Source organism: Pelophylax lessonae, assembly GCF_965119305.1.
Source record: "Pelophylax lessonae genome assembly, chromosome: 1".
Classification (NCBI taxonomy): domain Eukaryota; kingdom Metazoa; phylum Chordata; class Amphibia; order Anura; family Ranidae; genus Pelophylax; species Pelophylax lessonae.
The window spans coordinates 642,248,500-642,320,588 of NC_138768.1; positions in this window are offsets into that span (position 1 = coordinate 642,248,500).

Here is a 72,089-nt window from a genome sequence, read left to right on the forward strand (position 1 = left end):
CTTGGTCTGCCTGGTCTGCCTTGTCCTAGATTAGGTATGATTTCATCGAATTATGATTTGCACCTTCTGCCTGGTTAGTTTTCACTCCTTTCCTCCCCATTATTTCTTCACATTAAATATATGACAAATCATGGTGCAATGATAGTTACACCATTAAGGCATTTAAAGTAAATTGTCTAATGACCATAGGACAGATTAATGACAAAGTATTGCACTTTTTTTTTCCTCTTTTCTCCTCTTCCTTTCTTCTCTTTCCCCTTCCTTCCTCCCTTCCCTCCCCTCTTGATAGTGGCAGAGGAATTTAAATAGTACAACTTGCAGGTAAACAGTTACTAGGTAACAATTATTTAAGGTTATTTAGGAGGGAATAATTATTCCTTCTTGTGAAAAAAAAAAAAAAAAGTTCTACTCATTCAATAAACTTGTTCAATGTTTCAAAAAAAGTGGAAATAACTTATATTGCAGCCTCATGGGAACAGCGGGGAGGGGGGGGGGGGGGTGGCAGTTGGGGGGCAACAGGTTTACAGGCTTACAAGTATACCAAGATACCTGGAGAATTTTAGTATTAATTTTAATAGCTCAAACAGTTCAGACACCTCCAACAACTTTTGCAGGTAATCATTTGCTCACCAGTTCTCCTCTGCTGGTCCCAAAGATGTATCCCCAGAGCCTCCGCTATGTATGTTCCGATGACACCAGGCAGATCATGGTCTATGGCTCAAACTGGGCGCTCTTCTTCTTCTGCTCCATAAGTATCTCCAACTGCCCAGCCTCCTCACTCTCTCCTTTTGCCTCTGAGATCCTCGGATATCTTTTCCCGGCCGGCAACTTTTTCTGAACTGCTCGGCTCTTTCAGCTCTTCCAAAATATCCACACCTTCCCAGGTTGGAGCCCGCAATGAGAGCATCAGTCCCCAGTGCCTCTTGGCAATGTTCGCAGGGCAGCCGAACAGCTGAGCTGCTGAACCGCCTAGCCACCGACCCAAGCAGAGCCACTCCAGCTGAATCTGATCACTCTAGCTGCTCTGTGGGCCCATCTTGGTCTTGGGCTACTCCTCGCAATCCTCTTCAGGCTCAAGGCACAGGCTTCAGGCTCTTGGCTCCTGGCTCAAACCACAGGCTTCCACATCACAGGGCACAGACACTAGTATCTCAGAGAGACATGTTTCCTTGCTCGGGGAGACATGTGGGAGTTCACAGCAGCACGCTGCACGACGCCATGATGTTACTCCGCCCACCGGTCAGGTGGTGATTTTAACTGAAAAGTTTGTCCCAAGTGTTGAAATTAGGTCTCCAGCTGGGAACTTTCTGGTAAAGGCCAAAGTTGCATATTATATATGCTGAAAAAGGCCACTAATGCTTTCACATAATCAACATAATCAGTACGCATGCTGTGAGGAATAAGCTAGCAACAAGATATTGTAGTGTGCTACAACTAACTGCATAAACTGGAGCACTGCGTACCGTATAACAAAACCTAATGTTGTTGACCCAGGCTGTGTTGTTTTATTCACACACATATTTGATTCTAACTTTCTGAATACCAATATGTAATGCTAAACAAGTTAAAAGCAAGTTCTTAAAATTGAAGTACTGATTGTAGTGTAAATCACTGCCAATGAATATTTTACAATGTAAGTTTTGAAGAGTTTATTTATTTTAACAGTTTTAACTATACTGTTAACATGACAAAGGTTTAAACAATAAATGCAAGTAAACAAAACAAATAAGTGCAGGGAAAAGGAATATATACAGGGCTGTATTTAGCATAAGGGATTTAGGCAAGGGGGTGTGGATTAGGGTAATAGAGGAAGTACCAAGCCTTAGACATTAAAATCTCTAGGGCCTTGTTCACACATATGGCACTTTTCCACTGCAAGTACCGGCTCGGCTCTACTCGGCCCTGCTTGGCCCTGCTTGGCCCGGTTTGCTTTTCCACTGCTGGTACCGCATGGTATAGTGTCGGAACGGTTCGGTACGGTACGGTATGGTTTGCTTTTCCACTAAAGTAGTACTAAAGTTAAGTGGGTGGGATAACAACGATTCTCTGACCAATCAGTGGCTAGTAGTGACTGCATGCAAAGGATTGTGGGATATGGTACCGGTATGGTACCTCTTGGAACCACAATCGAGGTGGTACTGTTTTAGAGAGCCGTACCGTTCGGTTCCATGTAGTGGAAAAGCGCCACCGTACCGTACCGCACGAACCGTTCCTACACCGTACCATGCGGTACCAGCAGTGGAAAAGCACAAAAGCGAGCCAAACCGTTTGGTTCCATGCAGTGGAAAAGCGCCTATAGTGCGGTGACCTGTGTTTACTGCACTGAAAGAACGCAGGTCACTGCTACAATGTGTCTTATTTACACTGCAATTCACCCCAGAGGTGCAGTGAGATACAATAAAATGCAGACATGCTGCCTTTTAATGCAGCGCATTGGACAGGATTGCATGTCACCAGAGCAACCCTGCACATTGCCATGAATGAAACGTCACTGGTGTGCAATTCAACTAAAGATTGTACAAAAAACAAAGAAGGCTGTGTAAGGCACTAAAAGGGGCATCACACAGCCCCCTACTGCCAATTCACTAAAGCTGGAATGTACATCTTCTGGATACAAACCACTGTAGTTCAGTATGCAGCAGCTGTCCGCTGCTGTGTGAACAGGCCCTTAATGATGACATTTTCCTTTTTTTTGTCCACCTCTTGACATTTTTAGCTACATCCAGGAAGTTATTTATATAGAGATGTGTATGTGTGCAGGGACTGGTAAGAGGAGTCAGAAGATTCACTATAGGTCAAGAATTTGAAAACCATCCCAACTTTCTCTATTGGTACCTATGATATGTGTGTAGATTATGTCTCTTTAATGTGATAAAAAGAACCATTTATATCAGTCTCAACCTTCATAGAAGTTTACAGTCTAATATCACAAGACACGCAAGTATAAGACCAATGGATATACACTATATTACCAAAAGTATTAGGACACCTGCCTTTACACGCTCATGAACTTTAATGGCATCCCAGTCTTAGTCTGTAAGGTTCAATATTGAGTTGGCTTAAGGTACATAAAACAGGAAAAATAAACGGTACCTCCTGATCAATTTACCAAAAAATATCACTCCAGTAAAGTTATGAATGACCGACACACCATATTGGTGGCGCCCATATTGGTGGTGCCCACCCCTTCATTTTACCCTTTATGTGTAGTCTGCTTATGTTATGTTTTTTGATGTGTGGTAATTTTTAAATTTTTGCAACAATAAAACATTTTTGAATATACCGCGATTTGCCATGTCCCCTTCCTCCTAAATAGAACTCCTTTTTCTGGGGCTCTCCCCGTTTCCTTTTCATTGAGTTGGCTCATCCTTTGCAGCTATAACAGCTTCAACTCTTCTGTGAAGACTGTCCACAAGGTTTAGGAGTGTGTCTATGGCAAAGTTTGACCATTGTTCCAGAAGCGCATTTGTGAGGTCAGGCACTGAAGTTGGACGAGAAGGTCTGCCTCGCAGTCTCTGCTCTAATTCACCCCAAAGGTGTTCTATCAGTTGAGGTCAGGAATCTGTGCAGGCCAGTCAAGCTCCTCCAACCCAAACTCGCTCATTTGTGACTTTATGGACCTTGCTTTGTACACTGGTGCACAGTCATGTTGGAACAGGAAAGGAGCCCTCCCCAAACTGTTCCCCCAAAAATGGGAACATGAAATCATCCAAAATGTCTTGTTACTGTATGCTGACACCTTAAGAGTTTCCTTCACTGGAGCTAAAGGGCCAACCCCAACCCCTGAAAAACAACCCCACACCATAATACCTCCTCTATCGAATTATTTGAACCAGTGCACAAAGCAAGGTCCATAAAGACATGGGTGAGCGAGTTTGGGGTGGAGAAACTTGACTGGTCTGCACAGACTCCTGACCTCAATCCAACAGAGCATCTTTGGGATGAATTAGAGCGACAACTGCGAGCCAGGTCTACTTGTCCAACATCAGTGCCTGACCTCACAAATGCGCTTCTGGAAGAATGGTGAAACACTCCCATAGACACACTCCTAAACCTTGTGGACAGCCTTCCCAGAAGAGTTGAAGCTGTTATAGCTGCAAAGGGTGGACTAACGCAATATGGACTAAGGCTGGGATGCCATTAAAGTTCATTGTGCCTGTAAAGACAGGCATCCTACTATTTTTGAGTGTATGTTTGGAAATGAAAGCCATAATACATGCTTTGAAACCATGACATTGTTACAATGTTGTATCATATCTCAACTCCAGATGAAAAATTATGATTGAAAATATCAAGCCTAACATCCTTATCTCTATAATTTCTTAACAGAAACCTTTTGTCATCCTCCAAATCTTTATTCTGTACCACTTTGCCTCTGATCCTACAAATGAACTTGGCTATGTGTGGTTATTCTTTCTTCTACTACGATCCAGTGTGGAGCATGGAAATGAAGCTGACCAGACCAGGCACGGGACAATTCCAACCAGGCTATAACTGCACTGGTAAAGCTATGTAGCCCTCTTTTGGGGGGGATATGAGAAATGGCCCTTCCCAAACAGGATATTGCACAAAACCTGTAGGTAAATAAGAAAACCAGAACCTTTGCTAACTGAAAGAGTGGATTTGATAATGAAGTTGGCAGTACCTCCACCCAGGACAGGACCTCTGTGAACAAAGGGGATTCTCTTCCTGGGAAATTATTCAGTAATTTAGACAAAGTAATCGAGAGCAGACGAACAACCTCAACCAGCTTACAGCCATAACCATATACATATTGATGAAATAGAAATAACACAAGCTTTATATAAGAAGAGATAAATAAGACTACATACATCCAATGTACAAACAGATATAATCAGCAAAGGGCCCTATAGGTGTCCTTTCATATATTGAGTCCTTTGATATAAAAGTCACTTTTGCAGTTTACCATAGCAACTACTTAGAGAGCCATGCTTCCATCAGTTACAGCTCCCTTTCCCAACAGCTTAAAAGACCTTTATCTTGTTTCCACAACTTATCCATTCAGATTGTTTGCTTATATGTGCAGGCCTCTAGCTCATACTGAATCTTGTTACTGCTGTCATTTTTTCCTATTATAGAACTATGTCTGAAGCACATTTTTTTATTCGTTTTAACTTTATGTGTAAGGCTTTCTCTGTAAACCTGTATGGGAGAGGATGGGCATACATTTTTTTATTTATTTCTATATTTTTATCATTCATCATTTTAATGTTCCCATAGATTGCCTGGTTGTAAGGGACTGCCACAACACAAGAAGCAGCCATTTTCCAACCAGTACATAAAAGCCTTCATTATGTACTGTAGAAAAGAATCAGCTCTTTATTTTCATAAACATTCACTTTTTCTCTTTCAAAAAGAGATTTTTGGTTGATTTCCATGCATAGCACCATGGAAATAGGCGTACAGAGTCTGGACCATAGTTTATTGATATCCCATACTGTTTTGCTCATTTCTACTTACATGTAAATGGTCCTCCCAGAATGCATTTGGAAGCTGATTAGAGTGTTTTATGCCAGAAATGAGTATGTTCGTAAAGAACCAGAAAAAGGCTAAAAGAGTTGGATTGGGATAAACATAGCAGGATGTTAGTTTAATCAAAGTGTTATTCCTCCAAGAAATAGTAAAATAGTGTGTCTTAGCTTGATTAGTCTTAGGATGCCAAAAATAACATGGGATTGTAGACAGCAATGGAGCACAGAAAGAGGACCCAAACAAACCATGGTGGAGTTAAAATGACCACGGCCTTTTTTATCATTGGTATAAGTTTAATACCTATCCAGACAAATATATAACTTAAGCTGTTACAGTAGCTAATAAAAACTCACTCAAAACATACAGTGAAAAAACAACACAGCCACTACGACTCATGTTGCCAAACTATTAAAACATTGCATTAAGGGTCCATTCACACTAGCGCGACTAGTCGCGGTAGGTCGCTCGCCATTGAATAGTACAGGACCCGTTCTAATAGGAGCGACACAAGTCGCTCCGACTTAGAAAAAGGGTCCTGTACTACTTTTGGGCGACCTGGAGGCGACTTGTATTGACTTCAATTATATGAAGTCCGTGCAAGTCGCGCCGAGGTTGCGGTGCACAGCGTGCACCGAGACTTCACAGGTCGCCCCACAAAATCCAGTCGCGGCAGTGTGAATGGGCTGTTACTGTCCCCCTTTCTATCAAGAAAGGTGACCATACCACATAATATTTGGGCCACAACGGGGAGGGAGGAAGGGGAGCTCACAGGCAGGAGGTCTCTGAGGGCTGGTAGAGCGGAGCAGTTAGGGCACCTAGCAGTTGTGTGAAACGCGTATACTGTCCTACCCTGCCGTATCTTGTACCACTTATGGTAATAAAGAAATTTTCTTCATTGGATTCTGTGGTGGTGTGTGACCATTTTCTTCTTTCATACTTTTATAGGGGCTCAGACCCCTTCTAGAAAATTCCATAGGTCATGTGACAGGACCTTCTGGAAAGTCCCCTAACAGTCAGCTGACCTACAGAGGTCAGCTGACCCTATCGACCTTTCTCACCTCTGATTCACCCCAATTGACTCCTAACCCCACCCACTTACCTAACTGATTAGAAGGGAGAAACGGGGAGCCTAGAAACTCCTTCGCTATCACAATCCCATAAGTTCGGGGGCCCTAAAACAGGCACCCCTTACTTTCATTCTTTGCATCAAGTGTCAGCTCATAATAAACTAATATTATAGGCTTAGACTCAGTTAACATGTTGCAATTTGTGCTATTGTCACTTGGGAATAGACAATGTGTTCAGAACTGATTGCTTATGTGCTTTACAGAAAAGAAGCTTGCTAACTTTCACATGTTGTATTGCAACTTGACAACATGCAGAAAAAGCTAAAAATTGTCCTAAGATCCATGCAAAACTATACATCTCCTGACATTTCAATTGTGAGTGTTCAGCAGAATTGTAATAGTATATCCATAATTTATCACGTGCCGGTGTCAGCTCACCACAGCATGCCATGAAAGGAGATTCTAATCTTGGAAATACATATTTATTGTGGATTAAAAGTGAGGATTTATTATGTTAGCCTGGACACACAGAAAAGTCAATCTGTGATTTTTGTATGTGTATTCAATTGTATGAGCTCATGTTTTTTTATTATTTTATGACGCGGTAAGGAAAATAGATTTTACTGTAAGATGTGATATTACATGCAGCAGATGTTTAGAATGATGTTAAAGGGCTATTAAGCTTCAATCTGGACATATACAGTAGATGATATTGCACATTAGCAAGCTATCTGACCACCAGACAGTTTTTGTTACTTTCAAGTACACATGCTTTTATCCTTATTTAAAGTGGCAGCAGGTTTATATGTTCCTTATGACATGGTGCGGTTACTGCTTGGGGGCAGTAAAGTAAGCTAGGGCAGCTTTTAACAAAATGTTTGTGTTTTTTGTTTGCATATTTCTTTTCTACTCTGCACTGTCCCTTCTCCCTGTCAAAGGATAGTTGGTAAATTCAGCTGCAGAAATGTATGTGGTGGTAGGCAGGTGCAAATGCTGCTAAGGTGTTGGGTGAAGGGGGGTTAACAAGATTCTCTACAGCTCAAGTATCCCATTGCTTTCTGCATTTTTTACTGGATGGTCCTGACTGGTATGGCGTGCAGTCTAAGGCTACATTCACACCTGAGCGTAGCGTTTTCGCGCGATTTTTTACCGTGATTTTTACCGCGATTTACAGGTGTTTTTACAGGCGTTTTTTTGTGCATGTGTTTTTAGATTGAATAGAGACCAATGGAAAACGCCTGTAATCTGCCCAAAAAGAAGCTCATGTACTTTTTTGAGCGTTGGGCGTTTTGCTCACAGCGTCAAAACGCTCAGATGTGAACAGGGGCCATTGAAATGAATAGGATTTGTCTTGTTGGGCGTTTTAAGAGCTGATCCTAGAGCAGAAAAACTCCCCAAAAACGCCCCAAAACGCCTACATGTGAACGGAGCCTAATTGAAGATCTGCATAAAAAGCTGTCCGTTTGTTTCTTCCAGTAGCCTATTTTTACAGAACATGTGAGAATGCTGGTACTGTGGTAGATTTACTAAAACTGGCGCACTCAGAATCTGGGGCAACTGGGCATGGTAGCCAATCAGCTTCTTACTTCAGCTTGTTCAATTTAGCTTTGGCAATAAAACCTGGAAGCTGATTGGTCTCTATGCAGAACTACACCAGATTTTGCACTCTCTGGTTTTAGTAAATAACCCCCACTGTCTCTGTATGGTGTTTGGTGAACAGATAAAGTATCCTCTTATTATATACAGATAATCTAATTTCACTGTTTCACAATTTCAAATGTTTCAAAACTCATTGTACATTGGAAGCTTGATGTCATAAGTTTACCCCAGGATTCAATAAGCTCTCACAGAAGGGGTAATTCCCTAAAACCAATTTTTCCTCATTTTCCCCTAAAGTCAAAGTTAAAACCTGATTGTGTGCTGTTGACTTTTGCGGTAATTTTTTCTAGTTTGTACTGAATCAGACAAAATGTATTAAATTAGTTTCATACAGGACAAAGCAACATGGTCACATTAAAACAAAGACTGGATAATAAGGTGGGGGGGTGCAGTAAAAAATGCCAGGAGGGCAGAGAATGGGAGGTCAGCAAGGCAGTGTACAGGGGGTCAACAGGGCAGAGTATGGAGCGAGCAGTTTACAGAGGCGATTCATTTGTAAGGCAGTGTACATGGGTCAGCCGGGTGGAGGACAGGGGTCAGTAATATGCCAAGCAGAAATATGTACTCTACAGTGCACAGAAATTAGGATTGCGAAAAGCACATAAATGTACAATTATCTATTGTCTTATAATGATCAGCACTTGCAGACTGATAATATTTCCCTTTTAAAAGCACAGGGGGCAGTAAAAACAGCTGAGCTGCAATTTCACCACCCACTGGCCTCCCACCTGAAGTCTAAAATACAGCTGGAGGAGGCTGTTCACATGCTGCAGCAAATTTAACACTGCATGTTGAGTTGACAGACAGCATCGCCTGTCAAACTCTGCATTCTGTTCAATGGGGCCATTCTGCAACCATTGGCATTAACTCTTGGCTTACAGTTGTGCCACATTATCCCCATTACAAAATGCTGTTTGGCAGAAAAGTAAAAAAAAACACACAGGCACACAGGATGTGGCAGGACTGCCTCTTGAGTGTCTGACATTTACTGCTTAGCTGTACTCTTCACTAGGGATGATCGAACGGTTCGGGTCGACCATCGGTTCGACCCGAACATTGGCTGTTCGAAATTCGGCCACCAGAACTGCCCAAAATGCAATGGGACAGGAACTGGGCTTTAAAAGCCCTTGATTGGCCCAGAAACATCAGTAAAATGTGATTGGAGTGGCTACGGGTCCAGAGGCCAATCAGGAGTGAATATGCCCCCCATACGCCCCCCAGTATATAACATAGCCCCGCCAAAACTCTAGCACTGTAATACAGAGGCTGTGGAATAGAGTGGAAGCATTTCTGTTACTCCTGCTGCTTTTAGTGTGAGGAAAGGGATATGCAGTGTAGTTAGGGTACTATATACCACTATAGTTAGATTCAACAATATCATTTTTGTAGGGATAGTTAAAAGTGTCAGGGGGGACCGTAGTGTAGTTTAGGTGACCTTACTCTGCCATGTCAGGGTGACCGTAGTGTAGTTTAGCTAACTCTGCCTGCCATACCAGGGTGACCGAACTCTGCCATGTCAGGGTGACCCCACTATGCATATTTTGGATTAGGGGTATATATATATGTATATAAACACACACACACACACACACACACACACACACACATATATATATATATATATATATATATATATATCAAAAAGTAAAACACACTATTGTCTATTTATACCCAGGTTCCCTCTGATTCACCCAGATAGTAGAGAACGGATGGCATTCAGTTTTTTTTTTTGTCCAGATGGGATTGGAGGTGGGCAGTTGTAAACGTACACAATTCTGTTTACATCCACCACTCCATAGAGGAGAACAGAGGGTCTGATCAGGGCCACCCGAAAAATAAACAGGAAGACCCGATTTGACCTCTCGTTTGAAAGGGGCCTGAAAAGCAATCCACATAGATTACTTTTGAGAGCATTGGCTAGTGTGAACCTGGACTCTGGAGTCACTGTAATGCCAACCCTATTACTGTCCTTTTAACATGGTGACATAAGCTGACACTTATGCTACACATGTGTAAAGTTACTTTCACCTTGCTAAAAGGACAGCAATAGGGTTGGCATTACAGTGACTATTATTAAAAGTGGAGTGGGGGGCACAAGCTATGAACTATACATGCTCTTCTAGCAGCTTCAAATTAATTAATTACTGCTTGGGGAAACACTCTTTTTTTTATCGCTTACCTCAATCTCTGCAGCAACTTCTTTGCAGAGGCATTCCATCCCACACTAACACAGGAAGCCTGAGGCTTTGCAGTAATAGACATTACGCCCTGTGTACCCATTGGCTAAGGAGGAAGTGGGAGATGGAGCAGCCTGATTCCTGCTGCCTCCTCAGCCAATGAGTAGCTGAAATCCTCTTAAATCGCCCCCTCTTAACATCACCCAGGATCTCCCGAGTCCCAGATTTGCCAGCTAGCTTACTATGTGGACTGGCTGGGATAACATGTATAGGACTTGATCGCTTAGTGGCAACCCGTATGTACAGCCTCCCTGTTAGCCCCCTGCAGACCTTACAGGACCTAAGCTTGGTGAGAGGGGGGAGCTGATGGCTTTGGGGGGGCACAACTGAAATCTGGAGGGGGGCACAGCACACCCCAGCACCCCCCTATATCTGGCCATGATCATCATATATTAACATAGATGTATACTGTATACAGACGGTCCCTGGGTTACAAAGAAGATAGGTTCTGTGGGTTCGTTCTTAAGTTGAATCTGTTTGTAAGTCAGAACAGGTATATTTTGTAAGTTTAGCACCACCCCAAAAAAAATATTTTTACGTTTTTTTGGATAGCATAGGGTAGAGTTAACACCTCTGTAGCGTTTGTTTTGTTGTCTGTGCCCCTGTTCAGAAGATTTCACCTCACTTTCTGTACCTGTGACAATTAGATTTAGAAAATTTTGGGTTGTTGTAGAAACAAGGATTGGTGATAAAGCTTTAGTGGAGACACGTTTTTCCATGATAATTCTTACAGAAGTGAATTTCCCTTCCTAGGGGTAGATTGCCTCTCACTTCCTGTTGTCTCCCTCTGTTTGTAAGTAGGAGTCGTTTGTAAGTTGCATGTTTGTAACCCGGGGACCGCCTGTACTTACCATTTTTTCATTCCTCTGCAATTTCATTAAGCCCATAGCAGTAAAAGAAATGCTCCACACAAGCCATGAGCTGGACTAGAGAGGACAATGAACCCATCATGTGACCAAGCTGATTGGTCCAGTACTGACAATTGAATGAGTTCCTCTTATACCCAGATGTAACGAGCAACTCTTTCAGCTTCTGGAGCTGAACAGGGCGTTGTGAAACAAAAATGTAAGTATATTCTATTGGGGATAGGAAAGGGAGCCTAAAATTGTTGATTTGCCTTGAATTGACAAATCACAGGTTTGCTTTAAAGTGATACTAAAGTCTATTTAAAAAAAAATAAGGAATAAAAAAGATTATGCTTACATGCTTCAACAATATTGCACAGAAATCACCCTCCTCTGCTTTTCTGGCAGGCCTCCTCTGACAATATCAGCTTGTCCCTGCTCTAGGTGTCTTCGTACAAGCTAGGTGCTAAAAGGGCACCTATGCATGCATGCTCCTAAGCCAGGCTGTATGCATCCAAAGATACACACAGCACCGGTAGACCACACCCCTGCTCTGTCCTTACAGGAGTTTGACTGATAGCAGCAGGATCCAATGGCTACCACTGCCCTTAAGCCTAGTACAAACCACTATTTTTTTTTTATTTGTTTCAACATAGCGGAACCAGTGTTTGATTTTCTGATAAAGATATTTATATATGATCCACTTATATTTGTGTATTCACCAATGCTATTTACCAAGGACACTAAGTGCCGGTTCAAACTAGGTCGCTCCGACTTAGGGGACGACCTGTGAAGTCGCGTGCAGCGGGACTTCGGCGCGACTTGCACAGACTTCATGAAATGAATGTCAATGCAAGTCGCCTCCAGGTCGCCCCGAAGTAGTACAGGACCCTTTTTCTAAGTCGGAGCGACTTGTGTCACTCCTATTAGAACCGGTCCTGTACTACACTATGGGAGCGACGGTGCACGACTTGCCAGGCTGACCAAGTCGCCTGACAAGTTGTATTAGTGTGAACCGGCACTAAGGAGGAAGGTTTTAGACTTTGTTTGCACTTTATAATAAAACACAACTCTTTTACTGACACTACTAAGGGCATTAGGTGAAACAATATACACTCTCATTGTTTGATTTACATTGTGGGAACACAATTAGGTTGTATGCATCCACCCATCACAAGACAAGCCATATATCATTACCTATAAGGTAGCGTGGGATATCCCACATTTTTTGTCAATGCAGCGGGTTGAACAAAAAAAAAAACCTGACAGCTCAGGTTGGAGCCACTGTACTAACAATCTGATGTTAGTACAGCGATCTACCCTACTGTGCTATTGTGTTCTGACAGGGGGACAGCCCTCCCACCAGTACACCCAAGTCAATGCTCTCAGCCATTGGCTGTCATGAGCCTTTGACTGACACAAGCCTAACAGCCGGCTTCTGTCGGACCTGCTGCCATACACAACGGGTGAATGTCGGCCGGTTTCTATTGAACCGGCCGATGCCAGCCAAAATTCAACCCATGTGTACTAGGCTTTAATGTAGAAAGATGATCCGCACACTGGTAGTTGCTCTTAAAAAGTTTTCATCTTTATTCAGGAACCACAGAACACAGCTGCTGATAAAATCAGTAGGCGTGTTTCAGCCTATAAGGCCTTAGTCATAACTACATTTTGACACAAAACTTTGAAATATATAGTGACTCTACATATCACAGGCTCCACCCATTCATTATCCCAATTAATGGTAGACATTTAGCAAAAATTAGAATCAGTTGTAGTATATACTAAGGAATCCTATGTATGTGCCATTTAATATCCACAAACTACACACAACTACACAATGATAGTATACATAGATAAAAATAATAAAAACAAATATAAAGAGACCAAGAGGGAAGAGAGACACTGGAGAGAGACAGTTTAATCTATGTGCAGATCTAGATTCCATCTCAGGTTTAACCCCCGAGGGGATCTGGAATGAAGTCTAAAAATCCACCATGCCTCTCTTCCTAGTAACCTTCTCTCCCTATCACCTCCTCTAGGTGAGTGAGACAGCCGTTCTATTCCTCTAAAACAAAATGAGGAAAGAACACCCTGATGGCATTCCCCAAAGTGATGTGTTGCATTAAAAATATTTCTAACATTTAAATTATTTGTGTCACAATAGTGTTCCTCTATTCTGGTTCTCAGGGGACATGTGGTACAGCCTACATATAGTAGGTCGCATAATGTACCAATAATCAGATAGACTACAAAATTTGTGCCACAGTTAACATATTGTTGTATGGTAAACTCCTCACCTGTAGCCGTGGCAACAAAAGTTTTGCCCAGGCACACTCAAATGACAGTACTTACAAGTTTTAATGTTAGAAGAATAGTTCCCAGAATATGCCAGCCAGGTGGGTTGGCATTGCATAGAGGAAAAAATGCTGGGTGACAAAGCATTTCCTAATGTGGGTGCTCTCCGACTGGAAAACGACAGCCTGCTTTTAAAATTAAATTTAAACCGTTATCTGTATACAAAATAGGCAAATTTCTTTTTATTATTTTGGTTATTTGATGATATTCTTGAGAAAATGTTTTTACAAAGGTAACGGGTTGACCTGTTACATTGTTTCTGAAAGTATAAGATTTACTTCTATTGCCTTTTCTATTCCTGGGCATGTCTGCTAGCAATTCCTCTCTATTCTTCATTAGAGATCTTTCTAATCCCTGTTGTATGTTGGGAACACTATACCCTCTCTCCAATAGGCGATGATGAATGACCCTACACCCCTGTTCAAAGGCTGAGTAGAGCAATTGCTTCTAGCTCGCGCACTATTAAGTAATTGCGTACTAGGCTTTAACCTGTTCCTGACCGTGGCAGGCAGCCGCTCACAGGCAAATTGCCGCAGCTGTACGTCGGGCTCGTTCATGCTTGTCAGTGGGGAAGCCGATGCAGCAAGCAGGCGGCTCCGATTGCCGCCTGACACCCACGATCGTTCCCCGCTGAGAGAGAAGAACGGTCAGCTGTTGTAAACACAGCTGACCGTTCTTCTCCCTGAAATGATCATAGAGCTCATGTGATCCTTCTATATAGGATCACATGTCTCTATGGTCATTTCAAAAGCCACGCCCCCACACAGTTAGAATCACTCCCCTAGGCTCACATTTAACCCCTTGATCACCCACAATGTTAACCCCTTCCCTGCCAGTGTCATTATTACAGTAACAGTGCATGTTTTTAGCACTGATTACTGTAGTAATGTCACTGGTCCCCCCAAAAGTCAAAAATGGCAGTCAGGGGTCCGATCTGTCCGCTGCAATGTCGCAATCCCACAAAAAAAATGCAGATCACCGCCATTACTAGTAAAAAAAAAAAAAAAATAAAACAATAAAAATGACATAAATCTTTCTCGGAGTTAGTAGACGCGATAACTTTTGCGCAAACCAATCAAAATCCGCTTATTGCTATTTTTTTTTTACCAAAAACACGTAGCAGAAAACAAATTGCCCTAAAACGTTAAAAAAATTTTATTTTTATTTTTATTTTATTTTTTTGGAGAATGTCATATAGCAGAATGAGAAAAATATTGTTTTTTTTTCCAAGATTGACGCTCTTTTTTTGTTTAGAGCGCAAAAAATAAAAATCGCACAGGTGATCAAATACCACCAAAAGAAAGCTCTATTTGTAGGAAAAAAAGAACATCAATTTTATTTGGGTACAGCATCGCATGACCGCGCAATTGTCCGTTAAAATAACGCAGTGCCGATTTGCAAAATAGGGCTTGGTCAGGAAGGGGGCAAATCCTTCCGGGGCTGAAGTGGTTATTGTCTCCTCTGGACCCACAGACAGTGCTAATGAAGTGCTAATGCAGTGACAGGAGCCAGGTAAGTGCTTAGGGACAATGGAGGAGGTAGGGCAGATAGGGGGGTGTTTTTTTTTTTTTTTTTTAGAATTAAATAAGTAAAAATATTTAAACTTTAGCACCACTTTAAAAGAAAAATATGAAAAAAATGAAAAACCGTTAACACATTAGATACACAAGTAGTTTGACTTTTGTCTTTTTAATTCTAATTGCTTGCTAAAGGTTGCATTATTTTGATTATGTGAACTATTGGGTTGCTTGAGGGTACAGTACTACGGCAATTGCGCTTTGATCTGTAAACAGTCCTTTCACACGGCCGCTCCGCTGCTTTCCGTGTGTCCGCAAATCATCCTATTTTTTTGCGGATGATTTGCGGACATCAATGTAAGTGAATGGCACTGCGGATGTCAGCGGAATACCATCCGCTGACATCCGATTTTCCTCCTTTCAGTTCTGTTCCGTTTTTTGGAACGGAACAGAACCCCATTTTTCCATCTGTGTAAAAAACGGAAAGGAAGGAAAATCGGATGTCAGCGGTGTCATCCGCTGACATCCGCAGTGCCATATACTTACATTATGTCCACATATCATCCGCAAACGGATGGGATGATATGCGGGCACACGGAGCGGATGACAGAAATGTCATCCGCTCCGTGGAAAAAAAAAAAAAAAAGTCCCGCAGCGGACCTTTCACACGGAGCGGCCGTGTGAAAGGAGCCTTTGGAATAGGTCTGTTTGCTTATTAACGCTTAGCAAATATATCAATTGATGTATATTTTATTATCTATTTATTGTATGTTGTATTCTACCCCTGTTGTATACCTGCTAATGCAGCCATTCAAAACCAAATAACACATTTTAAACCCAATATGTATTCATTAACGAGTTTTTAAACTATTAGGAAGATTTGAGTTCAATAATAATATAAATAATAATAATAATAAAAATAATAATATATTGTATTATGTTCAGCTTTTTCTTAGTATAATGTTTGAAAATGTAATACAGTGATGTACAGACCGAGAAAAAATAAAGTTCCTGTTCCTATAAGATACTCACAACTAATTGTCCTACCACACGCATTAGGAAGCTAATTACCTTAAGATTATGCTTCTAGGTTATGGCAGGCGATTCATGCAAATACAGGAAGAACATGAAAAATGTATAAAGATAGCAACCTAGGACCCAGAGAAACAATATGAGAGTGTTACCCAAGTGTTTGTAAACCCCAACAATGATCTTCTCTTTATCGCTCCCTTTTACTCTGTAAATATAGTGTTTGAAAGCAGTTTGTTAGATTTGTTGGATAAGTGCAAAAAATACCTGTTGATTTTGTCAGAGATGCACACCTGTCCAGTGTCCTATGCACACTTTGTGTGTTATCTTAAAGCGGCTGTAAACTGTGACTGGCTTAAAAAAAAAAAAAAAAAAAAAAACACCTGTAAGGCAATTGCATGATGTGCTAGTATGCATCACATACTAGCACATGATGAAATACTTACCTTAGAATGAAGCCCTCCAGTGGCTCACTGTCACTGCTGAGAGGGCTGACATCTTTCCCCGATCTTTCTTCTGGTTCTCACGCTCCAGCTGTGTGATTGGCCGGAGCCACGATGATGTCCCTCCAGCGCATGCAAATGGAAAACTTAGTTCCGGCAAGAAGCTCTGAAGGTCCCCCAAGGTATGCCAGACCTTTATAGATTATACGCTGGTGACATCACTGGTTGCATCCAGGGTAAATATCGCCTCAATTTAGGAGATATTCATTTTACCTACGGGTAAGCCTTAATATAGGATTACAGGCGGTCCCCGGGTTACGAACACAATAGGGACTATAGGTTTGTTCTTAAGTTGAATTTGTTTGTAAGTCGGAACATGTACATTTGTAAGTGTAACTCCAGCCAAAAAAATGAATGAGGATACAGACAGCAGTACAAACCTCATACAGTACTGACCAACTTCAGTATAACAATAAAAAATGTTTTCAAAGCACGCACAATTGGATGGGAGGTCCACATGAGGTCATGCTGGGTCACAGGGATAATACTGTACTGTAATACAGTCTTGCTACAGTATCATAGAAGTACAAGTACAGGGCATGCTCCCAATACAGTGGTACAGGTAGTGGGCACAGAGTAGTACTGTAATCTCACCAGTTCCACAGGTTCCAGACAGTAATGGGATGCGAGTGAGATGCTTCTGGGCAGTCCTGTATGTGGGGCATACAGTACATGTAGTACTGCAGCGTGCAGTTGTGTGTCTCCGGCACAGGAGCAAGAGGAAGAAGCCGGAAGAAGCCGGCAGTGACGTCACGCGGCCCCCGTTCGTAAGTAGGAGTCGTTCTCAACTCGGATGTTCGTAAGTCGGGGACTGCCTGTACCTGTAGGTAAAAATCACAAAGCAGGCTTTACTACCGCTTTAAGTACCCTAATTAGCCTTCCCTGTTTTTATCATGAGACTACAAGCAAAGGTGTATGCAGCCTATTGCATTAGGATGTGTACCCCAAAGCTCAAACACACATGCCTTTCTCTGTATCCTCAGCTGCACTGGAAAGTGAATGAATGGGAAGTGCTCTGTGCTAAGTGACTTCCTGTTCATTCACAAACTGAAGCATAGTAAGCACAGTTTACTATGCTTCAGTTATATATGGACACAGTGAGCAAGTGTGTTCATTTAGAAAAGGAAGGGGCTGGTAAATGACATATTGGTTAGCCCCTTTCCCGCTCTCCATTCAGAAACATACCCTGCACCCGGGGGGAGAGGAGGGAAGCCAGCAGCAATACGGTGGGGGGGCACGCAAACTGGGGGGAAGCCTGGGCAGAAGGGGGAATCAGCACTACACAGATTAGGGTGTGCCCTGCACATGCCTATGACTACAAGTTAGTTAGTCCTTATTAGTGATCGATCAATATCGTTTTTTTTATTGCTGATACCGATATTTTGGTCATCACATATCGTTATCGGCCGATATCTGTCAATATTTTCAAACATTTAAAAAAAATGTTTTTTTTTTTTTTTTTTTTACACAGGTACTCTTGAGGAGGTATCTGGGGGTCTAAAAGACCCCAAACCCCTCCTCTGCACTTAAAAGCATTCAAAACGCCAAGTTTGGCTGTTTTGTATGCTGTAATTTTTTTTGAATTTGGCGCCGTGTACCTGGAAGTGATGTCATGACATCACTTCTGGGTTTTCTACACGGAGACCCGATCAGAGTCGAATGAGGCTTTAATCGGGTCTTCGGCGGCCATGCAGGTAGGATGCCTGGGTCTCCCGGTGGGATGGGAGACCCGGGGCAAGTCGCAGAAGGTGGCGAGAGGGAGGGGACGTCCCCCTCCCGCTCCTTGTAATGACAGCCAAGCTCCTTCTCAGCCGCATCAGTTGTAATACAAGACAGCCGACCATTGGCTATGGACAGTACCGGGGTGATGCCTCTAGCTTCAGGCATAACTCCGGTACAGCACTTTCCGAAATATCGGCAATATCAGGACCCTCAGGGGCCGATTCCGATATATCGGGGAAAGTGCAGATCGGCCCTCGATATATCAGCTTTGCCGATAATCAGTCGATCCCTCGTCCTTATACTGTGGAGATAGAACAAGGGGCAAAAGACAACTGGACAGGACTGATACCATACAGTCCACAAAAATGTCACGTGTTGTCAGCTTTAAGACCTGACTTAGGCGCTGTTTCCAATTTTTGCAGATCAACAGTATTTTCTGTTCTTGCAGAGTTTTTAAAGACATAAAACATGGGAAAATGTGCATGTATTGTAGAGATGTACTGCATATGCGCTAAAATACACTTTAACTATCCCCCCAATCCTCCAAGCGGATTTACTAATATCTGTAATAAACTGTGCAATTTACAAGTGCAATGACATTCTGCAAAGTCATTTGCTCCAAAACTTAGGAAATGAGGTGAATCACATGCAAGGAAAATAAATAACACCCTTTTTGCCTGCACATGATTGGATGATGGAAGTCAAGTCAGTAGCGCTTCCACTCATTTACTAAGTTCTGGAGCAAATACCCTTCAGAGTGCAACTGCACTTACAAAATGGAGAGTCTATTTGATTTTAGTAAATCAACCCCTATGTGTTGTGTTGCAACGTGCTAATGCACATTAGGATCCATGCACACTGGGCTTAAGGGGTAGCTCCACTTTCGTGGGGAAAAGAATCAGCAAATAAAGAAAAACAATATAGCGTGTACAATTGTGACACAAATCGTATTGTAATTGCATGTTATTAAAAATGACCTTTCCTTTTCAATCTGCAGCTGTTGTCATTTTCTCAAAATACAATGCAATATGGCTACCTGGAGCTGTTCTGTACACAGAATGTGTTCTGACCACACCCCCAGAAACATCATTTCCTGCTTTTGTGTTTGGCTCACCAATTTTCCCAGAAGTTTGTACTAAGATACAAGTCAGATTTCTTGCATGTCCTGCAAGAAATATGTCATTTTTGGTGAGATACTCCCAATGAGACACATCTAAAGGGATGCAGGCCCAGCAGATTTCCTCATTAGAGCCCTGCAGCTGCACAGCTGATAGATAATTATGAAACCACTCCCATTTGACCCACCCAGCACAGAGGCACAGAGGAACAAACAATGATTTCTTCAGAATAACAAAAGGTAGGAATCTGCAACAAAGTTTGTTAACCACTTCTGGACCGGAAGGATTTGCCCCCTTAATTACCCATTTTTTTGCGATTTGGCACTGCGTTACTTTAATGGACAATTGCACGGTTGTGCGACACTGTACTCAAATAAAATTTATGTCCTTTTTTTCCCACAAATAGAGCTTTCTTTTGGTGGTATTTGATCACCTGTGTGGTTTTTATTTATTGCGCTATAAACAAAAAAATAGAGCGACAAGTCTGAAAAAAAAAAACAATATTTTTCACTTTCTGCTTTATAACATTCCCCCAAAAAAATTAAAAATCAATTTTTTTTAACATTTCAGGCCAATTTATTTTCTGCTACATATTTTTGGTAAAAAAAAAAAAAAATTGCAATAAGCGTATTTTGATTGGTTTGCTAAAAAGTTACCGCGTCTACTAACTACGGGAATGATTTATGTCATTTTTATTGTTTTTTTTTTTTACTAGTAATGGTGGCGATCAGCGATTTTTAGCGGGACTGCAACATCGCAGGGGACAGATTAGACTCCTAACTGACATTAATTGACACTTTTGGGGGGACCAGTGACATTACTACAGTAATCAGTGTTAAAAATATGCACTGTTACTGTATTAATGACACTGGCAGGGAAGGGGTTAACACTGTGGGTGATCAAGGGGTTAAATGTGAGCCTAGGGGAGTGATTCTAACTGTGGGGGGGGGGGCGTGGCAGGGGAAATGATCACAGAGACATGCAATCCTATATAGAAGGATCATAGTGGCTCTATGATCATTCCAGGGAGAAGAAGGGTCAGCTGTGTTTACAACAGCTGACTGTTCTTCTCTCTCAGCGGGGAGCGATCGCAGGTGTCAGATGGCAATCGGAGCCGCCTACCCCGTGCAATCCGAATCCACGCTGCCGAGTGGGGGGCGGGAACGTGCCGGCGGAGGCACACACTCGCCCCCTAGCTGCAGGCGCACGACCGATGTATACCTACGTCGGTTTGCGCAGGAGGGGCTGCCTGCTGCAGTATAACTGAGGTGGGCGGTCCTTAAGTGGTTAAAATCCCTGCAATGTACAGAGACCACCCAAAGGGGAATGTTTTTTTTCTCAACAAAAGTTATACTTTAAAAAAAAAAAAAAACAGTTGCCTTAGCAGGAAAAAATTCTCATCTAGACAGTTTCTGTACACATTTTAGGCGTGTTTAGGAGTGTTTGGTATTTTCTTCTGTCAGGAAGCTCCAACCAGAAGGGTTTTTTTTTTTTTCCTGCCTCTAATCGCTGAGAGTAAAATCTGCCTCTAAATGTCCTAATGTGCATGGAAACATAGGATAACACTGAGCTGGTTCTACAGGTAAAACACAAAACTCCTGCAGAAGCAGTGATTTTCCAGGCAGTGTGCATGGACCCTTAGGGTGCACTGCTTTAGGGCAGCTCAAACATTTTAAATGAGCTGGAAGTAAACCTTAACCCCGAAAACCTTTTTTCACTCAGTGAACCACAACACATGGCATGCCCGTTTCCTGCTACTGTAACAATGCATTAGGGTGCCATTCAAAATGTTCCCATAATGCACCAGTATAAAAGCATTGTCACGCATCATTTTGGAATTCCAGCTTTTGCAAAGTAGACTTTAGAATGTTATTGATATATAAAATCTTCTTTCACAAGGGTAGCATGTTAAAACTGTATAAAAGGCACTACAAAAAGAGTGCTTGAGTTCCATCTCTTTTCCTGTTAAAGAAAAGAATAAAAACTTCTATACTATTGTTAAACGTTCTAGTCCAGTCCTATCTAGCACAGACTGAGACCATGGCAACAGTCTTGGTGTGAAGGTCTAAGGCTGACAATGACAAATGTCGTCTGGTGCATCATTACCAAAGTTAATTAAATCAACACTAGTGAGCTCTGTCTGAAAACAAATGGTAAAACCATCAGCAGATCATTGTGTACCTAATGCAAGGAGTCTTACTGATGGGTATAAAATCCTGTATTAAATGTAAGTCATTTTTTATAGCACCAAAGCAAAAAATTGCTGAAAAGTTGTTTGTCAAATATGTAACAGTTTTGATGTCCTGTTGATTAATGGAACCTTATTATACAAAGAAACTTTAAAAAAAAAAAAGGAAAAATGTGCATGTTTTCTATAACAGCCAGCCAGTTTTCTGCTGTTTGCTGGGACCAAATTGGACATTGCAGATATTGCATCCAGCTTTTGCACAGTAACTTTGTGGTTTATATTGTAAGTTTTGGTGTATAGGGCAAGGGGTGGGCAGGGGGGTGCTGCCCTGGGCGCAATGGTTTATTGCAGGGATGTGGGCACTCTGACTCTAACTCTAAGGGAAGGGGGGGGCGCAGTTTGGCATCTTTGCCCTGGGTACTGGATGACCTCGTCCCGGCACTAAGTATGGACTTTTTAGGCACATACACTAAGACAAGATAGTTACAACAAAATATTCTTTATTATTTAACAATATTAAAAATCACTCTGGTTACAAAAAATGTATGTAAAAAGGCACATAAAGTGTGGCATATGGTGTATTCCATGGATATAAGTGAATTTATAAATTTGTGAATTTAGATAATTCACAACATCCACTATATATAGCGACAGTTTGTTAATAGGTGGTTTAATTATAATTTTTGTGCAAAACAGTCATAAGCATTGCTGGAACAAGGTCATCCAGTGCCGAAAAAGATGGCAATTGTGCTTTCCTCCCTGGGTGGAATAAGAGATGGGGAGGGGGCCAGTTTGTGGCATGTGATGAAATAGTATCATTGTGGTATACGGCAATAAACTAGAGTTTAAAAAGTATGCACAAATATGGGGCTAGCAGTGACAAAGAAAAATGTGGCACTAAGTCGGCAGTGACAATGACAGGAAAAAATGTCCCAGTCTATGTGTTGTCACTGGAAGGAAAAAATGTACTTGGGTCTGTGGTGTCACTGGAAGGAAAAAATATCCCTGGGTCTGTGGTGTCACTGGATGGAAAAAACATCCCTGGGTCTGTGGTGTCACTGGAAGGAAAAAATATCCCTTGGCCTGTGGTGTCACTGATAGGAAAAAATATCCCTGGGTCTGTGGTGTCACTGGAAGGAAAAAATATCTCTGGGTCTGTGGTGTCACTGGAAGGAAAAAATATCTCTGGGTCTGTGGTGTCACTGGAAGGAAAAAATGTCCCTGGGTCTGTGGTGTCACTGGAAGGAAAAAATATCCCCAGGTCTGTGGTGTCACTGGAAGGAAAAAATATCTCTGGGTCTGTGATGTCACTGGAAGGAAAAGGAGATGCCGATATTGAAGCTGGGTGCTGGGACACCTGCAGGTAGCATATGTAGCAGGTTTTCCAGGCCTGTGGCCTGATGTGGGTCTGCCATTGTTACCGGTTACCTCTCCAGCCTATGTGAGCCGCGACCCTGGATGTGAGAACTGAGACATGGATGACTCTGGCATCTTTGTTTTGTGGTTTTTATTGTAGAAAAGGGGATGGGAGAAGGGAATGAGTGGGATACTCCTTTAGGCTTAACTAATTACACTTGGGACTTAATCCTAGAAAAATGCCCGTTGGCACTTCCTTGACGCCAGCCGACGCCAGCCAACGCTCCTTAACACTGAGAACACACTGTAGCTTGATAGAAATGCTGGATCCTTGACAATAAGTCCAGAAGACCCAAGACTGAATTGTAGAATTACTGACACTGCTATACTGCAAAGTCACTGAATACTCCCCTCCCGCCTTGCACTGGCTTGAGGTAGTACACTGTAGATTTCTGTAAAGCTGCAACTCTCAACTGTCACACTCTGTCCAATTCAGGGCCCATATGCAGGTGCCCCCTGTAACCTTGAACTCTTTGGGGTTCACTGACTATGTACCCCCCACTGTAACTTCAGGGTCCTCAACCTAGCTACCCCCTTTTAAGGTAGCTGGCACTGGATCCCAGAACCTCTTCTGGAGTGGTCCCCTCTGACTCTGGCAGACCCCCAGGGGCAATCCACAGTACTGACAACCTGTGTAGGCTTTCCTGGGACTGGACCCCTCTCATGCTCCGCAGGCTCTCGGCATACCGGATCCCCTCAGCTCAACTCAGCTCAGCACTCTCTCGATTCTCAGGCGAAACCCAAAGACATCCACTTCCTCAGACAGGAGGAGAGACAGCCACACTCTCCCCCCCCCTGGAAAACTGCTCCTGCCAAAGACACCCTGTCACACACTTCCCCCAAACGTATACCACTCCCAGAATCCTTTGCAGCCTAATCTGCCTTCTGGGGTAGTTACAAGCTTAGATGTGTCCCCTGATTGGGCTTCCCACACTGCCCTATGAGAAGCCTCTCACAGGAGCCAGTGGGGATACTTCTCCCTCAGGAGGCACATCTGGAAGCCATGACACCCTATCCAACAGATCACAGCCCTGCTGTTAGGCAGACAAGGCTTACTATACATTTACCTAGCACCTACCTGTAGGGTGCTACACATAGAAAAGAAAAAGATTGCTAAGAGCAAGGAAGAAAGCTCTACCAATCAGAATTTACTTTTTAAAGTTAGGATCTTCTTTAGGGCAGCCCATTTATTTTAAATGGCCTGCCAATGACCAATAATGGATGGAAAACTGGACATGACTCAACAGTGTACCACAGTGTATAGAATGTGTGTTACAGAGCAGATAAAGTGCTGCCTGTTTTGTTTATGCATTGGGGTGGCATTATAAATAAATGGTATCGCAACATACCAGGCCCTGTTGTGTGTTTATGAGCATAGCTGGTAAAACACACAGATGATTGTGTGTTACTGCAATGCAAAGATGTTACGACAGCCCTAGGGGGATTTTAGCGTAACACTAAATAGAGTAAGCAGTCTTTTTTTTTTATTTTTTTATTTTTTTACAGTTGTCTGCTTACAGTTTTTACATTCAAACTAGTTTTACTGTTTTGCAAAAAGGGATCATTTTAAATTTGCAAATACTTTTTTATTTAATAACTCTTCATAATTTTAGCTTTATGTATTTAGTACAAATTTACTCTTTTAGTATGCTAATAATAATTGTTGTGCATTTTTTAAAAAAATTATAGTTTTGATAAACATATAGAAAATACAAAAAAAAAAAAAAATAGATAAATACTCTTTAAGGGCCCATAAACTTTTCTGAATTGTAGAAATTCATGCAATATGTTAGTAATAAACATAACACTTTTTTCTTTCATCTGGCCCCTGCACAGTCTACTACATGGCTTTTCTTTAAGGGTAATTACCACCGTGGAGCAACAGGCTGTCCCTGTTGCTCCCACATACTTGGGGGGATACTGTGCTTTCCTCTGTTACAGGTAAATCTTTGAAGAGAATACATTTTTTGACTGCGAAACTAAGTGTGTTATATATGTTATCACCCATAATGTCTGCTCAGTCCAGTATGTGGGATGTACGTACTACAAGAAGACTTAACGTACCGAATGTCGGCCGAATTTTGTCCGGTGCTGTCCTGTCGGTTGAAAAGTGCTAAAGACTGCACACAAATTTTGTCGGCCAACAACAGCCGACTGCAGAAGTGATGTCATGTGATGGTTAACTTTCCGTGTGTTTTTTCTTCTCTGAGCATGCCCAGTCTTGCTCATCTGCTGTTATTCTGCCGAATTCTGTACTGACTGGCGAACAATCGGCCGTTCTGGTGACTGCCAACAAAAATTTTATAGCCTGCACACCCGATTCTGTTCGGCCGAAAAGTCGCAGTCGGTTGTCGGAAGCATCATACTAACGAGCCGACAATCGGCCGATCGTTCTGCGGCCGAATATTTACGGCCGACAATCGCTACGTGTGTACGGGCCTTTAGGGATCGTTTGCACAATTAAGTGTATGACATCAGTAGGGATCATTTAACCAATGTAGCCTGGCACTTTAATTATTGTCATGATGGTGACACGTCAGCTGTTTATATACAAGCCATTGAGAAGGTGAGAGTCCCCAAGAGAGGTGGTGACGGTTTTCATTTATTGTGCAGGAGAGAGGTGTTATGGAATTTTCAACTCCAAACCTGTTTACCAGGTGGTCTTAACTTTGAAGGGGATCTTACCCATTTTATTGAGTGACACTTCTCTCCTGTACAATGGGGTTAACACTTCCGTCTTGGTGCTTGAGTCTCAGTCCATTCTGATCTCCTTTAGGCCCCTTTCACACATACGGTCCGTTCAGTTCATCAGTTCAGTAACGTCAAAATGTATCAGTTTTTCATCCGTTTTTTCATCCGTTTTTTCTACATCCACTACCAATGTAAAAATGGATGAAAAACTGACCATTTGTTCCTTTACATCCGTTTTTCGTCCGATTCGTTTTTTTGACAGATGAAAAATAGGGCATATATCCGATCCAAAAAACGGACATTGACAGAAGCGGATGAAAACGGATGATCATCTGTTGTCATCTGTTTTTACATAGAGATGCATTGATGTCAAACGGACCGTATGTGTGAAAGGGGCCTTTTTATTTTTATTTTTTATTTTTCCTTTGGCATTGTTGTTTGTGTCAATTTGTTGTGGTTTTTCTCTCTCCCTTTTTTGTTTATATGTGTGTATATATATATATATATATATATATACATATATATATATATGTATAGATATATCTTATTTAAAGGTGCATACCTTACTAATTATTATTGGGGTATGATGTGGCTGATATTTAGCTGCTTGTTCATAGTTATATTAATATATGTTCTATAATTGATTATGACTATTTTTGCATGTTCTATATTTACATATTTGAGAATATTCTATTTGATGGAATTACAAATGTTTATTTTCTTTTATTTTTTGTACAATCATATATTTTTCATATATTTTTAAATAGGAAGTGTTTCTGTTCTGGGAATGAGAGTCGCTTATTGAGTTGTGCTGTGCATATGAAGTTGTTTAGTATGTAAACAGGTGAACTCACATGTGTGATGTTATGATTTAGCGCTGGTTTGTGTGAAACGTGTCAAACGTGTTCCCTGAGGCTCAGTTCATACTGCGGCTACTATTCAGGTGCTCCATTCAGTGCAATGGAACCATTCTAATCAGGGTGACTCAAGTCGCTCCGACTTAGAAAAAGGTTCCTGCACTACTTGGAAGCAACTTCGCATTGGCTTGCATTGACTTCTGTTAACCACTTACGGACCGCCCGCCACAGTTTTACATTGCTACTTTAACCACTTAAGCCCCGGAAGATTTTACCCCCTTCCTGACCAGGGCGTATTTTGCGATTCGGCACTGCGGGACTTTAACGGACAATTGCGCGGTCGTGCGACGCTGTATCTAAACGAATTTGGCGTCCTTTTTTCCCACAAACAGAGCTTTCTTTTGGTGGTATTTGATCACCTGTGCGATTTTTTGATCATGCGCTATAAACAAAAAAAGAGCGTAAATTTTGCAAAAATAGCAATATTTTTCACATTTATTTTATATGAAATTCCCCCCCAAAAAAATGTAAAAATCAAAATTTTTTAACATTTTCAGCCAATTTGTTTGATGCTACCTATGTTTGGTAAAAAAAATCGCAAAAAGCGTATTTTGATTGGTTTGCGCAAAAGTTATCGCGTTTACTAACAAAGGGAAAGATTTTTGTAATTTTTGTTGTTTTTTTTTAACGCGTAATGGTGGCGATCTGCGATTTTTTTTGCGGTACTGCGACATTGCGGCGGACAGATCGGACCCTTGACTGACATTTTTGACACTTTTGGGGTTACCAGTGACATTTCTACAGTAATCAGTGCTATATATATGCACTGTTACTGTAAAAATACACTGGCAGTGAAGGGGTTAACTTTTTTGAGAGGGAGGGGCTATGTGTGTCCCTAGGGGCGTGCTTTCTACTGTGATTGGCTGTGGCTTCAGATGTATGAACAGTGATCAACGGTTCTACATAGTAGAACCGTATGATCATCATCATACACCGTTTACACTAGCCGTCTGACTTTCTCCCTCTCCCCCGACGATCGCAGAGTGACCGGCGGACATCCGGTCCGCCGGTCACATGTGCGGGGGAGTCCGTGACCACGCGGGAGCGCGCCTCCGGCGGCGCGTGCTCACTCCCTAGACCCTCACAGGCTAGCGACGTAGACCTACGTCACTTTGCCTGTGAGGGGCTGACCACCGACGTAGATAGTCGTGCGGCGGTCGGCAAGTGGTTAAAGTTAAATACTGGGGTTATGGCAGATAGCTGCCATATCCCGTTTTTTTTTTTTCACACATAAAAGTGGCCCCAGTGGCAGATTCACAGCCGGATCACTTTTATGTGCCCGCCTCCTGCTGCTTCCCGATCGTTTTCCATGTTTACCGGGGCCGTCGGTAGCAGGGAAAACAATCTGGTCCCTTCCCTTCCTAGGCAGAAAGTCGAGTGAGGACAAGCTAGCCCCCAATCAACTCTATGGCCTTGGAGGACCAGAGTGACATCATAGGTTGCTTCCTCCCAACGGCCTTAAAGGGCCCATCCCATTTTTTTTCATGATGAAAAAAATATATATTTTTTTTGCTTTTTAGTGTAGATATGAGTATGAGGTCTTTTTGACCCCAGATCTCACAAATAAAGAGGACCTGTCCTGCTTAATTCTATTACAAGCGATGTTTACTTTCCTTTTAAAAGAAATAAAAGGGATCACATTTTTTTTTTTTTAAGAGGACAGTGTAAAAAATAAATAAAAGGTAAAATAAATAAGAAAAAAAAAATTTAAAGCACCCTGTATCTCCAAACTTTTGTGCAGAAGCGAATGCATACGCAAGTCACGCCCACATACGTAATCGGTGTTCAAACCACACATGTGAGGTATCACTGTGATCGCTAGAGCGAGAGAAATAATTCTAGGCCTAGACCTTCTCTGTAACTCTAAATTGGTAACCTATAGCAATTTTTAAAGCATCGCCTATGGAGATTTTTAAGTATCGATGTTTGTCGCCATTCCACAAGCTTGCGCAATTTTGAAGCATGACATGCTGGGTATCTATTTACTTGGTGTAACATTATCTTTCACATTATAGAAAAAAATTGGGCTAATTTTACTGATTTCTTATTTTGTAATTCAAAAAAGTGTATTTTTTTCAAAAATATTGCGTTTGTAAGATTGCTACGCAAATACGTTGTGACATAAAGTATTGCAATGATCTCCATTTTATTCTCTAGGGTCTCTTTAAAAAAAAAAATATATATATATATATATATATATATATATATAATGTTTGGGGGTTCTAAGTAATTTTCTAGCAAAAAATACTGATTTTAACTTGTAAACAATACGTGTCAGAAATAGGCCTGGTTAAAGTGGTTAAAGTGGAGTTCCAGCCTTTTCTGTGTTTATTAAAAGTCAGCAGCTACAAAAAGTGTAGCTGCTGACTTTTAATAAACACACACTCAGCTGTCCCATGGTCCAGCGATGCGGCCGCCCGAAGCCTCGATCCTCTCCCTCTGGTCTCGGCGGCGCCGGCATCACTGGGCACCCAGCTGTGACAGCTTACGGCTTCACACCTGGGTACGCACTGTGCATGCGCGAGTTGCGATGCGCGTCTTGATTGGCCGGCAATCTTCTGGGACCTCTGACATGTCCCAGAAGATTGCAGGGAGGGAGGGGGAGAGGAGAACTTCCGCTCAGGGTGCCACGGCGGTCTGAGCGGAAGTGGGAGCGGGTACCTGTCAAAACTAGGTACCCACTCCCCCCCCCCCAAAAAAAAATGACATGCCAAATGTGGCATGTCAGGGGGTTAGGACTACCTAAAGCGGAAGTTCCACTTTTCGGTGGAATTCCGCTTTAAAGAAGACGTTTGAAAGCCATGCTGAAGTCACGTTGTACAGGACAGCTTCAGAGGTGGGTGACTTTGAAGCTACCCCAGTGTAAATTGAGCCTGATTGTAGAACTCTGATGTTTGTCTTTTAAACAATTTATCAATAAATTCAATGTGTCAATCAAAAAAAAACAATGTAAAAAACAAAACAAATAAAAATCTTTACATACTCAAGTTCGGTCATTCAATTTCTCCTGCAATGTGTGTTGCTGAATTGTGGTGGTATTCATTGTGTCAGGAGTCTGTGATAGTGAGCCCTTGTAGCTCACTAACTTGGGGTTCCCCAGGGCGCAAGGTCTAAGTCCCAGCCTGCTTCTTCACCAGGGCCTCTGATGGTGGTGATGGCCTTGCGGCAAGCTGGATCCAGGTTACGGCCCCCCAGGTACACCCAGCTGAGAATGCGGACACCACTTAGCAAGTACAACAGGAGACTGAAGGGAAAACCAGGAAACAAGCCCAGGTTAGGGCGGGCAGCAGACAAGCACAACAGTAGACAAAGCTGGGATCAGTACATGGGTAGTCAGACACAGGGTATACAGGTAGTAACAACAAGGAGCTCAGAGAACTGGGAAGTTGCTCAGGCAAGGAGCGCTGCGCTGAACATGTGTATATTTAGGGAACCAAACAGGGGGGTGACCCAGGAAGTAATAAAAGGGAAAAGGATATAAACCCACAGTGGAGCAGGCGGCGCCCATAGGTGAACAGAGAAGGCAAACACCACATGTAAAATGGAGTTACAGATCTAGCAGAACACTGCAGCAAGGAGGTAAAAATTTCACAAACAGAAATCTGTAGGCTAGACCGTGACACATTGTAAGTGGCAGTCCAACACCCTAAGGCAACACACCTGTGTTCTAGTATGCTGCAAGGCATGGCAACTCATGGTAGTGTGTTGTCATGTGTTACGTTACTAAAAAAAAATCATGTGTGATGTTAGGCATGTTAAGGTATGTTTGCAGACTGTTGATTTAGAATCCGCTGCCTCACATAGCACGTAAGAATTACACACCTCCTGCGCTTTTCGAGGATACATGATTTAGGAAGTGTGTGTGTGTGTGTGTGTGTGGGGGGGGGGGGTGGTATTCATCAAACTTTCAAGGTTGTAATGTGTAAGCGAAAAATTGCAAAAATGGTCCAGCCATCTGAGGCACAAAAATTTACAGTAAAGCATGTAACATGGCGCCAAGTGAACCCCCACCCCAGAATGCCTCCCCCCTAAACAATTTATAGGGGCTTTTTTCCCCTGCAGCAAGTGTTAGATATTAAATCTGCAAGGCTGTGCAGGGTTATGCCCACACAGCCACATAATTCATGCACAGAGATATGAAAATGAATAAAATGCAAGTCCCATGTGCCACCACAACAGACAGATGTGTGGTTCTCAATGGAACACAAGTGTGGTGATCACTACAATCATTGAAACTTCCTCTAGCTCACTTAAAGTGGAACTTTATCCATGACAAATTGATTAAAAAAAGGTTTCTTAGCAAGGAACATACATTCCACAATAATAATTATGCTACCAAAATTAGTGTATGCTGTAAAATGCCTCCAGTATTGCTCCTGTTTCTTCTTGCCGGAGGCTGCAATTTTGCTGAAGTCCAGAGCCCATGAGCAGCAGTAAATCTTTAGGCTGGCAGCAGATCAGCCTCTAGTGGTTCTGATTTTCATCACAGTGCCAAAAAAAGGGAGCAACTGAGCATGTGCAGAGCAGGGTGAGCCAGTGTATTCCTGGATTTTAGAGATAGGCACTTGTTTTTAATGTTTTACATAGCTATACCTACAAAAGGGACCAGCCTGAAGTGATCCAGCAGGACTTTATTTTTTTACTAAAGTTCTGCTTTAACTGAAAGTCTTACAGCAGGAAGAAAAGTCTGCAGGAGCCTGGCATTGCACCCATGATTGACTGATTGTAGTTGCAATGCTTTGCAGGCTATTTTGCAAAAAAAAAAAAAAAAAAAATAGGTGCACTTTTTATGCAATTATATGTGCATTTATGTATTTATTTATTTTACAAAAAGGTGGTCTTTACCTTTACAGATCTATTTAAGTGTGGAGAAATAGCCACAGCAGCACCATGCAGTTCGCTGCATGCCATCCAGCATTATGCAGTGCCTGGCTACCTTGGAGACTTTTTTACTGATTCATTGATTTGTGTGTATTTTCACACTATTTTTGTGAGTATATTTTATGCATTTTACTATTTTAATAAATGGTTTTAGTGGTAATGCACTAGGTCGGTGCGCCCCTCTTTTTGTTTTTTTCCAGTTTGTATCGGATAATCTTGGTCATGAGGTGGCAGCAAGACCTTCAGTCATACCCATCCAAATTTGTTCGAAACTTTCCTCTTCCTTCCCATTATTGCACTTGAGCGCAGGAGAATTGAACTACATTACGAAGAAATATCTTAAAGCGGAGTTCCACCCAGTGAACGTTTTTTTTTATAAAAATACCCCCGGGACAGTCAGGGCTAGTGCAATCCACAATGGCTAGCCTCTGATCTGTCCCGGGTTGCACTTACCTTTTAGAAGAAATGCTTACCTTGAAAATGTATTCTCCAGCGCCACCATCTCAGGTGTGGGCAGCTTGAAGCCAGCGCGATCCTCTTCTGTGTCCTCTTCCGTCTTCTTCGGTCCCACGATGCACTGCACCGGCCACGCGGTTGTTAAGTTCATGTTAAGTTCAAATGTTAAGTTTGAGCCATGAATCAGGTTTGCATTCGTCTCCATATGTTTACTCAGAATATACGCCATACAGCGGGTCCACATCTTCCAACAGAAATGTGACCCAGATTATACTTTGGTTACAGCTCTTATAATACATAAACGGGCACAAGCCCAAGTTACAGATTACACAAAGTTTCACAAGATTTCATAATACAGTCTAGGCGGATGACAATACATTCCTTGTGGAAAATCCCAATTACACATCGGGTCCTTTTTGACCTAGCAAGGGCGTAGTGACAGGTTAGTCTGACAATTAAAAAAGATTGATTATGTTAGGGAAAATAATATTTTACGGTAATAAGGGGCTTGTTTTCATAAACATCTCTTTCCGGGAACTTTATCATTTTTGGAAGAACATTTCATATCCTCTGGGACAACGTGAGACACAGTATTTAAAACATACCAACTAGAATTCTAAGCATTTAAGAAGAATATATTTTTTAGTATTTTTTAGTATATTAAAGGGGACTCTGACTATATAACGATATGCTCTTCATATATTTTCAAATCTTGACACCGTCACTTCCGGTGCCGCGGCATGCCCAGAAGCTGTTTTGCAAGGTATGACGGCACCTGCACCGGAACTGACGTCGGGGCCGGTGCAGGCGCATTGATTCCTGGGAGCGATGACGTTCAGCTCCCAGGAATCATTGCATGCCAGGAAGTGACGACTCACCGCAGCCACTGAGGGGAGGAAGAGGAAGTAAGGTAAGTATATTTTCTTCTTAACGAGGTATGTAAAAAAAAAAAAATTGCGATTATCCATTTGTTTTGTAGGTGACCCGGAGCGAGAAGATGGAGGTAAGTATAATTTTAGGGTGGAACTCCGCTTTAAACAGGGCCCAAGATAGCAGTAAACCCTACAGATCTAACCCTTTCCCTTTCTATCCAAAACTAAAAAATAGTTTTTAAAAGTTGTTGGGCTCAACATACACTTAAATCATGCAGTGATGTTCTGTAAACTATGTTATGGTCAAGATATGCACATTTGAAAACAAAAAAATGCTCTCACTTTATACACATACATTTGCCTGTGAGTGTTTTAAATGGAAGAAAAAAAAAAAAAAACAATTATGCAATCAAGCTATTACCACATTTGTACTTCTTGTCAATCTGCTGTGTGAAGAATTAGGTATTTACTATAAACAAAGTAGGGAACACCATATGTTAATTGTGACCCGGGGCTAAGTGACATTTATCTGTGAATACAAATAACTTTACAAAGCAATTTGCTCAAGCAAAGTTCTAATAACATTTATATTGATCATTTGATTTTTTTTTTCTGTGGGATATATTTTACAAACATAAATAAAAAAAAGTCCTTGTTTCCTGCAATACATGAAATGATGTGTAAGGAACAAAGAGGTTAATCCTTTCTCTATCATTTTGTGAAAAGGATTCCATTTCTTTGGTAGAGACAAAGGGTGTTAAAACTTGCTCATTTATCGTCAAAACACCTATCAACTCGACTGAATCCCACCTGCTCCATCTGTTAGCACCTCCCTGAGAACATCCTTCCTTGTCACTGCTCATCAGTCTTCAACAGGAACCTCTGTTTTTAATTCATTTTCTTTTCACAGGATTGTGTTTCCTCGGATTCACTTCTCCAAGAAAGCAATACTCCTAATAAACTCAGCCCCCATCAAAATACTTTCATCTATTCATTATTGCAAGCGAGTCTTTGTGGAGAAAAACATTTTTCACTGTCTACGCGTGATGTTTAAAGTTGTCATCGAGCCTTTTTATCACAAATACAGAAAGAAGAAAAAAAATATTTTTATAACAGAGTTCTAAGCTTCTCAGACACAAACCTTTTCTTTTTTAATATTTGGAAATAAATAGTTCAAAGCAGAATCTTTTTATTTGGTTTTTAAGCAGTATATAGAAGAACCGGAGCTGTTGCTTCTGATGAAAAAGACATAACTTTTAAAGTAAAAACAAATGCAATTGTAAAAAAAAAAAAGTATTTAGCAAAAGCTTAACGTTTTTCAAAGGTTGGGCAATTAACTTCACAATTTTCTATCAGTCTTTTTAACTTTAGCATTTTACTGTTTTGAAAGCTGTACGGTGACGACTGTACAGTGACAAGAGTGTGCAAAAGGAAAAAAAAAAAAAGGGAAAAATAAAGAAAAACAATAATGTAGGAAATACTAAAACTCAAAATCATAAAAGGATTTTTTTCCCACTCTCTGGTGTTGCTAGACTGGCAGATTGAAGGACAAACAGACATCTCTCATCCTCAATGGGACATGTATTCATCTGAAAAACAAAGGAAGAAAGGTATTTAGAAGTTGCGGTAATACTGGTTGTGCCACACTATTGCATACTATAACAATTCACTGCAGATTTTATATTTTAACCGGTTGCCGACCGCCGCACGACTATATACGGCGGCAGTCAGCCCCGGGCAGGCAAAGTGACGTATATATATACGTCACTAGCCTGTCACTTCCTTGTGAGCCAATAGCGGGCGGGCGTGCGCCCGCCCTGGCTCGTTCCCTGGGAAGTTAGTGCGTGTGACCGGCGGACCCGATGTCCACCGGTCACTCGCGATTGTCCTCCGTGAAGGGAGAAAGGCAGGCGGCTGATGTAAACAAGCCGCCTGTCATTCTTCCCTGTGTAGGAATGGTGATCATACGGTTCTACTATGTAGGACCGTTGATCACTGTTCCTACACTAGTAGCCATGTCCAATCACAGTAAAAAGCACGCCCCTAGGGACACACTTAACCCCTCCTTCCCCAATGAAGTTAACCCCTTCCCTGCCAGTGTCATTTTGCAGTAACAGTGCATATGTATAGCACTGATTACTGCAGTAATGTCACTGGTAACCCCAAAAGTGTCAAAAATGTCAGTCAAGGGTCCGATCTGTCCGCTGCAATGTCGAAGTACCGCAAAAAAAATCGCAGATCGCCGCTATTATGCGTTAAAAAAAAAAACACCAAAAATGACAGAAATCTTTCCCTTAGTTAGTAAACGCAATAACTTTTGCACAAACCAATCAAAATACGCTTTTTGCAATTTTTTTTTACCAAACATATGTAGCAAAAAACTAATTGGCCAAAAATGTTAAAAAATTTTGATTTTTACATTTTTTTGGGGGGGAATGTCATATAAAAAAATGTGAAAAATATTGTTATTTTTGAAAAATTTACGCTCTTTTTTTGTTTATAGCGCAAAAAGTAAAAATCGCACAGGTGATCAAATACCACCAAAAGAAGGCTCTGTTTGTGGGAAAAAAAGGACATCAAATTAGTTTAGGTACAGCGTCGCATGTCCGCGCAATTGTCCGTTAAAGTGCCGAATCGCAAAAAAAGCCCTGGTCAGGAAGGGGGTAAAATCTTCCGGGGCTTAAGTGGTTAAAAAAATAAAAAGGATTATGCCTTTATTGTCATATTTTTTGTTATAGTAGTTTAACATTAGTCTATGGGAGTATAAGCTATAGTAACAATGGTAATTCATCTGTGTGTCTTCAACTATAGTACATGAAAGGTAAAACTGAAATCCAGCTATATTTAGTAGGTGTAAAACAAAAATGAAGTCACCATGAAAATAAAAGTACAGAAATAACTCAGTGATAGCTGCACTCACAATATGTCCACATAATTAATAACCAAAACTACGCTGCTCAAAAAAATTGAAGGAACACTTCAGAGTATAGCATGAAGTCATTAAGACTTTTGGGATATTGTTCTGGTCAGTTAAGTTGCAAAGGGGGTTGTTAGTCAGTTTCATTTTGTTGTTAATGAAATTAAGAACAGGTGCACTAAATGGGCAACAAAAAAATTACCTAAAAAACAAGAATGGTTTTACAGGTGGAGGTCACTGACATTTTCTTCCCTACTTTAATTTTCTGACTGTTTTTTCACTAGTTTTGCATGTGGCTAGGGTCAGTGTCGCTACTGATAGCATGAGGTGATACCTGGACCCTATAGAGGTTGCACAGGCAGTCCAACTCCTCCAGCATGGCACATCAATATGTGCCATTGCCAGAAGGTTTGCTGTGCCTCCCAGCACAATCTCGAGAGCATGGTGGAGAATTCAGGAGATAGACAGTTACTCCAGGAGAGTTGGACAGGGCTGTAGAAGGTCCTTAACCAATCAGCAGGACCGGTATCTGCTGCTTTGTGCAAGGAGGAACAGGAGGAGCAGTGCCAGAACCATACAAAATGACCTCCAGCTGGCCACTGGTGTGAATGTCTCTTACCAAACAATCAGAAACAGACTTCATGAGGGTAGCCTGAGGTCCCAACATCCTCTAGTGGGCCCTGTGCTCATTGCCCATCACCGTAGAGCTTGGTTGGCATTTTCCATTAAAAAACAGAATTGGAATTGATACCATTGATTGGCCCCCACACTTGCTTGTTTCGTCCAACACAGCCAGATTGCACCTCAGTTTGTTCAGGATCTCAATGATGCCTTGGTCCAGATCTGGGAGGAAATGCCCTGGGGCACCATATGTCGTCTCATTAGGAGCATGCCCTGACATTGTTAGGCATGCATACAAGCATGTGGGGGCCATACGAACCACTGAGTACCATTTTGAGTTTCTGCAATGAAATATTGGCAAAATGGATTAGCCTGCTGCATCATTTTTTCACTTTGATTTTCAGGGTGTCTTTGAATTCAGCCCTCTGTACGTTGATAATTTTAATTCCCATCAAACAATATGGCATCCTTTACCCAGGATAAAGGATCAGTAATGATATCCAGCATTATATTTTTCCTCTTTGAGATCTAATGTGTTTTCAAAGTTTTCATTTAATGTTAACCTAAGTGTTGTGCTATCCATAAAAAGTGCATAAATCCATAGCAGAATATTAAGTCAGTCAGACTGCTTGTGCCACCTCTATAGGGTCCAGGTATCGCCTCATGCTACCAGTAGTGACACTGACCCTAGACAAATGCAAAACTAGTGAAAAACAGGCAGAAAAGATGAGCAGGGAAAAAATGTCAGTGGTCTGCACTTGTAAAACCATTCCTGTTTTGGAGGTCGCCTCATTGTTGCCCCTCTAGTGTATCCATCGTTAATTTCATTAACACCAAAGCAGCTGAAACTGATTAACAACCCCCTCCGTTATTTGACTGACCAGATCAATATTCCAGGAATTTAACTGACCTGATGCTATACTCTGATGAAAAAAGTGTTCCTCTAATTTCTTTGAGCAGAGTAGAATCCAAAAAAGTTAATTAATACACTTATGTGTTTAGCAGAATTCAATGCTCTAGTGTGAGTGAGAAACCTCTTCACTCCCAGAAAGTGCACACCCTACTAACAAGCCGCTTGCCAGCAAATTTTACTCCAGGATGGGAGTCTGGCTGCACCTTATCCCAATAACCTCATGGGATGGATAACATGAGCCAGGAATCAAGATTCCAGGGTGGGTTTTCACATACCAAGAAGGTCATCAGTGGGCTTAATCAGAGGGAAAGACAAGGAGGAACTCATAGTGTAGTAATTCAATGGTACTGATAAAACATCATTACATACTGTATATTTTCTTGTTCAATAGTTTTTATTGGTTTAAAAAAAATAGAACATAACAGAACAATGCAGACCAATGCAACATACAGTGGTAAGCAGGGAATACAAATAAGGATAAACAAGAAGAACATAAGATTCAGGTATTAAGTGAGTAAACAGTGCCGTAGAAAAGAAGCATGTATGTGGGTGACATATATCAAGCAAAAGGATAAAGTCCACACCCTGGTCTGAAAAGACAGGCGGTGCGCCACTGGGACCCGCCTCCCCCTTCCCCCCCCCGCACCCCACATGGGCACAAACTGTGCGGGGAGGACAGGGTGACGCCCCCTAAGAGCCAACTACGCAAGCTCAGCATACATATCAGGAAAGGTTACCTGTCAGACTCAGCCATGAAACCCATCTATTATCGAAAGCTATACAATTGCCTTGGTTAAGGGCAAGTAAACGTTCAAAGACGTAATTGAGCTGTACCGCCTATTAGGGGATTGTTGGGACCCCCAGTTGCTCAGAATAGCGTTCCTTGCCGCCAAAAATATGTGGCATACTACCTGCCTCATATTTGGCGGATGTCGGGCAATACCAATATTTAGCAGTGCCAGCCCTGCAGAGGGCGAGCGAAGGACGCCTGTGGTTGTGGATATAGGCTTGTGTTCCAAAAACTGGCGATACTGGGGCACTCCCACATGACATGTAGGAGTGTGCCAGTTTGTCCACATCCCCACCAGCATAGGCCATTGTGCTGTGTGGAAAATTTAGACAATTTGTAGGGGGTGTAGTACCACCTGTGTAGTAGTTTAAGCATCATTTCCCAGTGGCCTATACACTTGGAGTGTAGGAAGGAAGATCGGATTGCGATCTGCCATGCCACTAAGGTATAAGTCGCATGGAGGGACTCCTCCCATTTCAAAACCGGTGATGATTTGGAGGGCATCGTTTTAAATTGCAATACGTTATAAAATAGTGATATGCCTACCTTCCCCGGTGTCGGGTGTGTGAGGAATTTCCATGCGACCGACGGGATGGTCAGTTGAGGCAGGGGGCGTTTGGCAAGGAATTGCGTTATGCGATAGCACGGGAAATGTTAGTTAGGGGGAATAGGGAATTTGTCAAGTCTGACCAGCTGCAAGGCTCGCCGGAGTTGTAAAAGTCTTGTAAGTGTTAAATATTGCAGGATTGCAACGGTTTTGTGTACAGAAAGGGCAGTCTTAGAGACAGTGCCTGTATCGGAATTAGAGGAAGTGCTATGGGGATTTCTTTTGTAGAGTCGCAGAGAATGCGGCGCCAAGCCAAGATTAATGCTCGCATGGGGGGTGAGGAAGATGAATCATCCCTAGGATCCCAAGCGTCTAATAGAAGTAGAGACTGCAAGCCTGGAAAATCCATCATTGCAGACTCAATGTGTGTCCAGCGGGGACCAGCGTCAGTGCGGAACCAGTATTGGAGTTGGTCAAGGATAGCTGCCTGTCTATAGTCCTCTAGGTCCACCAGTCCCATGCCACCTACCGCATACTAGCTCATTATGAAATACTTACCTTAGAACGAAGTGCCGACTGCTCACCTCTCTCATTGGTGACATGTGTGTCGACCTTCTTCCGGGTTTGCGGCGGTAGCAGACGGTCACGGCACAGGGCTCTGAAGGAACGGCAGGAGTGGCCGTTCTTTCAGAGCGCATGCACCATTGATGTCACTGGCTGCATGCAAAGTAAATATCTCCTAAACGGTACATGTTTAGGAGATATTTACAGTACCTATAGGTAAGCCTTAATATAGGCTTACCTATAGGTACAAGTTGCAGAGAAGGGTTTACTTCCTCTTTAAGAGGAGAATCACGTCATCGGCAAACAAAATTGATGATGTGTGATTCACCTCGAAACCAAAAACCCGATATTAGCGGCCGGTGACGCATCTTTTCAGCTAGCGGCTCAATCATTAAGTTGAATATTGTGGGCGACAAAGGACACCCTTGATGGGTGCCATTCCTGATTGGAAATGGTTTGGAGAGGAGTCCCGACGTGTATATCTGAGCAGATGGGCATGAGTAAAGTGCCTTAACGGCTGAGTTGATAATGCCCTGGAACCCAAAGCGAGTTAGGACTTCCATCATATATCCCCTGTCATTTTTCAGGATGTACAGATTGCCATAAAAGTCAGCGAATTGGTCCGCAATGTCTTGGGGGTTAGTAAGCTTATGCTTGGAGGTGGGGTGAATGAGGTGAATGATTTTGGTCTTCGTTCTAGCAGCTTTTAACTGATTGGCCAGGTACTTACCAGCCTGGTTAGTGTTGGCATAAGAACAAAGTTTTAGCCGCCTGAGGTGCATATTGTATCTCTGCAGCAGCAGGGTCCGCAGATCCTCCCGCAATTTCTGCAGTCATTCGACAACGCCAGGGACGGCGATGATTTGTTTTTGCTATCAAGATCATGTATTTCAATTAAGAGGGAAGTAAGATGACTGTCATAGCATCTCTTCTGTCTAGCACACTGCTGGATAAGGACTCCTCTAATAAACGTCTTGTGCGTCTGCCAGAGTAGGAAATCATCAGGAGTAGTAGGGGCATTCAGTTAAAAAAACTCAGTGAGGCGATCCTGAATAGGCTTGGAGCATAGCGGGTGAAGAAGAAGCCTGGTGTTACAGGGCCAGACAGGGTGCAGGATTACACCACTGCCTCCCGCAATTGTTATGGAAACTGCTGCATGGTCCGACCAAGTGATATCATATATGTGGGATTGCGTTATCCGTTGCAAAAGCCACTTGTTAGAAAGAAACATGTCCAGATGCAAGTATGAGCGGTGTCTTGGGGAAAAATATGTAGTGTCTCTCTCATTTGAATGTTGACACCGCCATATGTCATATAAGTCTTCTCTAACAAGTAGTGTGTTCAAGCAGGGATGGGCTGTGAGGAATAAAGGGCCGGATCCACTACTAAGTTGAAGTCTCCGCATATCAGTGTGTCCATATTTGAGTCGACCTATTTTGTGGAGGACTTTCCTGAGGAATCTTGGTTGATGTACATTCAGGGCATACAATGCCACCAGGGTATATGGTTGGGAGTTCATGTCGCAGGTCAAGATGATATAACGCCTGTTGGGGTCAGTAGTGGAACTGTGTAAAAGGAAGTTAACAGTGTCCCGCACAGCAACGAGGACTCCCCTTGTTTTAGATTCTGAGCAAGAGAAGAACACATGGGGGAAATGAGGATGGGAACAGGGAGGTATTTGATAGGAGGCAAAGTGTGTTTCTTGAACACATAGCACATCTGCCTTATGTTGCAAAGCATCAGCCCACATAGAGCATCTCTTAGTGGGGTGATTTAACGCCTTAGCGTTAATGAATAAACATGTAACAGTCATGGGTGTTTATGGCAGGTATGTCAGATGAATAAACGTAGCAGCTTACGCATACCATGGAAGGTTCAGCGGTGGAGGGTGAGATGGGGACATTCCTTCCCGGAGGGCCAGGCAGTTGGATGGTGGAGCTCGATGGCCAGTAGGTGGTATTTGGACGGCATCAGTTCACTTGGACCTGCAGAAGTGTACCTGAAGAATAAACTGAAGCAACAAAACAGGGGAAAAAGAAAAATAAAGGAAGGGAAAAAGGAAGTAAAAAGAGGAACCACAGGCGGTTCCGAGGACATTGGGAATACCCTTATGGTCAAGGGGTATGGTGAGTCGGGGATGATGCCCCATAGACGTAGCCAGGTTATTCCTTCATCCAGGTCTGAAACCAGCACAGAAGATCCATTGTAAGGCTGAATTAAATAATACACCTCAGGAAGCGCCGCCATGGCTAACAGAGGATAGACTTAGAGCTAAACTAGAGAAACTTAACATAAATAAATCCCCGGGACCGGATGGCTTGCACCCGAGGGTTCTTAATGAGCTCAGCCAGGTGATTGCCAGACGGTTATTCTTGATCTTTAAGGATAGTTTACAGACGGGTATGGTACCAGCTGATTGGAAAAAAGCCAATGTGGTACCAATATTTAAAAAGGGGCCAAGATATATCCCGGGGAACTATAGGCCGGTCAGCCTAACATCAGTAGTCTGCAAGATTTTGGAGGGGATGTTAAGGGACCACATACAAGACTTTAGTAATGAAAACGGTATTATAAGTAGTAATCAGCATGGATTCATGAAAAATCGTTCGTGCCAAACCAATCTATTAACCTTCTACGATGAAGTGAGCTGCCACCTAGATAAAGGTAAGCCTGTGGATGTGGTGTATCTGGACTTTGCAAAGGCCTTTGACACCGTTCCCCACAAACGCTTACTGTACAAACTAAGGAAGGTAGGTATGGACCATAAGGTGAGTACCTGGATAGAGAACTGGCTCCAGGGGAGAGTACAGAGGGTGGTGATTAATGGGGAGTACTCGGATTGGGCGGGTGTGGAAAGTGGGGTCCCCCAGGGTTCTGTCCTGGGACCAATCCTGTTTAATTTATTCATAAATGATCTGGAGGAGGGGATATCGAGTACAATCTCAGTATTTGCGGATGATACAAAATTAGGCATGCCAATATCTTCTATGCAGGATGTGGAAACCTTGCAAGCGGACCTGAACAAAATAACGGGGTGGGCAACTACATGGCAGATGAGATTTAATGTTGAAAAATGTAAAGTAATGCACTTGGGGGCCAGAAACCAGAGCCAAGCTACTCACTAGGGGGGGAACCTCTGGGTGAGTCTAGGATGGAAAAGGACCTGGGGGTACTGGTAGACAACAGGCTTGGCAGTGGCATGCAATGCCAAGCCGCCGCAAGCAAAGCCAACAGAATACTGGGTTGTATAAAAAAGGGGATTCACTCCAGAAATAAAGAGATTATTCTCCCGCTCTACAAGACTCTGGTCCGGCCACATCTGGAGTATGCTGTCCAGTTCTGGGCACCGGTCCTCAGGAAGGATGTGCTGGAACTGGAGAAAGTCCAGAGAAGGGCAACAAAAATAATTAGGGGAATGGAGGACATCAGCTATGAGGAAAGACTACAAGCACTGAACCTATTCTCTCTGGAAAAGAGACGATTGAGGGGGGATATGATATCAATGTACAAATACTGTACTGGCGACCCGAGCATAAGGAACAAACTATTCATAGATAGGAGATACAATAAGACACGTGGCCACTCACTAAAACTTGAGGAAAGGCGGTTTAACCTTAAAGTGCGTAAGGGGTTCTTCACTGTAAGAGAGGTAAGGATGTGGAATTCTCTTCCACAGACAGTCGTATCAGCAGGGAGCATTGATAGTTTCAAAAAACTATTAGATGGACACCTTAAAGACCACGATATACAGGGGTATACAATGTACGGTTAAAAGCAAACACACACATACATCATAGGTTGAACTGGATGGACTGATGTCTTTTTTCAACCTCACTAACTATGTAACTATGTAACTATGTAACATTGTGGGAGATGGAAAGTGTTGCAGGGTACCTCTACTTATGTGGAATTTGGTGATTTTGCAGGGCTTTCGTTATTGTGGCCAGGTTCCTTCTATGCTGGAGCGTGTGCCTAGAGAGGTCAGGTAGTATTTGGATCATTGCGTAGGCTGAAGGGCGTTGGTCCTGTTTACGAAACTGCTCCATTAGTAATTCTTTGGTCTTGTAGTAGTGGATTCTTAAAAGTACATCCCGCGGAATATCATCAGCCAGGAAAGAGGGCTTGGGTATCCTATGGATCCTCTCCACAGTAAGCTCCAGATCTAGTAATGTGGGTATAATGGCAAGAAATAGATCCTTGGCATACTGGGGAAGTTGTTGCAGGGTGACACTTTCAGGGATCTCTCTGAGCTTTAGATTATTTCTGCGGGATCTATCTTCTAAATCCGCAAGTTTGTCTTTTATCCATGCAATATATTTGTTGTGGGCAGTATGGGCATCTACCAGGGTGTGATAGGAGCTAGAGAAGTCACCCATGGCTCCCTCTACCTGATCCACTCTATCCCTCAGGGCCTTCACTGACATTGTGTGAGCGAGGAAAATAAGTCTCTTTTCAGTGACTCCCTGAGGGACATCAGCATGTCTTTCAAGACAATATCTGAAACTGGTTGTCCAGTAGTGGGGAAGCCCGCTATGGGATCAGGGGATGGTGTTGTGGCTGGCTGGGGAGACAGAGCTCCACTCACCTCCATACAGTATCATTTGTCCATGTGCCTCCTTCATCAGAGCCAGTGCGGGGCCTTGATTTCATAGGGCTTCTTGTGGAGGGAGTTGATGCCCCAGAAGATGATCTGCTGCCCGGGATGGACGTGGATGTCCTTGCAGCAGGGCCAGATGGATCTATGGCTGCGTAGGCCGCATGCAAGCCTGCCTTCCGCGGGCTGCCACCATGTTGGGATCGACGCTGGAGAGCCGGGGGGAAGAAGCCAGTCAGCTTGTGGGGCTGAACTGTGGGGTGGCTCCTTCCTCCTTTGGGGCATGCTGAGGTGCGGGAGGCTCCAATCCTATGGTGGGAGGATGTCGCGGGTGTTGCAGGTGCCGATGTAGGCGCTGAGTCCTGGCAGTCCAGCGGAGCTCCTGACTTAGGCGGCCATCACGGAGCTCAGTTGCCACGCCCCTACATACTGTATATTTTTAAAAGTATGTAGTATAAATATTTGATATGGCCTTTATACTAGTTTACCATACAGCAGCAATGTAGGGCAGTCAGAGACAATATTATCCATCTATCAATGAGAGATTGCGAACATAAGGCAAGGTGCAGAGTGTTATCTTCATTAGTATGGTAATGTTCATTCATATTCCAAACAGTACACTGGGAAAATTCTTCAGCAGAGAATAGTGAGGTTAGCAACTTGGCTATGTTGTCTGGCTGGAACACCTGGATCTTGACAGTACTGAATGTAATAACAAATCTTTTGCCAAGTTAGGCCTCATGTACACTGGATGTTTAGATTCTGTGCATGAAATCCTAGCGCTTTGATGCAGGCGGAAGGCACCATCCAGTCCTGCCTGTAAAAGTCTTTGAGAGGCTGAAAGCTGCTGTGACTGGATGATATTAAATGCATGTGCTTTCATTGCTGGAGACTCACAGAATTTAGAGTTAGGACCACAGATAATGGGGTGCCTTGTCGTAGCTCTGTGGCTTAACGCATACTGTTGGACAGGTCAATTCGGTTGGTCGCAGACTGGTGGGTAAGGAGAGCTTGGAATCTTTTTGCGTCTTGTTATATGGGTTGCCCTTCCAATGCTCCTTGCTGCAGAGACCAATTACAGGTGTGGGCAGTAACCATTTTTTTGTGCTATGGATGATACACTAAGTAATAATACGGTTTAGAGCCTTAAACATACAGAGACAATTTGTCCTGAGGTACATATTGCCTTAACCACTTCAATACTGGGCACTTTCACCCCCTTCCTGTCCAGGCCAATTTTCAGCTTTTAGCACTGTTGCATTTTGAATGACAATTGCACGGTCATGCAACACTGTACCGAAACCAATTTTATGTCATTTTCCCTCCATAAATAGAGCTTTCTTTTGGTGGTTTTTGATCACCACATTGTTTTTTTCTTTTTTGCTAAACAAATAAAAAAAAGACCGAAAAGTTTGAAAAAAAAAGTTTTTTTGTTTATGTTATACATTTTTGTAAATAAATATGTTTTTTCCTGCACTGATGAAGACTGATGAGGCTGCACTGACAGGCACTGATGAGGAGGCACTGATGGGGTGGCACTGATGGGGTGGCACTGATATGCGGCACTGACAGGCGGCACTGATAGGCGGAACTGATGGGCACTGATATGTGGCACTGATAGGTAGCACTGATATGCAGCATTGGTGGGCACTGATAGGCGGCACTGCTGGACACTGATAGGCTGCATTGATGGGCACTGATAGGTGGCACTGATGGGCGGCACTGATGGGCACTAATGGGCACTGATATGCGGCACTGGTGGGCACTGATGGGCACTGATAGGCGGCACTGATTGGCACTGACGGGTGGCACTGATGGGCACTAATTGGCACTGATAGGCGGCACTGGTGGGCAATAATGGGCACTGGTGGGCGGCACTGATAGATGGCAATGATGGGCACTGGTGGGCAGCACTGATGGGGAGGCACTGGCGGGCAGCACTGATGTGGCACTGGGGGCTCCCTGAGCCCTGATTGCCATAGTGGGCATCCCTGGGGTCATGGGTGGGCATTCCTGGTGGTTCTAGTGGCACCCTTCCCCCCCCCCCCGAGGGTCTGCACTGGTAATCAATGATCTGATTACCAGTGCCGACCCCCCCCCCCTGTCAGGGGAGCCGCCGATCGGCGCTCCTTTACTCGTGCCTGTCAGGCACGTACTGAGGAAAGCCGATCAACGGCTCTTCATGTTTACTATGTGGCTAGCCGTGATTGGACACAGTTGGTCACATGGTAAAGAGCCTACGTCCGGGGGCACGCAGAGCGCATTATCCTGCCGACGTCATATGATGTCCGGTCAGGATAATGCAACCACATTCCCGCCGTCAATTGCCTATAGGGCGGGCGGGAAGTGGTTAAAGAGGAAGTAAACTCCCGTGCATAATTTGTACCTGTAGGTAAGTGTATAATAAGGCTTACCAACAGGTACTGTAAATATCTCCTAAACTTACACCGTGTAGGAGATATTTACATTACATGCAGCCGATGATATCATCAGCGCATGCGCTCTGAAGGAATGGCTACCCATGCCATTCCTTCAGAATGACGGGAATGACACCTCCCCCACGCATGCGCAGGAATGACATCATCGCAGCTCTGGCCAGTGACACAGCCAGAGTCCGCTGACCCAGATGGAAGACCGGGTGAAGATGGATTCTGCCTCAAGCGATTACATTGCATCAATGGAGGGCTTCGTTGTCAGGTAAGTTTCATATAATGTGCTTGTATCCAACACATACTAGCAGATTATGCCTTTACCTTGCAGGTCCTAAAAAAAACAAAAAAAAACAACCAGTGGTTTACAACCCCTTTAAACATTAGTACCACTTAAGGCAACATCCAGCTGCAGCCGCTTTCAGCCTCTCTAATTTTTATACAGACTGCTGGCATGGTGTGTCTGTGCCTTCAGATTGCACCAAATTGCTGGAATCCTATGCATCAAGGCTAGAATGCCCTTTGTTCATGAGGCTTAAAAATGTCCCATACATTTATTTTCTATTGTTGTTATTATTTTGTTTTTTTATATCTGTTCACAACTCTAGCAGATCAGAAAAACAGACACTTATTTATGCATGCAGATTTTAACCAGTATACAAAAAATTGTTATTCTCACAGCTCTGAGATCTATATCCAAAATATTCAGGCAATCCAAAATCTGCGAGTCACTGATTCTCATTATTCCATCGTAAACAGTCAAGGATCTCTGTGCTTTGCTTTTTACTCTGTTGAATAGGCGGTATGTGTCTGATCTTCCTTGCAGGAATAATCAGACTCTTGGACCCCTCTGTTCTGTACTAACTCACGTTTGCATTTCTCAACACCAACAGAGAGTGACTGGGAGAATGTCAAAATGTCTCAGCTTTTCTAAGGGCTCATTTACACTAAAGGCATTAGTGGTAGTGAGCAGTAAAACAAACATTTTAGCACATGTTACAGCATGTAAAATGTGCATGTGGTGGGGTATAAGCCCAGCAGGGTACCCAATCAGGAAGAGTCCATGCACACAGTTCTTGATATTGTAATTTATCTTGTGGATTGTATACAGGTTGGTGATTTTGGATAAGAACAGTTCTAGTAGACAAGGATACAAGGCAATATAGGAACTGGTATTCATACAGTGTCAGCAGGCTTGGGTCTGTATTACTGGAGGACAGATTCTGCTGGAGGAGTGGTGTTTGAGGTGTACCATGTCAGCAACATTTTACTGCTCTCGCTAGGGGGATTTTTCCTTAAAACAGGCATTGACTCTGAGCTGACCCGACTTGCCAGAAACCTTTCCCTGCTCTATGCCCACTCCCTTATCAGCGGTGTCTCTGTCCCTGACCTACATCTCACTCTAGGCATGCCCGAATGACACAGGTACCCTATTATATAAGCAGAGATGTATAGTAACTAAAAAGAAAAATAATTCTAATAAGCGCTAATACCACAGTGTAAGCAGCCAGCACAAAATAACTGATATACAAGTTATAGAAACACAAAAAAGGAAAATAAGTGCTGCGCTAAAAAATTGGAGGAAGGCATTAGCATGACAATACCAACTTATGATAACATGGTAGAAAAAAAAACAAAATAATGATTTAAATAAGTCCCATGTCAAAAAAATTTCCATACAGAAAGAAGAATAGTCCCATGAATGTGATGAATCTTGACAGTGAACACAATATATCTTTAAAATGAAGGAAGATATCCCATCACCAGATAAAACCAAATGAATTGGGTGCTCACCAGATCAAATGGGTCTACATTACCATATAGCAAGCAGACCAAATGGGCTTTTAAAGATGATCCAGATTCCTCCTAAGATACGACCATGGATGTAATTTCAGGCTCATGAAGTGGTTTGTAGAGGGATGTAGATCTCTCATAGCCAGGTTACATAAAAGCCAGAAAGAAGAGTGCACATAGTGTGATATTGCTAAAAAAAACCTTTTAATAAAAAAAGACTTGCACTTACAATGTTCGCATGGTAACAGGCAATAAAACCTGTAGATAGAAGTTCTTATTGTGAGCTCCTGACGCGTATCGTCCGCATAGACATCATCATAGATCATCACTCAAGCATGGGTTTTGAGTACTTTATACAACTCTGTATATAAGGTCCCACACCAAAATGGCTGCTGTGCACCCCAAGAGAGTATAGTGTTCAATCAGACAGCTGATCTCTCTGAGGTGACATTTCCCCTACTAGTCTCCACTCTATCTGTAATAGGTTGGCGGAAAACCTGTGGCAGCCTACACTCCCACCTCTCATGGTATACATAGTATAATATATGAACTTTGGGGGCACCCCAAAGCACCCGCCTCATGTTGAGGGCAAGAAGCCTGGTATGGTTCAGGAGGGGGGGGGGGGTGCGCTCGCTCACCCCCCCCCCCCCTCATCCTGGCCTGTCAGGCTGCATGGTCAGATAAGTGTCTGGTATGGATTTTGGGGGAGACCCCACGCCGTTTTTATTTTCAATTTTAGTGTGGGATTCCCCTTAAAATATGTACCAGACTGGTATAGATTTTGGGGGAGACTGGCATGGAACTGCTCCCTCACTTTAACATTGGCGTCTATTGGAAATATTGATCAGCTTGAGATGGCATTGCTCCCTGTCTTTAAAACATTGATGTCTATGGGAAATCTTGGTCAGCTTGGTATGGCACTGCTCACAAACTATAATTGACAGGGACACAAAACTTGGGGAACACCAAGAGGGGACCCAGAACTACAACATATCTATACATTATAAAAGTGGGGTATAACCTGAACACTACATTGACTGCACTAAACTAACTCAACTCACTGTCCACTAACTACCTGCCTAATCTCTATCATAACACACTATACACGGCTGCCGTGTAAGCAGCAGCCTTATATAGTGTGGGGCGTGGACTTAGCCCCTGAGCCATGATTGGCTAAAGGCACCCTACCTTTGGCCAATCATGGCTCTGACAGGACATTGTGCTGTGATTGGCCAAAGCATACAGGTCAGGTGCATGCTTTGGCCAATCATCAGTAATTTATTCACTGCACCAGCACAGTGCATTATGGGGCGCTAATCTTCCCGCCGAGCCCCACTTACGTTTGTCTTGAACATCAAGTCCACCCCTAGTAAAAATGTCCAGTGTGGATGAGGCCTAAAGATTACAAGGAAAGCTTAGCTTTGTGAGAGGATCTTTCTTCCATAACAACAATAGCCCTGTCTCTAATTAACCATTAAACACCAAGCAAGAGATACTGCAATTTTACTAACTTACATACATTTTACAGCATTCTAAAAGGATATCACAACCAACACACACAAGCTTGGACACATACACATTCACACACTTGTTATACTAAGGACTTATAATGTGGACTAATTTTCCCCCAATTTCTGACCCTTTATCTGCTCATCCAGATATTGTTTACATTTTCCTGGTGAGTGTTGAGTGTTGTCTTTGTTAGTCTATTAGCTCTCATACCACTAGATTCCTAACAATTGTAAATGGTTAAGATTAAGCAGCTGGTAGCAAATGGCAACCATATAGCAATAGATGGGTATCACTGACATTTGTTTAGTTCATTTTACTCTACATTAGCCAATTTAAGAAATATTACTTATTCTAAAATATTGAAAACTTTTTTTTTGGAAAGGTCTGCAAGCATCTAGTGAACATCTAGAGATTAATTTTACTTGGGTTCATTTCGGGATACATTTATCAAACTTTACCAAACCCAAATGAGATTAAAGGGAGCTAAATCTTGAATATCAGTAATGGTAATTTTCCAAGATAATAGGCAATGGATTGTCAAACATCCTATGACCCCACTGGCAAACCATCTTGTCCCCATGTTAATGAGGACAAGGCCCTCTTCCCCACAACCCTGGTGGCTGTGGAGGTCTTTGGGTGGGGGGTCATTGGAATATGGAAGCCTCTTTAAAATAAGGGATCCAGCGCCGTCTCCGCACAAGACGTGGGCTTCCATTGAGTCCTCTGAGGTCCCTGGGCATGATTTAAAGTTGAATCTCATTGCTACTATACTAGGAGACTGGCCTGGGACTTCCGAGAACCCGATTGTTCAAGCCTCCCTCTCTGTGTGGAGGGAATTTTGTCACTTACATCCACCTGCAACTTCCATGTACAAAATACAGGTCCCATTGAAGGTGTTGTGCCACTTTCTCCCACACCTAGATATACAACTGTGGCAGCACAAGGGAATATTACTCCTTAGCGACCTGTTTCACGGATCCCGCCTGAGCCCGTTTGATAGTTTACAAACCCGTTTCGATCTTTCACAGGGAGCAATCTTCTCTTACCTCCATTCCTCCACAAACACCCTCTTCCCACTTGTGTAGAAATCCCCAGTTTGGTACACCTTTTCCTTCAGAACACAGCTACTCGTATGAAAGGTATCACGCTGTTCTACGCCATCTACAATAACCATAATCTTTTCTCTAAACCCCTGTCAGTCACCAAATGGGAAAGCACCCTGTCGTCCTCATTCCCTGATAACACTTGGCTGAAAGCCTTTGCCTACACCTATGCGGCCACGAAATGTGTTACCCATTGGGAACAGTACCAGAAGGTGCTCCACTCCTGGTACCTAACCCCATTCAAACTATCTAAGTTTTACCCATCCCACTCCTCTCTGTGCTGGCAACAATGCAGAGAAATAGGTACTCTGTACCACACCATGTGGTCTTGTGTCTCACTACGGTCCTTCTGGAATAAATTATTTATATTAATTTCGGATATAACACGAGATATAGTCTCCCCATCTCCAGCGTTAGTCATCCTGCATATCAATATTCATGAATTTAAGCCTTGCCACAGAGCGGTTATTATACACTTGCTTCTTGCAGCAAAAACTGCTGTAGCCACGCACTGAAAATCTCCTGTGCCCCCTTCCTGTAGTGAAGTCATCCTTGCACTTAACCACCATTGTCTGATGGAAAGAACGCTTGCGGTTGTCAACCTTGCCACTTCCTCCTTCCCGGAGGAGGTGGGAAGTTTGGCTATCTCACCCCAAGTGTACGGTTTTAGACTGATGTGTTAATATGAATTTATTATCTGGATCTAGCTGGACCTTTCCCTGTCCTGTCCCTTCACCCTTTCCCTTTCCCACCCTGCTCTCCCTCACCTTCATTCCTGTTCCCTTTATCTCTCCTTCCCACCATTTTGCCTCTCCAGCCTATGTTTCACCCAAGTGTTCTACTTAAGCGTTTGGGTTGACCTTATGCTCCTGGTTTTACAATCTGAGCATGTTAATAAATTCATTGGTTGTAAGATTGTTCGCATCGGAGGTCTGTGAACCTATATTGATCTGTCTTATGTCATCCTCCCGGGGCACAGTTGGTTTCCCTTGGGGTGCCCGGGGAGTGATGTCAGACTTCTTGTGGATGTGTTCACTCACCTGTATTAGTCTGCTATGCTATAATGTTATGTGTAGTTGATTTATCTTTCTGCCATGCCAGTTACACTTTGACCCATATGTACTGCTTTATTTTGTTCACTTGGCTGTTTACCCTTGTTTACTTGTCAAACTCAATAAAAATCTATTGAAACTAAAATAAGGCATCCACCCCTACATGAATTAGTAAGGAATGCATAGTATCCCATTCATTAAAAAAAATGTAAAGTAAATAAATGCACTGACAAATTCCGACAAGTCATTAACTAAAAAACAAAAGCCTCATGTTCTAAATCTGTCACCATTCACATCATTCAACGGTGTAGATCCATGTCAATCACGATTCCCCCCTGAAAGAAAAAACACACTGACACAATCTGCTAAAGACTGCTTTCTGGGAATGACAGTTTTCTATCTGGCAGTTAATGCTAACATGTGGTGTATCCTGATGGTATTGACCAACATGGATATGAATGTATTTGGTCAGTGACATCACTTGGGAGACCTGTGACTTCAATGACCAAATATAACTTTACCATGGATACCCCACCCTTTGTTTACAGTCAACTGTTGAGCCCAAACCATTTGTCATTTGTTCTAAGCAGTCATTAGAATTGGACATGTCAGCGTGTCTTTTTCTTTGAAAGGGATGATTGATGATGGATTGTGGGACATATTTTAGATTTTTTTTTTTTTTTAATAAAGGTTTTGCAAATTATGTCTGTGTGTTTATATATATTTTCTTTATTAACTGGGTAATGTGTACTGTCCCTAATCATGTAAGAAGAGGGGCATTACTTGAGGGCCTCCTTATTTTTAAAGGGGACTTCCAGATTCCAATAAGCCCCCCACCTGCAGACATCTTCAACCACTGGGGTAGGATTGTGGGGCAGAGACCCTTGTCCTCATCAACATAGAGATAAAGGGCTTTGTTAGGTGGGTCCTTCCCTGTGTACTTCGCTATGTTAAGGGCATGTGGCTTGGTATGGTGCAAGAAAGGAGGGCACACTTATCTCCCCATTTTCTGGTTAGCCAGGCTACATGCTCACATAAAAACTTGTAAAATTAATACTTCTCAGCAATTAACTTTGGGTTTGGGTCAAATGTGAGACTCTTTGTGGTTCAGTAAAGCACCAAACAACCTGGTCAAATTAGACCAGTTTGCTGAACCCCCCATTTTCTGTTTGTAAAAAAACAAGCCAGGGGTAAGGGGCCATGTCATGGGATCACTCATGAACTGTTATGTATTGCTCCCCGAAAAAATAGATATAGGGGTCCTCTTTAAAATTCAGAGGATCTTTTAATGAAGCTTAAGTCCGGGTTTACACTATTGCGATGCGGGAACATTGCGAATCTACTGCATGTTCCCACATCCTATTCGCAGCACAGGCAGTTCACACTGCCATATGCAAATCGGTGGGGGTGTCAATTCAAAGTTAACGACACCCCCAGATCAGATCGCATATTGCAGTGCGATCTGACAGTTTGCACATGAATCGGATCGCACTGGTGTAAGTTCACTGTGATTGTGGTGCAAATTCAGCCATACAAACTGTATGGCTGAATTCGCACCACATAGACATTGCATTTGATCTTAAGAGCAGTGCGCTCCGAATCACAATGTCTGTCATCGCAATAGTGTGAACCGGCACTAAAGGGTAACATTGAAAATAAACAAAACCTTTCAATAACCTGCTTGGGAGAATACCTTAAAACTGCAGTAAAGATAAAGTACAGTATCCTTTGAAAGTGATCTTTACAAAAAAATATGGAAAAATGTCATGTCAAATGTCATGTCCCCTTAAAATTTAAACCAAAGGAAAGGGGTGGCAGCAAAAGTGACCCCCCCCCCCCTTTCCTATACCATAGCAGGCAATGCTCCTTCAACATTAGGAGGGATCGTTGCAAGGTAATGGGGGCAAAGTTCTCCCTTCTGTTTCAAGGCATCTTGTTTGCATGTTGATGGGACAAGGGCCTCTTCCCCATAGCATTTGATCAAGAGGATGTTGGGGGGGGGGGGGCATATCAGTATCGAGAAACCCCCTTTATAATAAGGGTCTCCCAGATATATGATTCCCGGTAGGTGAATGGGCCATTAGTGCCCTTTAAAACTCATTCTCTAAAAAAGGTTCAAGCAATTAAAAAAAAAAAAAAAGAAAACATGTAACTGCAAAGTCAATACCAATGTCCTGTAATGTAAATCCTCTTCAATCTTGGTTTAGTATGAATTTTAGAGGTTGCTCTTAGGATTTATAATAGTTCCTTATCCAGGCAAGCAGTCTAGGTGGAAAGGAAGGGGAGCAAGGGTGTGCCCCGCTCCTGAACCATTTCAAGCCACAAGTAGGGATGATCGAACGGTTCGGGTCGACCATCGGTTCGACCCGAACATTGGATGTTCGATATTCGGCCGAATACCGAACTTTTTGCGGCAAAAGTTCGGTATTCGGCCACCAGAACCGCCCAAAATGCACTGGGACAGGAACTGGGCTTTAAAAGCCCGTGATTGGCCCAGAAACGTCTGCAAAAGCCAATGAGGGGGCAGGAGTCTCCTAGGAACGTGATTGGAGTGACTACGGGGACCAGAGGCCAATCAGGAGTGAATACGCCCCACACTATATAAGATGGCCCCGCCTAACCCCTAGCACAGTTATCCAGAGCCTGTTGAAGAGAGTTGAAGCAGTTCTGTCTGACTCCTGCTTGCTACACTACATTTCCTACATATCGAGTGGTTCTAAAGCTCCATATAGCAGAATTGTATTTAGCTTACAGCCAGTGTAGTTAGATACAGCGATTGTGCTGGTTCTTAGAGTTAAAAAAAAAAAAAAAAAAAAAAAAAAAAAAAAAACTTAAGGGACAGTGTCAGTCTTCTGCTGTATGGAGCTTTCTATTTAGTGGAAAGGGATATCTAGTGTAGTTAGGGAACTTTGTACTACATTAGTTAGATTTGAAAATTTTGTTTCTGTAGGGAAAGTGTGAGGGTTCTGTTTAGTGAGCACGTGGCACAGTGCTGCTGTATCACAGCAGGTATACGTGCTTGCTAGGCAGCAAAATACAGTGACAACTTAACGCCTGTTGTTCAAAGCGTTAGGTGCACTGTACAAAAGCCTTTGCAACTGTGCGTGACACGGAACTGCTGTGCTGTATCCAGCGACAACTGTGGGTCGCATAGCAGTGTGCGTTTTTCACCGCACACAGTTGCCAACGCATCAGTGACAACCTAACGCCTGTTGTTCAAAGCGTTAGGTCCACTGTGCAAAAGGCTTTGCTACTGTGCGTGAACCGCAACTGCTGTGCTGTATCCAGCGACAACTGTGGGTCGCATAGCAGTGTGCGTTTTTCACCGCACACAGTTGCCAACGCATCAGTGACAACCTAACGCCTGTTGTTCAAAGCGTTAGGTCCACTGTGCAAAAGGCTTTGCTACTGTGCGTGAACCGCAACTGCTGTGCTGTATCCAGCGACAACTGTGGGTCGCATAGCAGTGTGCGTTTTTCACCGCACACAGTTGCCAACGCATCAGTGACAACTTAACGCCTGTTGTTCAAAGCGTTAGGTGCACTGTACAAAAGCCTTTGCAACTGTGCGTGACACGCAACTGCTGTGCTGTATCCAGCGACAACTGTGGGTCGCATAGCAGTGTGCGTTTTTCACCGCACACAGTTGCCAACGCATCAGTGACAACCTAACGCCTGTTGTTCAAAGCGTTAGGTCCACTGTGCAAAAGGCTTTGCTACTGTGCGTGAACCGCAACTGCTGTGCTGTATCCAGCGACAACTGTGGGTCGCATAGCAGTGTGCGTTTTTCACCGCACACAGTTGCCAACGCATCAGTGACAAATATGCCTGGTAGACCAAGAAAAGGCATACGTGGCCCTGCTGCGGAAAGGGGCACAGCTTCTAGGGTGTCTAGAGGCAGGGGTGGACGTGGTGGTCAGTCCTCAGCCAGGCCACCATTTGGATTGTTCTCCGGCAGTGGCCAAGCTATACGTCCACAGTATGTACAGGAGGTGGTGGACTATATGAACAAACCCTCATCATCGGCATCATCTGCAACTACAGTGACCCAGGCAGAGAAAAGTGGTCAGTCTTCTGCAGTTGTCAGAACAAATACAGATGAGTCCATGTCCACCTCATGTCCTCCCTTAGACCCAATTTCAGACATGGCAGAGGAGTCAGCTGAGCTGTTTGACCACAGTGTCGGCCATCTACTCCAGCCTGATGCTCAGTCCTTTATGGAGTCTGATGTTGGGTCTGAGTTTGAGGAGGAGGCAGAGCAAACAAGAGGGGAGAGCAGACGGCCCGCTCCATCTAAGGCCGCACCTGTTGTCTCCCAGGCCAGGCCTGATGCTCAGTCTTTGATAGAATCAGATATTGGGTCTGAGGTTGAGGAGGAGGCAGAGCAAACAAGAGGGGAGAGCAGACGGCCCGCTCCATCTAAGGCCGCACCTGTTGTCTCCCAGGCCAGGCCTGATGCTCAGTCTTTGATGGAGTCAGATGTTGGGTCTGAGGTTGAGGAGGAGGCAGAGCAAGCAAGAGGGGAGAGCAGACGGCCTACTCCATCTAAGGCCGCACCTGTTGTCTCCCGGGCCACTATACACACCTCATCTTGCTGGGCCTTTTTTGAGACATCCCATGCAGATAAAACAGTTGCGATCTGCAAGATTTGTAAGAAGGGTATAAAACGTGGCAAAAATGTCAACCACCTGGGTACAAGCTGCCTAAACAGGCATTTGACAACCCACCACTCGGCCCGTTGGCAGGAGCATTTAAAGAACCCACAAAAGGGCCAAAGATCGGTCAGTCGGCCTCCTAGTTCTCCTCGCGCTCCTCCTCATGCTCCATCTGCTCCACCTGCTCCACCTGCACATCAGTCTGTTCCTGGCCCTGCTATAGTCACTCGTCACCTGTTGGCAGCCTCCACTGGCAGGGATGATGATATAGCAGGCAGTGTCGCATCTACCTCCAGCACACCACCAGCTGTATCATCTAGACGCCAAATTTCGATTCCACACATGCTGGAACGAAAAAAAATGTATACTCCCCGCCACCCACATGCCCAGCGTCTAAACAGTAGTTTGGCTAAACTACTGGCTCTGCAACTATTACCATTTAACCTGGTAGAGTCTGCTCCCTTCCGTGACTTCGCAAAATGTGCAGTTCCACAGTGGCAGGTGCCAAGTCGGCATTACTTTTCCCGTAAGGCCCTGCCATCCCTATACCAACATGTGGAAGGCAATGTAGTGTCATCCCTGGCCAAGTCAGTCAGCCGTAAGATACACTTGACGGCTGACACTTGGTCAAGCAAACATGGGCAGGGACGGTACATTTCTGTCACTGCTCACTGGGTGACACTGCTTGCCAGTGGAAGGGATTGTAGCCAGGGCTCGGTGCTGCAGCCAGTGTTGCCCCCACGTCTGCAAACAGCTGGTGGTGTCGCTGATCCGGGTAGATCGATCACTTCTACCCCCTCCTGCTCCTCCTCCTCTACCTCCTCCATGCCCTCCTCTGCAGAATGGTCCTTTGAATATGATGAGATACCACGTAAACGTTCAAAGGGCTATTCTATGTCTCAGGCCAAAAGGTGTCACGCAGTGCTGCAGCTTGTGTGTCTAGGGGACAGGCAGCACACTGCCCCTCAGATTCTTGGGGCTCTGCAGGCACAGGCCCAGAGGTGGTTGACACCACGCCAGCTGCAGCCAGGGATGGTGGTTACTGATAATGGGTCAAACCTCCTGGCCGCCCTTCGTCAGGGAAAGTTAACCCATGTGCCATGCCTGGCGCATGTCCTGAATCTCGTGGTACAGCGGTTTTTGAACTCGTACCCGGGAATGCAGGATGTGCTAAGGATGGCAAGAAGGGTGTGCAGTCACTTCAGGCGGTCGTACAGTGCCACTGCACGTTTGGCCGAAGTGCAGCGCGAGTTTCACCTGCCGGTACACCGCCTCATCTGTGACATGCCCACCCGCTGGAACTCCACCTTGGCTATGCTGCAGCGCCTGTACACGCAGCAGAGGGCCCTCAATGAATACCTATGCGAGTACGGCACCAGCACTGGCTCTGCGCGCCTGGGCTTCTTTTCACCACGGCAGTGGCTTTTGATTAAGGATGCATGCGCTGTCCTCTCGCCATTTGAGGAGGCCACAAGGATGGTCAGCCGGGACAGCGCATGCATCAGTGACACCCTACCGGTACTGTTTTTGTTGGAGCACACTCTGCGTGGCATTATGGACAGGGCACTGGAGGCAGAGCAGCAGGAGGAAGAGGAGGACTTCCTTGCCTCTCAAGGCCCCCTTTATCCTGAGAATCCTGACCCCATTATGCCTAGCTCCCAGAGGCCCGAGCAGGATCCAGGGGTGGAAGAGGAGGAGGAGGACGATTCTGCGGGAACTTTTGCAGGGTTTGAGGAGGAGGAGGAGGAAGACATGCGGCAATCTGCAAGGCCTAGTTTGACTCCCTCGGGACACTTTGGAGTAGTACGTGGCTGGGAGGAGGAGGAGCCCGTTGAAGATAATGTCGTTATGAGTGACCCCGAGGAGTCAGCTTCTCAGGCCTTCGCTAATTTGCGACGCATGGGAAACATCATGCTCCAGAGCCTGCGAAAGGACCCCAGAATCAAGGCCATTAAAGAGACTAACCACTATTGGTTGGCCACCCTACTTGACCCCCGGTACAAGTGTAAAGTCTCGGAGCTTTTCCCATCCACCCATAGAGTCCACAGGATCAAATCCCTTGAGGACAGTCTCAAGAGGAATCTGGTGAACATGTTCCCCGACTCCCGTAGGGTGCAGGGGCGGGGACAACCTACCATGGATTCTACTGGTGGTCACGAGAGGAGCGTTGGAGAAGGCGTGCGGTTGACGGATGCCTTTCGGTCTTTTTTTAGTCCTCACCGCCCAGGCCTCTCAGCTGCCACATCGCATCGACAGCGTCTGCATCACATGGTGGACGATTACGTGAGGGCACAAAGTGACACAGAGGGCTTTTCATGTGACGAATCCGATCCACTGGCATACTGGGTCTTAAGATTAGACCACTGGCCAGAACTGGCCCAGTATGCCATGGAGTTGTTGGCCTGCCCTGCTTCCAGTGTCCTATCGGAACGGGCATTCAGCGCAGCAGGAGGATTCGTCACAGACCATCGAACTAGACTCTCCACCGACTCAGTCGACCGTTTGACATTCATTAAGATGAATCAGTCGTGGATATCAAGCTTTGATGCACCTGATGCAGACCTTGTAGACTAGGCTATCGTTGTGATGTGGCAGTTGAGCCTCAGTTTAAGCCTGGACCATGGTGCCACCCTCAAACCCTCCTCTCATTCTCTTTACGTTCACAGAACCTCATTTTGGTTATGACAAAAACGACAATGTTTGCGCACCTGTTCCACAGGTGCACACCTTTACAATTTTTGGGCCTCCTTCAACACCAGCTCTTTGGGGTTAAGGTGGGGAGGCTATGCTAAAACAAAAACGACAATGTTTGCGCACCTGTTCCACAGGTGCACACCTTTACAATTTTTGGGCCTCCTTCAACACCAGCTCTTTGGGGTTAAGGTGGGGAGGCTATGCTAAAACAAAAACGACAATGTTTGCGCACCTGTTCCACAGGTGCACACCTTTACAATTTTTGGGCCTCCTTCAACACCAGCTCTTTGGGGTTAAGGTGGGGAGGCTATGCTAAACAAAAACGACAATGTTTGCGCACCTGTTCCACAGGTGCACACCTTTACAATTTTTGGGCCTCCTTCAACACCAGCTCTTTGGGGTTAAGGTGGGGAGGCTATGCTAAACAAAAACTACCATGTTTGCGAACCTGTTCCACAGGTGCACACCTTTACAATTTTTGGGCCTCCTTCAACACCAGCTCTTTGGGGTTAAGGTGGGGAGGCTATGCTAAACAAAAACTACCATGTTTGCGAACCTGTTCCACAGGTGCACACCTTTACAATTTTTGGGCCTCCTTCAACACCAGCTCTTTGGGGTTAAGGTGGGGAGGCTATGCTAAACAAAAACTACCATGTTTGCGAACCTGTTCCACAGGTGCACACCTTTACAATTTTTGGGCCTCCTTCAACACCAGCTCTTTGGGGTTAAGGTGGGGAGGCTATGCTAAACAAAAACTACCATGTTTGCGAACCTGTTCCACAGGTGCACACCTTTACAATTTTTGGGCCTCCTTCAACACCAGCTCTTTGGGGTTAAGGTGGGGAGGCTATGCTAACACAAAAACGACAATGTTTGCGCACCTGTTCCACAGGTGCACACCTTTACAATTTTTGGGCCTCCTTCAACACCAGCTCTTTGGGGTTAAGGTGGGGAGGCTATGCTAAACAAAAACTACCATGTTTGCGAACCTGTTCCACAGGTGCACACCTTTACAATTTTTGGGCCTCCTTCAACACCAGCTCTTTGGGGTTAAGGTGGGGAGGCTATGCTAAAACAAAAACGACAATGTTTGCGCACCTGTTCCACAGGTGCACACCTTTACAATTTTTGGGCCTCCTTCAACACCAGCTCTTTGGGGTTAAGGTGGGGAGGCTATGCTAAACAAAAACTACCATGTTTGCGAACCTGTTCCACAGGTGCACACCTTTACAATTTTTGGGCCTCCTTCAACACCAGCTCTTTGGGGTTAAGGTGGGGAGGCTATGCTAAACAAAAACTACCATGTTTGCGAACCTGTTCCACAGGTGCACACCTTTACAATTTTTGGGCCTCCTTCAAAGCCAGCTCTTTGGGGTTATGGTGGGGAGGCTCCGCCAACACCAAAACTACCATGTTTGCGCACCTGTTCCACAGGTGCACACCTTCATAATTTTTACGCCTTCTTCAACACCAGCTCTTTGGGCTTACAGTGGTATGGCTCCGCCAACACCCAAACAACAATTTTTGCGCACCTGTCACACAGATGCATATCATTGTAATTTTTTTCCTTACAAAGGCAATTATTGCTTTCATTACCAGCACTTTCATAGGGATATGGTGTCAAGGCATCGTCCGCACCACCAAATGCCCAATTTTTAAGCATCCTTTACTTCTATTCAAAGTCAAGAGACAACACTATTCATCCAAAACATCTCTAATCTTGTTCACTCTGCACTACATTGTGGCCCCTACCCCTAACCCTCAATGTATCCGTGCATATATGTCTGTTTCTTGTGAGATTTCAAGTTGAAGTGCACCAAACACCATTTTACATGAAATAAAGTGCAATTACATACATCTTTGGACTTCTTGAAACATTTGGTAATAAAAGCCCCATTGTGGAAATACACCCGTTAATTATATGCACATTTAAAGAGACAGCACCTTTTTCCAAAAAAACCTCTAATCTTGTTCCCAGTGCACTGCATTATGTCCCCATCATACACATTGGCTGAGCCGTTGATTAGGAGCAAAAGAAAGGTGCGGTTAAGCAAAAAAGTCATTTTTGAAGGTTTGGTATGCTGTAATTCTGGTTCTGGACATGCTACAGAGCTGAAACTTCACAGGTACAACTTTTAGACCCCCCAGACACTAAATCCAAAGAAATCTCTTTTTTTTTTTTTTTTTTAATTTTTTCAATAATTGGCTATCTATCAAAAACGACAATTTTTAAGAACTTTTTTTTGTGTGATTAATAGTCCCTGGGGCATGACCCAGAACCCTAGGCACTTTTTAGGGGCATTTATTGGGTTTTAGGGCTTAAAAATGGTGTTTTTTGATTACAGAAGTTCGGGTCCCATTGATTTCAATGGGGTTCTGAAATCCGAACCGAACTTTCGTGAAGTTCGGGTGTTCTGGTCGAACCGAACTTTTCAAAAGTTCGATCATCCCTAGCCACAAGCACTCAAAATTGGTAGGGTACATTGCAGAAGGGGGACAGCAAAGCCTACCTCCCGGAAAGGAACCTTCTGTCATGATGAGAGGACAAGTACCTCATTCCCACATTCAGTCCCCAAGACAATGTAAAGTTTGTAAGAACACTTATAAAAATCTGGATGCACCCTTTACAATAAGGAGACTCAGATAACTAAGAGTATGGGGGGGGGGGGTGAGTACTCCTTATTAGTCATTTCTAGAAAGAATTAAAAGTAAATAAACACAGCCATCCCTGGGCAAATGCATTGCACAAAAAAATCTGCCCCCCAAAAAGTAAACATTATGCCACAGTTGTCTGCATTACCTACCATGAAAAATGTTTTCTTCCTCTTACTCCTGTACAGATACCTAGCCTGCTGCTTTCTTGTAAACAAACCAGTCAGAAAATATGGTCAATAATTGTCACCCATGTGCTCCCACTGATGAATCACAGGTTTCCAGCTGACCTTGGTCAATAACGTCACTCAGGATCCCCAGTACATTAGTTTATAAACACCAACCCGCCTGGGATCTGTCATTTTGCAGCAGTAGTGACTCATCATTACAGGGAAACTTTGTCAGTTGGTGGCTCGTAAAGGTCGCAGGTACATGCAATTAACAAGAATTTTCATTGCTGGATGGCATTAATTGAATGTAATTTATAAGGGAAATGTCCCTGCAAATCTCCCACTTCTGTTTTGGAGGACAGAATGTGGGAAAGAGACCCTTGTTCCCTGGAGACAAGAGATTTCCCCACCAATCCTTAGAAGGTACTCATCCAATGTTGAAGACATCTGTCCCCTCAGCATGCATAAGGGGAACCCACACCCTATTTTTCATTTTCTTTTGTAAATGTCACTTTTAAAGGGTAAAAATCTACTGTTCTGTAACTTAGGCTGGCCATACATGTTCAACTTTTGTTGTACAATTTTCTGTCAGATCTACCACAAACCACATAATGTGAGGTCAAAGCTAAACAACACATTCACTTGTATCCAATTAGGCAGGCCTTCGTACTACATACTTGAAGGTAAATTTCAAGAAAATCTGACAGAAAACTGAAAGAATATTCTATCATGTATGGCGAGCCTTAGTTTAAGAGCCGGTTCACATAGGAGCGACCAGACTTGCCGGGGCAACCTGTGAAGTCGCGGTGCACAGCGCGCACCGCGACCTCGGAGCGGCATGCACAGACTTCATATCATTTAAGTCAATGCAGGTCGCTCCAGGTCGCCCCAAAGTAGTACAGGACCCTTTTTCTAAGTCGGAGCGACTTGTGTCGCTCCTATTAGAACGGGTCCTGTGCTAATCTATGGCAGGCGACCCACTGCGACTTGTCAGGCGACCAGGTCGCCTGACAAGTCGCCCCAGTGTGAACCGGCTCTAAGACATCCCCTAAGCATATTAGGTTTTGTGTATTTGCAATAGTTTTGTGTATTTTCAATATTGCCCTTTAAGCCACATTAAAAGACCCTCTCCCTGCTGAATAGCATTTAAATAAAAAATGTGCATCAGTACATATCCCCCATGACCGTGCCCAGCTGTCCATGACCTTGCCCAGCTATCCATGACCGTGCCCAGCTATCCATGACCTTATCTTAATAAGTTGCAAAAATCTTGAAAAATGCTAGAAACAAATGTAAATGATTCATCTCTCATCGACTTCAATAGGGTTTGAAGTTTTGTTTGGGGTTTTACATGAAAAGGGAATAAGCACCTGTAAATGTTACATCTACACGTTACAAAACATACAGGTATTTACGTATCTTTAAAAATATATTCTAGGTCTACCTTAAATTGTGAATTGCAAAAAATAATTATTTGAAGCCTGAAAATTAGATTGAAATTCAATTTAAAAAGGTAGAGGATACTTCTTTGTTGATAAAAAGATATGTATGATAAAATGAAACCACAAGTGGATATGCTGATTTCACTTTTTCAGTTTCTCTTTATGCAAGGTCTTGAACAGATTCTAAATTTCCTGATCATGACACGTCTGGTTATCCTGGTGATTTTGATATTAAATGGATTTCAATGAATGTGAATTGATAGGTAGTCCAGCTTGATAATTATTCTAAGTTACCTATTAGAAGCAACAGATGCTTTTTCATGTCTGCATTTACTATTTTTCTTATATTGTTTATGAATTGTCCTATGGCTTTGGCAAATTTCTATCAACTTTACAAACCTTCCAACCACTCACATCCGATGAAAAATGTATTAATGCTACTGCATCTTAGTTATGGGATTTATTTCTCATTTCCATCCTTAGAAGAGTTTTTCTATTGAAGCCTCTCTAGGACATAGCGCCTTTTATATGCAGATCGCTATAATTATGCTTTGAAATAGCTTTGAATTCCCAATGGCTTAAACTGAGAACATGAAAGGGCAAATGTTATATTGAGCTAAAGGATATAAAAGTGGCATGTACATCAATCCAAAACGAGATATAGAAATGAACAGTTCTTTACCACTAATGTCAGTTTTTGACAGGTTATTGAAGGATCTTTACAACCGCAATGGCTGCCTTAGGTTGGATGAAAACTATGCCTGGGGATATTCTTATCAGTTTGTATTTTTCTTTTTAATACCAAAAGGTGAGTTGATGTTAAGTGAAACAAGAGGAATAGGCGCTGACAAAAGCTTTAACGCTCTTCCCTAAAGAATGACACCTGGCCCCAGTGGTAAAACACAATGCAATCTCTTGATGTAATCACCTACACAACCTGTCAAAGAAGGAATGGCAGTCTGCACTGGGCCTCTCCAGTTGGGAAAACATCGACAAACTCCAGACACCAACCTTGGTGTCCACAGAGAGCTACATGACAGATGACTGGATGCACAGCACTAGAGAGGAACTGACAGTTTAACAGACAGCCTCTTTGAGTGTTTGCTTAAAGCATTAAATAGTTTCCTTTATCAGATGTGGTGGAAAAAAAAGGCATGGTTACCTAGTCCTTACAATTCCAAACATTAAGCTTGTCTGGAATGTTAAAGAAAAAGAAAAATTACATAAATATAATATATAATATTGATGAAGGATATACTTTATAACATGTACATGTAACACACACATATACAATAATATACATTCAAAATTATAATATATATTTCATATTATATTTAAAATGGTACATTATATATACTATATATATATATATATATATATATATATATATATATATATTGTAATGTTTGGGGGCAGTGGCGTAGCGTGGGTTGTCAGCACCCGGGGCAAGGCAAGTCATTTGCGCCCCCTACACAAACCTACTAGACCACTATACAGACCTACCCCCCCCCCCATACACTGACACCTACACTGACCCCCCTTCACTTAACCCCACTACACTGACACATACACTGACCCCTACACTGACTTCCCCTTACATTTCTATACACTGACCCCCCCATACACTAACACCCCCTACACTGACACCTATACAGACCCCCCTACACACTGACCCCTACACTAACACCTATACTGACACCCCCTACACTGACAGCTACACTGACACCTATACTGACCCCCTTACATTCCCACATACACTGACCCCCAATACACTGACCCCTACACTGACTCCCCCCTACACTGACCCCTACACTAATAGCTATACTGACTCCCCCTACACTGACCTCCCCCATACACTGACACCTATACTGACCCCCCCCTACACTGACCGCCACATACACTGACACCTATACTGACCCCCCTACATTTCCACATACACTGACCCCCCCTACAATTTGCCCCCCCATACACTGACACCTACACTGACACCTATGCTGACCCCCTACACTGACACACCCTCCTCTACACTGACCCCCCCCCATACACTGACACCTACACTGACCCCCCCGTACACTGACAGCTACACTGACACCTATACTGACCCCCTTACATTCCCACATACACTGACCCCTACACTGACTCCCCCCTACATTTCCACATACACTGACCCCCACTACACTGACCCCTACACTAATAGCTATACTGACCCCTATACTGACCCACCTATACTGACCTTCCCCATACACTGACACCTATACTGACCCCCCTACACTGACCGCCACAGACACTGACACCCCTACATTTCCACATACACTGACCCCCCCTACACTGATCCCCCCCATACACTGACACCTACACTGACACCTATGCTGACCCCCCTACACTGACACACCCTCCTCTACACTGACCTCCCCCCCATCCACTGACACCTACACTGACCCCCCCATACACTGACACCTACACTGACCCCCCCGTACACTGACAGCTACACTGACACCTATACTGACACCTATACTGACCCCCTTACATACCCACATACACTGACCCCCCCTACACTGATCCCCCCCATACACTGACACCTATGCTGACCCCCCTACACTGACACACCCTCCTCTACACTGACCCCCCCCCCCATACACTGACACCTACACTGACACCTACACTGACCCCCCCGTACACTGACAGCTACACTGACACCTATACTGACCCCCTTACATTCCCACATACACTGACCCCCCCCATACACTGACCCCTACACTGACCCACCCCCCTTCTTCCCTCCCTCCCATGTCCACTTCCCCTACACTGACACCTATGCTGACCCCCCTACTACACTGACACCCCCCCCCCACTTCCCTGGGCCCTGGGGGCAGGCAAGACATCACTTACCTTGTTCTGTGCCAATACACTGGCGACTCGACAGTCACAGTCCAGTCAGTCCTGACTCCTGTCCTGTGTACACAGCCAGCCCACTGAGCCCAGTACAACTCCAGTCCAGTCACAGTCCAGTCAGTCCTGACTCCTGTCCTGTGTCACTCGTGACTCCTACCTTTTTTTTGCAGGTGCACCCGATCACAACAGCAGGCTATGTCTTCTTCTCCAGGTCCTCCGGCTCCTAGGTTTTCCTCCTGCGTCTGTCACCACTGGCTCTCTCCTCTCTGGCCTGTCACCTGCCGCCGCTGCCAGCTTCTTCTTGCTGCTGCTGCCTGGGCTGGGCTGGTGTGGCTCCCGCGCTCAACGCTGCGCTGGGCGGCCGCTGCAGTGCATTGTCCCTCCCCCAGATAGTCCCTCGCTCTCCGCACGCCTGGCACCACCCCCCCCCCCTCCACAGTGGGCAGCGACCCGGCGGCTTGGATAGGATTCGCACAGCGCCGCCGCCACAGCCAGCCCAGCACTGTAGTGAGAGAGAATGAGTGAGCCAGGCAGGGCAGAGCTGCGAGCGCGCCCCCCCCGGATGTTGCGCCCGGTGCGGCCGGCCCCCCCTGCACCCCCCACGCTACGCCACTGTTTGGGGGGGATCAGCTGGATCGCAGGACACAGGCGTTGCAACCAAAGAAATGTTTATTAACTTAAACAGGCTTCATAGCAGCAAAAGAAACACAACAAGGAAAAGACAGTCTCACCGACTTGAAGAGTTCAGAGCTGCTTTTGCAGTCAAACAGTCCCAACTTTTGAAGAGGGTAGCTTCTCCTGGCAATAGGCTCCCAGTCAGCACACTGACATGCACCTTCTCGGCTGTACAAAAGTCCACATTCACCATCCACAGTCTCCTCTATGCTCCACCACACCCAATCTACAACTTCCTGTCCTTCTTAAACCCACTTCCTCTGATCAATGAGTTAACCCCTTTTGCTCCCTTAAAGGGCCCAGAGCCCAAACAGAGGGGAAATATAGCGTCCTTCAAGGACCCACCCTCTATGACCAGTACATATCCCCCCCCTCTGCCCCAACGCCAAGGAGGTGGAGGCAACAGTGGAGCTAAGACAATGGGCTCGAGAGAGGGCATCTGCATTTTGATGCTGTCTCCCGGGCCTGTGCTCCACTACAAATTTAAATTCCTGGAGTGCCAGGAACCAACGGGTAATCCTGGCATTAGTCCCTTTACTTTGTCTCATCCATGTTAAAGGAGCATGGTCCGAAATCAGCCTAAATTTCCTCCCCAAGAGATAATACCTGAGGGATTCTAAGGCCCACTTAATGGCCAAACACTCTCGCTCAACTATCGCATAGTTTTTCTCCGCTGGTGTCAGCTTCCTACTGAGGAAGACTACCGGGTGCTCCTCACCCTGAACAACCTGTGACAGGACTGCTCCTAACCCTGTATCTGAAGCGTCAGTCTGGACAATGAATTCTCTTGAAAAGTTTGGCGCTATCAGGACAGGGTGTTGGCACAGTGCTGACTTAAGCTCCAAAAAAGCCCTTTCAGCGTCTGCATTCCACTCAATCATGACCGACTTCCGACCCTTAGTCAGATCGGTCAGTGGAGCCGCCAATGTGGCAAAGTTGGGTACAAACCTCCTGTAGTATCCCACTATGCCCAGGAATGCACGTACCTGCTTCTTTGTTAGGGGGCGGGGCCAGTTCTGTATCGCCTCTACCTTGTTGACCTGAGGTTTTACCAGCCCTCTACCTACGATATACCCCAGGTATTTCACCTCCTCCATTCCCAACGCACATTTTTCTGGATTCACTGTGAACCCCTCCTTCGAAAGGGAGTCCAGCACTGCCTGGACTTTAGGCAAGTGTGATTCCCAGTCTCTGCTAAAAATGACTATGTCATCCAAATATACGGAGGCATACTCTCGATGAGGTCGTAATACCCTATCCATTGCTCGCTGGAAGGTGGCTGGAGCAGTTTGTAGTCCAAAAGGCATTCTTTTGTACTGAAAACTCCCCTCTGGGGTAGAAAAAGCAGTTTTCTCTCTGGCAGCCTTAGTCAGGGGGATTTGCCAATACCCCTTAGTAAGGTCTAAGGTGGTGATATACCTGGCTGGGCCTAGTCTCTCGATAAGCTCATCCACCCGGGGCATAGGGTAGGCATCAAACTTTGAAACTACATTAAGTTTACGGAAATCATTGCAGAACCGCAGAGTCCCATTGGGCTTTGGTACCAACACAATTGGGCTTGACCACTCACTCTGCGATTCTTCAATAACATCCAGGTCTAACATCTTCTTTACTTCCTCTGAAACGGCCTTTCTCTGAGCTTCCGGGATACGGTATGGCCGGACACAAACTTTGACCCCTGGTTCCGTGATAACATCATGCTCGATAACCGTAGTAAGACCTGGCAAGTCTGAAAATTTTTCTTTATTTCTCTGCAAGAACTCCTTTGCTTGCTGACTTTGGATTTTAGACAGTGTATTTGCTACTTGGACACTCTCCACACCAACCTGAGGTTCAAGTCTTACACCAGCCAGGGAGGTCACCGGTTCCCTGTCCATCCAGGGCTTTAACAAGTTTACGTGATATATTTGATACGGCTTCCTCTTGCCTGGTTGGTGGACTCTATAATTTACCTCCCCTATTTTTTCCACAATTTCAAAGGGACCTTGCCATCTGGCCAAGAACTTACTTTCCACAGTGGGAATCAGTATCGCCACTCGATCCCCCACTTGGAAGTGCCTTATTCTAGCGGCCCTATTATATACCCTCCGTTGAGCCTCCTGGGCTGTTTGCAAATGTTCCTTGACCAGGGGCATCACAATTATGATCCTTTCCTGCATTTGGGAGACATATTCAAGAACACTCTTATGCTGAATAGGTTCACTTTCCCATTCCTCTTTAACAAAATCAAGCAATCCACGAGGTCTCCGCCCATACACCAACTCAAAGGGTGAAAACCCCGTGGAGGCCTGAGGCACTTCCCGAATAGCAAATAGGAGAGCTGGTAACAGGCAGTCCCAGTCTTTCCCATCTCTTTGTACCACTCTCTTGAGCATTGACTTCAGAGTCTTATTAAAGCGCTCTACCAAGCCGTCTGTTTGGGGATGGTATACTGATGTGCGCAGCTGTTTAATCCGAAACAGCTTGCACACATCGGCCATAACCCTCGACATAAACGGAGTGCCCTGGTCCGTGAGGATTTCCTTAGGAAATCCAGTTCGTGTGAACAATTGGAATAACTCCCGAGCAATAGTCTTAGAGGAGGTATTCCGCAGGGGTAGCGCCTCTGGATATCTGGTGGCATAGTCAAGGATCACCAGTATATAGGAGTGACCTCGAGCAGACTTTACCAATGGACCCACTATATCCATCGCTATCCTTTCAAATGGGACCTCAATTATAGGCAGAGGGACCAAAGGGCTACGGAAGTGAGTCACCGGAGTGGTTAACTGACAGGTGGGACAGGAGGCACAGTATTTCTTTACCTCCGCTTTCAGACCTGGCCAGTAAAACCGGTCGGTGATTCGTGCTTCTGTCTTCTCCACTCCTAGGTGTCCCCCTAAAACATCGTTATGGGCCAGGTCAAGAACCTTCCGTCTATATTGTTGGGGTACCAATAATTGGTCTACCACATCTCCTCTTATTTGGTTAACCCGATAAAGCAATTCATTGCATACTGCAAAGTGTGGCCATCGCTCATTTGCCCCTGGCTCTTGTGGAACTCCATTTACTACCACAACCTGTTCCCGTGCCCGGGCCAAAGTGGGGTCCTGCATCTGAGCAGTACCAAATGCCCCCTGGGTAACACCCAAATCTGGTAGAGCAGGGGTAGAGGCCACTTCCTCCTCCTCTTCCCCCAGCATCACCTGAAGAGGAGAAGGTTCCCCCCCCTCAGTATTCAGGTTGGTCTGTGGACCATGTATTTTGGCATCCTCAACAGTTTCAACATTACTTTTATCCAGTTCAACCTTCACAAAATTTGGCAGTTCAGGATTACTTTCCTCAACAGCAGGAACAGAGGACGTTTCTCCCCAGTCTCTGGGCCATTCATGTGGTTGTCCTTGTTCCCACAGTTTTGCAAACAACGGACAGTCTCGTCCTATGATCACATCATGCACTAAGTTTTCCACCACCCCCACCTCTTGAGTACCAGTGCCACATGCCGTGGAGATGGACACCAAGATGAGAGGGTACTCTCTAGTGTCTCCGTGAATGCACACGACCCGTAAAGTTTTTCTTACTGGGCCGATTCTCCCAATGACTCTAGGATGAACCAGGGTCACCATGCTTCCTGAGTCCAACAAAGCCCTGGCAGGAAGGTGGTTTACTCGAACTTCACACTCGAACTTCCCCTCACCAAGATCCAGATGTGTTGTGCATACTTTATGGGCATAAAAAGACCCCTTTTGGAGGACCCCGCATTCCATGGGCTCTTCTTGCAGTGGGCAGTGTGCCCGGGTATGGCCCCAGGAATGACACCGCCAACATTGTATATCCCCCACTTTCCGAGCAGGAACAGGCCTCTGAGAAGGCACAAGGAGTGACTCCTGGCCTTGTGGAATTGGTGCTCCAGGGTTCCGTGGGATTTCCATCCGAGCGGCTGCAGTTGGCCGAACCGGCCGAGACGTGCTGGGGCCTTGGCGCTTGGTAGGGCCAAGAAGATCCTCCAGTACCGTATATCGTTCCACCATCTCAACAAGGTGGTTCACTGTTGTGGGGTCTCCATGGCTGACCCATCGTTGAAGGTCGTCTGGCAGGGACCTCAGGTATCGGTCCAACACAACTCGTTCCACAATTTGGAGGCCAGACAACACCTCGGGCTGCAGCCATTTTTTTTACCAGTTGCACCAGGTCATGCATTTGGGACCTTGGTGGCCGGTCTGGACAATATTTCCACTGGTGCACTCGTTGGGCCCGAACAGCCGTAGTTACCCCCAGACGAGCCAAAATTTCTGCCTTTAATCGTTCATAGACTTTCGCTTCTTCAGGTGGTAGATCAAAGTAGGCCTTTTGAGGATCTCCGGTGAGGAAAGGAGCAATGAGACCGGCCCACTGGTCCTGGGGCCACCCTTCTCTCTCTGCCGTCCTCTCAAACGTAGCAAGGAATGCCTCTACATCATCACTCAGAGACAGCTTCTGCAGGAAATGACTGGCCCTCACCGTCACCTGGTTGCTAGGGGTAACCGCTGCCTGTTCATGACTCTGGGAAAGGTGCTGTACTACCTCTTGTAAGGCCTTCACCTGAGTCTGTATAGCTCCTTGCTGGGCGGCCAGCTGGGTTACCAACAGGTGAGTACTTTCTTGTTGCTGAGCCAGAGCCTCTTTGTGATGAGCTTGTTGTACCTCCAGCTGGGTTGCTAAGCGCTGATTAGCTTCCTCATGACGAGTTTGCGCTTGCATATTAGCCAGGGATAACTGTTTAATTAGCTCCTCCATTGTTTCAGCTTTTAGTGCGGCTTTAACCCAGGACATAAGTCAAGTGTACTGTCCCTTTAAATGTCAGTTTCAGTCCAATGCAAAAAAAAAAAAAAATGTTTTTTTTTTTCTTCTTGTGCCTGTTACTCGATCCGGGTGCCCGCATCCTCCACCACTTGTAATGTTTGGGGGGATCAGCTGGATCGCAGGACACAGGCGTTGCAACCAAAGAAATGTTTATTAACTTAAACAGGCTTCATAGCAGCAAAAGAAACACAACAAGGAAAAGACAGTCTCACCGACTTGAAGAGTTCAGAGCTGCTTTTGCAGTCAAACAGTCCCAACTTTTGAAGAGGGTAGCTTCTCCTGGC